Source organism: Emydura macquarii, unplaced genomic scaffold (assembly GCF_026122565.2).
Source record: "Emydura macquarii macquarii isolate MOO-44397 ecotype Brisbane River unplaced genomic scaffold, CSIRO-AGI_Emac_v2 contig_212, whole genome shotgun sequence".
NCBI lineage: Eukaryota > Metazoa > Chordata > Testudines > Chelidae > Emydura > Emydura macquarii.
Window position 1 is genome coordinate 794,568 of NW_027130349.1, and position 72,089 is coordinate 866,656.

At 39.4% G+C, this 72,089-nt stretch overlaps 1 protein-coding gene across 1 annotated transcript; it reads right to left on the reverse strand.

Annotated features, from left to right (window-relative positions):
* Positions 1–7,044: 7,044 nt before the first annotated feature.
* Positions 7,045–49,652, reverse strand: LOC137151693 (desmoglein-4-like). Its single transcript, XM_067546022.1, has 16 exons — positions 49,593–49,652; positions 33,815–33,850; positions 33,258–33,386; positions 31,173–31,328; positions 30,852–30,999; positions 28,521–28,684; positions 28,039–28,173; positions 27,294–27,479; positions 25,348–25,619; positions 22,515–22,657; positions 18,755–18,976; positions 16,104–16,481; positions 11,778–11,926; positions 11,351–11,414; positions 9,384–9,601; positions 7,045–8,395 (listed from the first exon to the last, which is right to left on the reverse strand). The coding sequence occupies exons 1-16, from the start codon at positions 49,650–49,652 to the stop codon at positions 7,385–7,387; spliced, it is 3,471 nt and encodes a 1,156-aa protein (XP_067402123.1). The 3' UTR covers positions 7,045–7,384.
* Positions 49,653–72,089: the final 22,437 nt, after the last annotated feature.

Here is a 72,089-nt window from a genome sequence, read left to right on the forward strand (position 1 = left end):
ATGAAAATGGTTAGTTTTCTTTTACCTATGCTCAGTTATGATGCAAGATAATATCGGTCTCAAATGACAGTTCTGTCAGTCATAATGTTATGTATTTTTATGCCAGATTTCCTGTGTGGAATGATTTCAGGATATACCCTTTCCCTATCTATTTATTGGTTTTTGGAAATCTGCAATAAATCCTGTTTTACATGGCAAATATAAGGAAAAAAACCAAAACCCCCAAAAACCTCCCAAATGGCTCCCAAAACTTTCACGGTCTTCAATGGGAAGAGGATCAAAACCATGGACCATAGTCACTAGACTCTCAGGATTTCACAGTTTTTTATGTAGAGTGCAAGCTATTCTGGCTAATATCAGTGATAACTCTCACAGCTTTCTATTCAGACCTGCCTTTTTCCGATGTTCTGATACATTCAACCCTATTCTGGGACTAGGAAATTTCAGGAAATGCTCAGCTAGGGATGGAGACTCTTACCAGTCCTGTGAAGGCCTGATCTAAAAGCCCATTGAAATCAATGAAAAGACCACCATTGACATCAGTGGATTTTGGATTAGGCCCTTCCTGCATAAATAATACAATTTACAGGACTTTATGGTAATATATGAGTTGACCATGACTGACAATGATTCACGAGATAGAATGTATATCACTTTGTTGCATATTTCTTATTTTATGATACTTAGAATGTTTTTGACTGTTTAGATCCATAACTTCATTGGGAATTTTACCTGAATAAAGACATTGGGGCTGGACTTTTTGTTTATATTTCAAGTTTCAAAAAGTCACATTAGCAATGATAGCAACACACTTGGAGTAATATTAACCGGGTAAAATCAATGTACTAAAATATATACCCAAAATAATGATTTGGTGGAACATTAATATCCAGTAATTTCTGGTACCATTGTGCATCCATTAGTTCCTATTTTGTTTCATATAAATACTGTGGGTTCTTTTGTCTTGCATCAGAACGACAGTATTGGTAATGTTAACTGAGCAATGTGAGGCAAACTTTCAACTTCACAGAAATAATTTAGACGCTAGCTCAATACTGGACTTCTTAGTTTGAAATAGTGGGACTCTCAAAAGCAGATTGAATGCAACAGAATTGCTTCTAAATGAATTTTACAGCAAAATGTGCTGCAGCCCTCAACTTCCATTGGTTTGAATGGGAGCTGATGGTCCTAAGTACGGAAGATTGCAGGAGGTGCTCAGTAACCCATAGTATCAGATGCTGAAAGATACATGGTTGAAAATCTATATAAGGTACTTATATGGTGCCCGGCACCTGAATACCACGCAACCATTAAGGTCTATACTGATGTCTATACTGCAAAGAAAAACCCATTGTGCTGAGTCTCAGAGCCCAAGTCAATTGACTCAGGCTTGCAGGGCTCAGGCTGCTCGGCTAAAAATAATAGTGTAGACATTTGGGCTTGGGTTGGTGCCCAGACTCTGAGATCTTCCCCTCTACCCAGGTTTCAGTCTGAGCCTGAATGTCTACACTGCTGTTTTGAGCCTTGCAGTCTGAGTGCCACAAGCACGAGTCAAGTGCCCTGGGTTCTGAGACTCAATGCCATGGGTCTTTTATTGCAGTTTAGAAAAACCCTAAGAGGCAGGGAATTAATTATTGTCCCCATTTTACAGATAAGGTACTGAGAGTTCAGAGAAATTAAGTGATTTGCCAAGATCCCTCAAGAAGTCTATTGCACAGCCAAGTGCCAGTCCACTATTCACAAGACCACCCTTCCTTCCCAAAACACTGAGCCTGCAATTAACTCCACACAGACAGATCCCTGTACCTGGGCAGAGCTCCACTGAAACCAAGAGGGCTCCATACACATGGACTCATGGCAGAATTGGGATCTATGGGAGTAAAATTACTATCTATTATACCTAGAATTTGAATGACTTTAAATAGGTCTTTAATGAACAATCTGAACAAATACAGTGCATATTTAATATCACTTTATTAGGGCTTTTGAGAAAATACATAAATATAGCCAATCAATAGACAATAAGTATAAAATCAGCTAAACAAACTTACTTGCAAGTAAATCTGCCAATGCATAATCAATATCAAAAGTCAGGCTATATGGTGAATTCAGTTAAAGCGCTTCAGAGTACTTATTTAACTTTTAGATAAACTATTTCATTTTATACTTTATTTAACTGCATCTTGAATTACATGTTCCTTTTAAAAGAATACCTCTGATGGCATTATAAATATCAATGGCAACAAGAAAAAGTGACATTTTTATAGTTATGTGACTGTTTTTTGAAAATGTCACAAGTATATTTTTGTCATTGTTTCCTTTTACATAAGTTTTCAGTGAAATTGGAATATAGTATTATTATTTAACATCATATGCTATTCTTGACCTTACACATAACTCCCATAGATTTCAAAGGGGTTGCTTGTGCAGAAAAAGGAGCATATCTGATCCTTTATTATGCCCGTTTTCCTTCCACACTAAAAAGTAATGAGAGGCTTCTCAATGCACTGAAAATGAAGGGACAATGTTAACTTCTGTACTTTTCTTTGCATTGTATTGCAGTCTCCCCAGGGTAGTCACTGTATTATCAATATATATTTGAAGATGATCAGTGGCTAAAAAAAAGATAGAACTTGATGCCCAGATATTTAAATCAATTGTTTGCAATGTTATATAAATACCAAAGGAAAGAATGCCAAGATGTAACAGCAAAATATAGTGATAAATTAGATTTTTAAAAACTAAAAAATGTACCTTTCTTCAAAACAAAACAAAACAAAACAAACAAAAAAAACCATACCGCATTCAAATAAAACTTTTTAAAAAGTTGTGCTGGTTGACATTCTGAATTTCATGGGAAATTCCAAAGTTTCAAAATTTGCTTTTTTGTCACAAATTTGGTTGAAAAGTTGAAATATCAGCATTTTTCACCAAAGGGAAATTTCAGAAAATTATTGATTCCGAAATGTCAGAACATTTGGTTTCCACTTGTCAAACTGAATGGTTTTGTTTTGACTTGATTCAACACTGAGCTGCTTTCTGAGTTGCTGCAATGTCTCATGGGAGTTGTAGTGTAGGTGCCGCATGCCCCTATTCTTCTGTACAGGCTGGACTATATCTCCCAAGATGCACTCCAATGGTTCAGCCAAAGAGGAGACTGAAATACATCATAGCAGGAAATATCATCCAGACAGGGAGCATGGCTCATAAAGGCAAAGGAGAGCATATGAGGCACTGTATCAGCCCAAATGGACACAGATTAATGTTGAACTGACCCAAACCAAAATGTTTTGATTCAGCTTGACCTGATTCCAAATAAAGTATGTCATTTCAATTTTTCTGAGAGAAAATCCAAAAATTTTGACATAAATTTGTTTGCAGAAAATTTTGTAGAAACTGCATTTTTTTGTCAAAAGACATTTTGACTGAAAATTCCTGACAAGCACTTCTTAAAAAAGCATGAGGTATTATAAATGGATATTTATGTCTATTTTATTATTTCTATGCCATTCATTGGCTATTACAAGTAAAATTTAGTTTAAACATATAAGAGAAATGATGCTGTTTGGGAATTCATTAGCAGAAAGCATTTTAAGTGTATGGTTATACTATCTGAAACAAAACAGGAAGACTCTCTAATAATGCTTCATTTTTAAACTGTAAGCATGAGTCTTCTTGAATAGTAAAAATTCTGTTTATTCCAACAGAAGCAGGAATGAGACCAAAGAGTTAAATCCTGCCTTTCCAATGCAGGTAGTGTTCCAATTGAAGTAATCAGGCCAGATCCTCTGCTGGTGTAAATTTGCATATCTCCAGTGACTTTAATGGCATTATACCATTTATATCAGTTGAGGATCTAACTCATCCTATGTAAAATTGCAGGATCAGGCTCAAATATAAAAGCTAATTCTGCAAGCCCTCCACACTTTAGTGGGAGTATTTTGTGGGAAGAGCTTGCAGCAAGATTGAAATCTACACATTTGCCCTTCTAACTTAAAGCACTTATGTTGCATTATAAAACAGCATTAACGAAACAATCGAGGCAGAAACCACATTTCATACAATAATTGAAGGAAAGCAAAATTAAACTAAATATCTTTTAATGAGGATTAAACTATATGCCATTTTCAGCAATAATAAGACTAGCAAAAATGTTGGCACAGAATTTTTAATAAACTGAATAATTTCTTACATTTCCAAATATATTTTTGTTGAACAATTTGTAGTAACCTAAAAACTTCCATATCTTATTAACAAAACATTTTAAAAAAACTAGTCAAAATAACACAACAAGAGAAATTAATATGCAGAAATGCATTGGTAGTGCAGTTTGAGCGATAATAATGTTGTTATTGCTGCGCGATCAGTGAGAAATCAAGTGTTAAAAATTACACCAGGATATTCTTTCATGACACTTCACTAAACATCAAACTACTGTTCTTTAGAAAGAGTTGGTAGAAGTTATTACTAACTAAGAAAGGCAACTACTGTATAATCAAAATAGATCTAGGTTTTTAAACATTTTTTTTCTTTTTTTAAAACCATTTCTATTCCTAGACATGCAAGAGACTATAGCTAGTTCAAACACTGATACATCATGCAACCATTCCTGTTTAACAGGGTAAAGAAAGAATACAGAAGGTGTTCCTGAAGTCTAATTTTACAATCAGTGGATATCAGGAGGGAAAAATATTTTGGATTTGCATAAGATCATTAGCAAAGTACTTACACAACACTGATATTTTGTCCCCCCCCCCCCCCAAAAAAAAATCCATTTTAACTTCAAAGTCATTTTTATTAATAAAAGCTTTGTGGTTAATGAAAAAGGCAACATTTTATTTTTGTACTGAATTCTATAATTTGCAATACTCAGTCATGAAACCATAAACTGTGTATATTAGTAACCTGTTTTCCTTCCTGAATGAATAAACCTGCAATCCTTACTCATACTGTGTAGGACTTACTGGTGAGAAAAATTTCATTTAAGTCAATAAAACCTAAGTGATACCCAACTTGAGTGAGGATTGCAGAATCAGGTCAGAAGTGCTGCATACCAGCACTGATGTGTAGAATGTGTAGCACAACAAGTAGTCTTATAAAAGGTTTGAAACTGGATGTAATACCATGGGAGGCAGCCGTGGGCTTGATGATAAACTTCAGGAAGTCATTGGTATCTGTGACTGTAACGTTAGTGCAGAAAGCACTGCACATTGTCTTTGACAGTGAGACGATTTGCATTTCAGAAAGCATATTTTTAAAAAAGCCTTAAAATGATATCAGGCTCAAAAACCCTTTGTCCAGATCATACGAGATTAATCAATCTGGGTATGTGACTAAACCTCCTTCTCCCTTTTAACACATGGGAACTTATGTCAGAGATCAAGTATTATCCTAATACAACTCTTGTAAACTCCTCAATAATTTACCCATCAGCATTGAAGGAGCAAAGCAAGAGGGAAAAGAAATACAGATTTTGTAGTTTAGTGACAAAACAAGCCCCATGAATAATTTTATTGTATTTACACTAAAATATTGTTGTGTACACTACTATACTTTACATATGGTACAGAATTAAAACAAATTAGCTACTATATTTCAGTATTTTGTTCATTCAGCTTCATATATTCTATGATGTACATATGCAATCCTTAAGCTATCTACAGAGGCAAAAAGCAATGGACAAAAGATTTCTGACTTTTTGTTAAGTATCAGTTCAAATTTGGGGGCAAATCTTTACCATTTGTATTTATTTATTTATTATCAAGCAAATAGAGATTTTGGCAAAGCTTGTGTCTTGTGGAAAAATAGGAACTAAACGCCCAATTTAACTCAGATGATAAAATCCATAAGGACTTCCATGTAGTTTTCCCATTTAACATATTCAAATTCACTTTCAAAATACAATGCGAAGTACAGACATGATATGAAGTATCTAGTCTCTGTACTGTATACCGGCAAAGCTATGTTTTCCCAAGTAGTTAGGTCTTCTCATGAAAGACTTCAACTGCCAATATCAGAATTATAACACTTTGACTAAATTGCAATTGTGCCTACAGAACACGAAGCTAGGCTGATGTTTCCTTGTGATTTGTTAGTGCAGAGAACTAGTAAGATAAAATATAATACTCAGAATATACCCAGAAATTGGAGACTATCCTGTGGTTAGTAGATGGCAACAAGCCTGACTAAGAACCTCTGAAGCACTGGGGTAGCAGTCATGGCAGATTAGACTATGGTAGTGAATTTAAAGGAGAAACAGACATGATTAATAGTTTCATACTCTCACCAAATCAGATAGGCCAGTTATGGTGTGTTTTGAGTCAAACTCTTCAGCATGGAAACCTTGGCATTTACTGAGAGGTATAGTGTGCAATGAGAATATACTGTATTTATATGCTTATAACTATTTCTATGTATTTTATTATGTTAGTGGCAAGAGAATGACTTATGATGAATAACATTTTTGTAAAACTTACATATAACACCAACATGCAATGTCAGTTTGATATATTTGGAAGTGATTAGTTAAACACTGTGTTGACAAGTCATAATGATGACCCATTCCTGAGAAAGCACTGCACTATTGCCCCCACCACATTTTGGGAGCAGGAGAGGGGTGGTTAGTCACTCACAGGTCATTAATCCCAATGAAAATAAAGACCAACTATATCACAACAGGTCACAATATGATAAAAGATCTCAGCATGGGCACCATATGAAATTCATGCATGTCAGTACTATATGCATACAGTGAATCCTTCTCACTGACACTTTCAGATACTGAACTCTTTCTCTTTGACCAATTTTAAGCTCATTTTATCTTAGCTAAGTAAGTATTGGAAATGGATATCCAATATGAATTTATTGCTCTGAACAGACTCTGTACAAGTGCACAAATCTGTTACTGATGAACCAAATGAACTGTTCAAAATTGGTCTTAAATATTTCAGCACAGCTCCAGTGGTGTTCCCTTTTCATATTGCTTGAGAAATTCAGCAGACAAATACAGAGGAATCTCACTGATGTATAAAAAGAGGGTGATGTTTTGAATGAACGATTCACCCACTCTTAACACTGACAACATGCAAAAGGCCATGCTATAGAAGAGGAAACATCTAATCCATCTGTTTTTAGCACTGCATTTGGAATAATAAAAGAAAATATTTGAAGTTGCTTACCTGAACTGTTCCCCATTGACAATGTTTCTGTGTTTCACTTTGAAACTGGGTAGGTTTACAAGTTTCTTACTCGGATAAGAATCACAGGAATTTTAATACTATTTGCTAGTTATAAATAATAAAAATATACTTTGGTATATTTGAGTAAGAGTTAAAAATCTCGATGTAAATCATGATCTCTGCAGAAAAAAATACTAGTAGAAGGCTTACTGATTAGCGTACTGTACTGTGCTGTATTTTGTCACCCTTCTCCGAGATGTACCGGGAGATGCTGATCCGACTGTCTGGCTAAGATGGGTGTCAGCGCTAAGCATTTGACCAGTCATACCGCTCATGGCCCCCATACTGCTGATGGCCCCCATGCCACTCATGGCCCCCATGCCGCTCATGGCCCCCATGCCGCTCATGGCCCCCATGCCCCCCATGCCGCTCATGGCCGGGCCAGACACTACTCTCTCTGTTACAACCACATTATGTGCATTTGATAGTTCAGAAGGAATATTTAAACTGCCTGGCAGACCAGAGGCAGGTCTAATCACCCGTTCTGTCACCACTACATTTGATGCATCTGCTAGATCAGGGATGCTCAAAGAATGGGGTAGCCTTGAATTAGGTGCAATTACCCTTTCTGTGACTACAACATTTGCCCCATCTGTTATATCAGGAATATCTAGAATGCCACGCAAATCAGAGGCAGAGGCAGGTGCAAGCACCCTTTCTGTTACGACAACATTTGGTGCACGGAGAGGATCGACACTACGCGCTGGTGGTTGAAAAGATGATCCGGATGTGTAGGTCTCAGTTACCATTACATTACCGTGGAGCAAAGGATCAGGTATAGGCCTTGCAGGCTGTAGGGTAGAACCAGATGTGTAGGTGTTTTCAGTAACGATTGTTGTACTACCAACTGGGGGAGGCATAGATGAAGATTCATTAACGATGATCGTAGTTCCAGGTGGTCGCAGCGTTCCACTTTCAAGACTGGGAAAGGTAGCACTAACATCTGGAATGGGGTCGACTACTTTGCCTATACAGATTTCTGCCAAGGTCTTAAATTTTGGTCCTAATGTATCTAAATAGGCATCATCCGTATCTTCTCCAATAAAACTGCAGCAGCCAATGGAACCGACAGGAGTACCTACTCCTTCATGATCATATATTAATAGACAGTCATTTGCTGGTCGGCCTTCATCTTCATCTGCATAGGCAAATGCTTTCTGAAGAAGAAGAAAAGGAGAAAAGAGAATTAGACTGACTTTTTTCTTCAGATCAGATGAGATCAAATATTATCAGTCTTGGTACTGATGTTTTTTACAAGGAATTTAATGGCTTAGTGTTGAAAAACAGGAGGAGACAGAATATCTGAGTCATAATTAGAAGGATTATTGTGATTTGCCTATTAACAAATAGGCCCCTGAACACTTGGTCACTGTGCATTATCTTCCATCCAATGTGCCTCTTGCAGAAGGGCTGTGAAGCATTGCTTCTGTCATGTTTCAAGTGGGCCAAAATTGGAGTAGCTGACTTGTGCCATGTGGTTCTTCATTTACCAGCTATACAACTAATCAACGTTGTGCAAACTGAATTTTACATTTGATCATACAATTTGCATTTCACACCATGTTGGTTAGTTACCTTAGTCATCCATTCAGGGAACAGAAACAATAAGAAAAGAACAAGAGAGTATGAAGTGATAATATTCACAATTCATGAAGTACTCACTAAACAAGCATTATTTGATGAAGAAATTTATGAGCAATTTTGAATAAAGGCTATAGTCAAGAATTTCACGATGTATTTATAAACAATTCACAAAGAGAAAAAAGGTGACATTCATCAAATGAATTGCTATGAGTTATTTGCGCAGCTCTAGTCTTAACAGGGCAATGACAAATTATATTAATAATCAGTTTGACAATTAATGAAAATGTTCACTGTATCCCTCAACTAGGTGACTTTAATGCAAAATGCTATTGAGCATTCAAATGTATTATATCAACAACAACATAAAGCAGTTTGTTTGTTATCAGTCTCACTTTTTCTTATCAACGTAGTCAATGAGCTTGATTGTCCTCTCAGTTACACCATTTTATACTGTGTAGTTCTTGATTTCATTGGAGTTACTTTGGATTTACACCTGTGTAACTGACATTAGAATCTGACATTATATTGACAGATATATTAAAAATAAGGTAGATGAATTACCTCAGAGAAATAGCTGTCTAAGAAAGCCATATTCATCCCTCCTTCTCTATACTCTTTTATTGTTCCTCCACTTGACTCTTTTTTCCCCATTGTTCCATAGCCAGTAGCTGCCCCATAGATTTTACTTGTTCCATAATCTACAGCTGTTCCAAGCCCTGTAGTTTCTTCAAGTCCTGAAGTTGCCCCTGCTCCTTGTCCATATGTATTTGTATACATGTCTGAAAATAGAAAACAATATTATCTTATAATATACACTGTGAGGAAAATGTTCACTGAAATTAATTGTTTACCATCTGATTACTACAAATATTTAAAAAAAACCTAGAAAGCCATCAATTCAGGGCAGTTTGGACTACCGTCAATCACAGATTCACACATGTATGTGCTATAGTGCTAAACAGTGGAATTGCAATAAAAATTAAAAAATGCAAATATACACTTGCAACCATCCTGATTTTATGTAAGATTCTGGGCCTGTGTTTGCACACACAATACATGATATGCTTGACCAAATCCTTGATTTGCATATGCACATGATAGTTGCCTATATAGTCATAAGTGTGCACATGTCACGGACTTGCATGAGTACATCTGATAGTGAACTTTAATATATGTACATGCATAAGTGTGCATTTATAATCTTACTGAAAATCAGTCCCTATGTTTACTGGATGTTAAGAGTAGGAAGACCCTTTTGCCTTTACTAGTGTATAATTGTTAAAAAGCAGTGTTTCCTGGGGAAAAACAAAATGCAATAGCTAAAGTATAAAGTATTCCTAATGCAGAATGAAAAATTCCTTTTTAAGTTCTGTATATTGTGTGGAATTTTCTTTTTTCCAGAAGTCTTTATAAGAGATCAATCAATGAATTGGTCTCAAATGTCAACTTGTACTGAAGCAATTCATTGCTTAGTTACTGTTGTCTTAGCTCTGACTGTGGTAAGTTATACACATAGGCCACATTCTGCTCTCATTTTTACCCATTCACCTTTGTTGACCTTAACTAATATTAGAATTTGGCCCATAGGCTTTTGCAAGAGGATTGAAGGGAAGGATGGGAATGAAGTTGTAAATGTCCAAATTTTGCAGTCAGCATTGTGGCAAAGCTTCCTTTGACATCAATGAGTAAAAGTGCCTACTCTCAGAACCATGAGATTTTATCTTTTGATTTATCTCGAGGGTTACAGAATGTTTGTCTATAAATGGCCATCATGGAATATGATTTGTGGAAGGGAATTTCTTGCTGGCATCAACCCAGTGGAGGTGGCTGCTGTGCCAGCCATCCTCACCTCATGCTTTGGCATAGGGGGCATTCTGGGGGAAGAAAGAGACATGGTTAAACTGATTCTCCAGTGGCATAAGAGCTCTAAGGGACCTTATAGCTGTGGTGTAAACTAGAGCATCACAAAGGCTGCTCTAGCTGAAGCTTTGTGTGGGCCAACAAAGGATCAGGGAGCAGAAACTAGCTCCCTGGCAGTCCCCACCCTCTTCTGTGCCAAACAAAGCTTAAACTCAGGGAAGAACTGAGCTCCTTAGCTATTACTGAGAATGACATTGTTCCGATACTGAAAATGATTTTTGCTTATGTTTCTTATACTGTGCCTGAAGCAGTTAATTTTAATAAGGAAAAAAATGTACTAATTGGAATGCTAAAGCAGAATGCACTTGGGCTTGAAAGCACTAGCAAATATTTCAGAACAAGTATTTCTTGGACATATAACTATGGCCCAAATCTACCTATATCTAAAGGCTCAAGCCTTACTTACATGAGTAGCCCTATACTCACATGACAAGTCCCACTGACTACCATGAGACTATCTGTCCAAGGAAATGTTGCAGGATTGGGCCCTAGAGCTTGGAAACTGAAACATTGTAAATCCGGGATAAAGTCCGTTTATATCAAAGGGACATTCTATGCTGAAAGATGGCTCTCAGCATTACAAAATTTAGAGTTTAGAATCTACTTACCAGAGGAGTCAACAAATCCACCTTTAATGCCAGCTGTTACTGGTGCACCGATGCTTGTGATATCCTGGAAAATAATAGTTCATCTGTTTATACTTGCACTCAGACATATAGGGATCACCATCTTGGTGAATTTCCATTTCCCCCCATCTTTTTTCCCTTGCTCATTTTTAAAATTCATGTTTCACATATAAGGCAAGGTCAGCTGTAACATTTTACAAAGTCTGAGCCTTCTCCTGCAACTTTACTCAGATGGTCACTCAGGCGTCTAAGTCCCATGTAAGTCAATGAATCACCTTGCATGAGTCATAGTTTCCACTATCAATCCCTTTATTTAAAAAAAAGAGGCAGCACCAAACCTCTGTCCCAGTTCTAGGCATCATGATAGACTTAAGTCTAAATACTGTGTTTTTACAAACTATGAACTGACCCTGTCTTCAGGATGTGCTCCTTCTATTCCCCATGAATGAATTGCCCCTTCTGTGCATTCAGGTACAGGCTCAAACCCAGCCCCAACGCCACCTACAGGTCCAGCTCCATAACCACAACAGTCGCTCACTGACATCAAAATTGGAATCACTAATGGAGAGAGAAACAAAAAGTAATTCAGTAATATTTTTAAAATGTGTTTCCATCTCTGAGTACATATCTACATCTAGATTTTGTTCTACAGATTTCTTTTTCCTCAGAGGACTGGGGATCAGCACTTTCTGAAAATCTGATTTCCTTAAGATGTTCCAAGTTGGGAACTCAAAAATGAGACACTCAGAATTACTCGTGACTTTTCGACAATGCATATATTATTTTGTCATCAGACAATTTCTGTTCCCACTTGCAATGGAGTAAATCTGGAGCAGAGTGGAGTTACTAATCCAGATTTATTCCAGTATAACTCGGAACAGATTTTGGTCCCTACAGTTATATGAATAACATTCTAAAGCCAAGCAGACTCAGGCTCCAGGTAACTTGATCTACATATGAGCAGACTTTTTCCTCTGAAGTCATTGTTAGAGCCTAAACAAAAAGAAATTAAGGTGCCCTTGCAATCTTAATTCAGATCGTTTATGTGTCTGCATTGTGAGACAACCTTTAATTATATGATCACGTGCTCATAAATTTCCAAAGGACCCTGCCTCATTCACAGAATGGATAGTTATCCAATGTTTGTTTTTATCCTCCTTTTTTAATATGTGGCCCAAAGCCTGATTTGCTGTACACATGCAAACCCTGCACCGAAGACCAAATTATTTGGTACTCTCACTATAGTATCTGAATACTTCCTAAGATTATGGAGAGGTGAGGTCACCACTTTATAGCTGGAAAACTAAAGCAAAAAGAGATTAAGGTCAAAATATCCACCGCTTTTGGGTGCCCAACTTGAAGACCCCTCAGGGCTGATTTTTCAGAGTACTTAACAATTTTATATGTTCAAAGAATAGCATCAATTGACTCCAGAAACATGTCGGAACTCTGTGGCAGAGACAGTGATAGAATCCAGTTCTCCAGGACAGCATTCAACTGCCTTAACCATGAGGACCTCTTTTCTCTTCTTGCAAGCCTCTGCCTTGTTGCCTATACACCTTCCAACTTCAACAATTCATGAGGCATGAGTTCTACAGATAAGAGATACAACTGATACAATTCTGACAATCCTGTGCACTGAATAAGGCAGAAGTCCTATGGATAAAATAGTATGTATTCATGTAATTAAAGATAGTATCATAATTCATATAGACAAGAGGGCCAAATTAAATGTTCACAAACTTACTTCTGGCATTTCCTAAAGTCTGAGTTTGACTTTGCAACCTTAACATTCTTTTAATGCAATTTAAAAAATGTTATTTCCTAGGTTTTTTAAAAATCAAATTGAAAAATTCCATTCCAAAGAACCTTATGGATTCCCACATGAGACACCAACAGGGTAGAGACCTATACCACTTCAGACCACAGCACATATCTCTACCACTTGAGATAACCAAGTCTGTGATTGCAGTGGTAGGTTATCCTCTGTGTGGACCTCCACTAGCAGGAGCTGACATACACACTTGCCAGTGGGTTTCACAGCTATTTGCTAGACACCATGTCAAGATTCAGGAATATTGGATTCAGTTCCAGGTTCTGGAGGGGAGCGTTTTCTAGTGGTTATAAACCCTTCTGCCCCTATGCTTCCAAACTGTCTGTCCTCCTCTTGCTCCAATTCACTTGGCACATCTCTGTCAATCTCTGCTCCTATACACCCCTACCTTCCTGACTCCTGGCTCTCTCCTCATCTGTTCCTATCTAGCTCCCTGGCTCCTCCCTCTCTGTTCATTCCTGCCTCCTCCCCCCGGCCCCTGCCCTGCCTCCTTCCTTCAGCTTCCTCGGAATCTATCCACCTCTACCGCTCAACTCCTTCCCTTTTCCATCACTCCTATTCTTCTTTTCTCCCCGTTGCTCCTCACCCTCAACATTCTGGTCAGGTTGCTTCCTCCTTTTCCTCTTTGTTGCCTGAGCACTAGCATAGGATCATTGACAGCACAGGAGAGTTCCTGTGAAACTGAGAATAGAGGACCTCAGCTGCCAGGAAGAGCAACTGCAGGAAAAGTTCTACTACAGCCTCTGCAGTCCTGGACTGGAACATACCCACTACAGATGGAATCTGAAGAATTTAGCCACCAAACTCTTATGAGTCTCTACCGAGCATGTGAGAACTGTGATTTTCAGAGGCTTATTACATGGCCAAATTTGGTCTGATTTTCATGGGGACAACAAAAGGCATATCTCTGACTCCAGAGCAACCCCCCCAGCTAAATTTCGTCTCTATTCCAAAGAATGGAAATGCTAGAGCTTCTCAATCAAATAGTTATGAGAATATTTGAACATATGCAAAATAATGTACTTTCCCTTAACCTAATTCTCAGAAACAGCTGAATTGTTTTAGTTGAAACTTTCAACAACAACAAAAAAATAGATAAATTAGCTTGAGGCAGAAACCTGGCATGGAAAATTTCAGCCTGAATGGATGAAGCTAGGCAAAAATTATAAGCACGGTCTTAGAATGGAAAGTGTCAGACAAACTTAATTATAGGTGTTTCTGTGGTTCTTCTTACGATTATAAATATCACCATCAGTGATTTGTATGTGAAATGTAGGTATTTGGGAATAAAAATATCAAAACCAGAGGCCAAAATACATAAGATGTCCTAGTCTATTTGGCCTCATATTTATTAACTTCTCTTCTAATTTTGGTCCCCATTGGAATGTCCTGTTGGCCTGATATTTGAATAGGGTGGTTTTCAACATGTTTTTATTGTGCTCTACGGTGTTTTTATTGAAATTTTGTACCACGGGAATCTTGGTGAGGGAACACTATAAATTAATTATACTGAAAACTACAGAAAGGAAAATACATTTCCTGTCTGGGAAATTGAATGCTTAGAGCCAGGGAAAGACCAGTTAGGGATGGGGAGTTTCTTTGGCCATCTCCTACAAATAAATAATCAGTCATTTTTACTGACTTTAAGAGGAGTACTAATGCTGGGAGTGGACTATGAATTACACAAAGTGCCTTACCACAATGGCCCAATGCAGTAAGGTGATGCATGCAGGTCTGCCCATAGATACCACATTGCAGGATTAAGGTCATGGTTTACCCCAGCAGCTACTGATTATGGAAGAGGTTTTCAAAGGCAAAAATGGAAGCTAGGTGCATCACTTTCACTGAAAGTCAGTGGGAACTGGGCACCTAACAGCTATTTGTGTCTTTGACAAGCTGCACCTATTCCCTCCCCCCCATCGTACTAATCAAAGATTTAAAAATAAAATACTAAAATGGGAAACAAATTAGATTCCTACAGTAGATGTAACTAACATCTATGAATCAGGCAATTTCAAATGTTGTTAGAAGGACATTCAGAGTATTAGAGAGTTTTTATGTGGTGAGAATAATTTCTTACATTGTCTTACACAACTATGATGAACTTTTATGATAAAAGCTCCTCATTTCTGACCAGCATGTTGTTAAGAGCTGTCATACTGCTGAAAATTGTCACCATTCGTGATTCTGGAATTATGGCAGGTCATTTCTAAAGTTCATATACCATTTTTACTGCATAAATACAACAGTGTGGCTGGATTCGTTCTCCTCCTCTCCAGACCACAACTTCCATGGTTTGGAAAAATGAGGACCTATTTAAATAAATGATCTATTCTGGTTGTTTTCACAGATAATATCAATTTTCGTCAACATAATGATCACCAGCTAAGAAATTTACTTAAACATTATGGCCTTGATCTTGCTACCACTGAAGTCCATGATATTTTTTGTTCTGCCTGTACAGAAACTAGGATCAGACCCCTTTTTTTGTTTGCTTGTTTTCAGTTCAGCATGGATTTTTTTTAAAATGGTTTTGAAATAAGAAGGCTTATTTATATTATTGAGATAAATGCAGGTTGTGGTAAAATTTTACTGGCTCTTGATCCTGATCTCCAAACTTCTTTCTGATCCTGCCTGACTCTGACTTCAGTGGGAGCAGCATAAGATCCTTATGATAAGGGTAGTGTTCTAGGAAAAAACTATATATAAAAGAAGAGAAATAATAATTTCTGAATAAACTACATACACAAATTCATATTATTTAAAGGATGATTCTTTTTCTGCCACAGAGATACTCTGTGCCCCTATGTTTTAATAAAAAAGCCAAATTATTTTAGAAGAGTAAAACAGAATTCTTTTCATAGAAATATAATTAAATAACATAGCTTATTGAATACTTACACAAAAATATTAAGCCTCCAAGAAACATCAGAGCAATAGCAGCACCGCTAAGTGTAGTCACACTGGGGTCAGACTGGCGTCCTCCATCTCCACCATATCCGATATAATCAGGAATAAAGTCACCTGTAAAACTAGTCAGAGTAACATCACGAGCAACAGTGACTACATCACCTCCAGTTGTCGCACTGCTATACGTAACAGATTCAACAGGTTTTTGAGTAGCACCATCAATACATATTTGGAGGCTGTCGCAATGACAGGCTTGCAAAGGAATTATCTGTGGTCTTTCACATCTTCTGCCTTGGTGATCTGTCACATGGACATAGAGGTCATAAATGAGAAACTCGATATTTTCAGCTATCAGCTCTGCAGAGGAAGCTTTTGGAAAGAAGAATAAAATAATTATTTAAATTAAGAATTCTGCTTTAGATTTACTCTTTTCTAGAACTTTGTGGCAATTCATTATTATAATGTTTACGGTACAGAATATTACGATGAGAACAAGATGATATTTTAAGGTAAGATCCTGAATTTGTCTTTTCAGTTGCTCCTAAGTCTAAAATAATCTTTGATGCTGAAACTTCCTGGTCTCAGCACAAAGGTGATTTCTGTAGAAAAGTCCAAGCCAGATCAGTTCAGCAACTCTTTAGTCTGAGAAGTACCAAGGGGAAAAATACACTTTTTTATAGTTTAAAAAGTTTCAATGCCATCCCCAAATAAATAAAAAATGGTGAACATAACTTAAAACTTTGCATCTATGCAGTCCTCTCTGAGTTATGTGATATCTGCTATGTTTCATGCTTAACAAAATGATTCAGTAGTTTTTAGATTTCAAAACAGAGTAACAGCTTTGCATGTGGTTAACACATATAACTCTTAATCATCCACTGAATATCAATATATGGCAAAGCTTGAAGAGGGGAAGGTTATTGGTGGTTATCACACACCCCTACTTCTCACCACTAAGTCACTTTTTAAAATGGGAATTAGTTAGTCTAAGTCAGGCAGACTGGAGCAATGCCTAAATATCTTTAAAAATCTGGGCCTGAGAGAATAACAGAAACATTTTAATATGAAAATTCATTCATGTCCAGATGTCACTTTCAGTTCAACCATGACATAGATACGTCTCTTTTGTGTTCACTTTCCACAAATACTCAAGTGCTTAAACTTTACCAGTATGAAAATTCACTAAGGGACATTTTATTGGAATACTCTCCAAAAATGAATTTTAAACTGAGAGGCAGCATGGTCTAGTGTATTGGGCATTGGATTAGGAATCAGGGCACCTGAGTTTCAGCCCTGACTCTGCCACCGACCTGCTGTGTGATATTGGGCAAGTTACTTCACTTCTCTGTGTTTAAATGGACAGGACAGACAAAGGGTGGGAGTGAGGTTTCTGCAAGGTTTCTGGGACGACAACTGCTCTTACTACATATTTTTTACCCTATTATATTGGGCCCCGGATCTCATCTAGGATTCTATATGCTACTGTAATATAAATAAATAAATAAAGTATATTCAATTCCGCGTAACATGGTGGTAGGGTCTCCTATTGACCCACCTTCTTGGCAGGTTTTGACCCTTTGGGAGTTGCTGAGTGAGCCCTCTTGACTATGTTGCAGGTGTGATTTAATAACTCCACCCTGAATATAAGGGAGGTAGGGACACTTCTCTGAATGAGAAATCTAGGGAGTGAGGCTGAGACATTCTGTAGGAAGAACAGCCATGCCTGGAGACAAAGGAGATTATTTTGACTTGTTAACAAACGCAAGCACCAGAAAAGGGGGTGTTTAGGCCTTACGTAAAATATGTGCACTTGCTTTTGCAGCATGGTTGGAACACCACGTGCTCACAGTCACTTTTTAAATGATACTGTTTTCTTTTCCTGTATGGATGTCTTACATATATAGCTGAAAGAGCAATCTGTGACTATTACAACTTAAAATTGAATCTGATAAGCACACTGTAATTTATGTAACTAATATATTAAACTAATGTAGAGGACACTCCTTCCATTAAAGTTAGTGGCAAAAAACTTCAATGGGTTCAGGACTGTAGATTGTAATATAAACTGTATTTGTAGTTCTGATATACTTGTTTCATAAATCAAATGATCTATCAAGCAAGAAATTCATGAATAACTTCATATAATGAATACATTTGGGATTTTCATGACATGTTCAGAACTCTGTGGACAATTCACAAAACAAAAGATTTCTCAAATTATTCATTGTGAGTTACTAGATTAGCTTTAGGCCCTCTTCAACTATATACCCCATCTACCATAATTATAGTGCAGTAAAAGAAAATCAAAAGTGTTGTTGTCCAGTAAAATCTTCATATAGGTTTATATTTTAGATGTATTTTAAAGCTAATAATTTTAGATAAAATGCAAATAATGAGTCTGATGTTCATGTTACTTACACAATTCAAAATCAGGAGTAACTCCATTAAATCAATGAATTATACCAATGTAAAAACTATTTAAGTGAGATCAGAACGAGGCCCAGCAACTGTATATTGTTCATTTTATTTGCTCCTAGATGCATGATTATCATTGTCATTGATCTTAAACATAAACAAGCAAGTAAACCCTAAACGAATTATTTCTATGACTTACTATGTTATAATAATTTAACTTTACTCACCATCTATTGCTCTAATTCTCCAAAAACTTCTTGCAGGTTGATTAAATATGCTAAATGTAAAGGGAGAGCTATATAGATCATTATCCAGATCTTTTGCTGTGATAATTACTGATGGAGAGTTCATACATACTTTTCTCATTTCAGTACTAAGAGTTGGACAGTTATAATTGGTATCGTGAACGTTAAGCACAATGGTACCAGTGGCAGTTTTTTCAGGAAAACCTGTAAATAGTAATTGGTGTTAAAGAAGTATTTAAGGGGTTGTAAATGGCTATCAAAAACATGCACAATATTTATTTCTCTTTTATATCACAGTCTAAAGTACTAATACAGCATGATAAATAATGTCATCAATTTCTCAAATTTACAAGTAAAGAAGCAACTTTCTAACTCATCCCAAACCTAATTTTATTTGTTGACACATTAATGGTGTGCTAATTAAAGTGAAGGGGTCCAATTCTGCTCTCATTACACAGGTGTAAATCCAGAGTAACACCACTGACTTCAATTGATTTAGTGCTCATTCAAGTCTCAATGAAATCAGTAGCACTAGTTGCATGTGTAAGGAAAGATTTGAAGGAATGGACATCACTTTGGACATCCATGGATGTAAATGAAAATAGAATTTGGCTTCACAACTAAAGGTGGCTGAATACCAGGGAAAAAATTATATGCATTTTTTTCTGAGTATTTTTTTGAATTATGTGAATTTTTCAAAATTTTTCCAATTCGCTCTCTTCACAGTTGAGAAACACAGGCCACATTAATATTCCAAATCAAACTTATTTTGCAACTATTTGCTCCAGAAGCTAGAGAGTTGAACTGTTCAGTAGTGTATTTGGAAAAGAAGTCCCTTTTTTTGGTCGCAATGTTTTGTAACTAGAATGCTTGCTGGTTTCAAACCTTTAAATGATGGTGATTATCATTTATTACTTCAGAGTTATCAAAACACTCAAATCCTCCATGTCTTCAAAGGCAGCAGCTGTAAGAATAAATAGCAAACCAGCCTTTGGGTGCAGTACTTGCTCAGTTTAGAAGGCCTGAGCTCAGGACTACTTAAAGCTGATAGAAATTTGGTTCATAAATGTAAGCCACGGTTGATCTCAACTAACACATGAGGGAAGGAAACTAGTTACATAATTTTTAGACCATCTTATGCCTGCTAATCTATAGAAAGGCACCCTTGATAATCACTACAGAAAAGCATATATCCTATCTCTCCAGCAAGGAATATAGAAACATTGAAATTGCCCTACTGAATCAGACCCGTTGCCCATCTAATTCAGTATCCTGTGTCTGTCACTGGCCAACACAAGATTCATTAAAGGAAAATGAAGTTCTGGAATAGCCTTCCAAGGGGAACAGTGGGGGAAAAAAACCTAGCTGGTTTCAAAACTGAGGCTGATAAATTTATGGAGGGGATGGTATGACGGGACAGTCTAGTTTGGCAATTGACTGATTTTTTACTACTGGTGGTAGATATGCCAATGGCTTGTGAAGGGATGTTAGATGCGGTGGGTTCTGAGTAATTAGAGAGAATTTTTTCTTGGGTGTCTGGCTGGTGAGTCTTGCTCACATGTTCAAGGTTTAACTGATCGCCATATTTGGTGTCGGGAAGAAATTTCCCCCCAGGGCAGACTAGCAAAGGCTCAGGTTTTTTTTCACCTTCTTATGTAGCATAGAGCACATCTCACCACTCCCCCAAATTAGTGTCATCTGCAAAGTTGCTGAGGGTGCAATCCACCCCATCATCCAGATCATCAATGAAGATGTTGAACAAAACTGGTCTCAGGACTGACCCCTGGGGCAATTTCACATTCCTAAGGTGCTGGCCCAGCATGTTTATGTATTTGTTTATTTCATACAAAGATTGCTGTATTATGTCCCATTCCACTCCCACTGAGGCCAATGGAAAGCTCCCATTGACTTCAGTGGGAGTTGGATCAGGCCCTGAATCACTTTTTAGATAAAGTGGTTTGACTGTTTTCAGTTTTTTTTTTAAAAGAAACAATAAAAAAAACCTCCCAACAACATAAACACACATTTGGCTGAAAAGGGTAAAAGACATTATCTTCTTAGAGCCAAGCCCCCTTGGATGGTATATATTACCCTAATTTTCATGCTGAAACATTAATAGGCTTGTTGGTTATTTGTCATTTTGCAAGTACTACACAGAGGATTTTTTTTAAACATATCTCTTCTTCACACAAAACTTTAGATTAAACCTCTAGAAATGTATCTTGCTTATAGAAACATGGAAGTTGATGACATTCAGTATAATAAGGGTCTGATCTTGCAAACATTTGTGCACATGAGCAATTTTATTCACAAGAGTAATCCCATTCTACTCATATGAGTGAAGTTACTTACATAAGTAAGACCAGGCCTACACTAGGAGATCTTTGCCAGCATAGCCATACTAGGGCGCTTTACAGGCAAAGTGCTACTGGTGTATACCACCAAAACCACATTCTTGCCAGAATAGTTTATTCCAGCTCCTCTGCCCCAAGTGAAACAAGCGATATCACAGTTTTGGCAGTTTAACTGCATCTGTGCTAGGATCATCATAGCCCTGATTGACATAGCTTTGCTGTCAAACGTGCATAGTGCAGATCCAAGCTTAAATTGGGCAGGATCAGGGCCTTAATCCTTACACAAAAATATTCATTTTCAGTCCGATTGCAAATTTGCTTATGATCTTTCGAGCCTATATTGGTGAAAAATGTCATGTAGTCTCTAAAACTAGAAGGAGAATATTTCAAGATTAAAGAAAAAACACATTTAAGGGGAAGGAAATAATCTTTGGGAAAAGGTGTATAATTCCCTTTCTTCCATCCTTGGTTATATCCTCAATTTCCATTGTTATAAGCAAGGATTGTAGTTATGTCTTCAGTTTCTAGGATAAAAATATTGTTAATCTGCAGTTAAGGTTGAAAGGATCTAACATTTATTTTAGCCTTTAAGAGTACATTGTGAGGGAATCTCATGATACACCTAGGAGCATTTATGAGGAATACAAACCTGAATGGGCCCAATTCTATAAACCCTTACTAACATACATAGTGCTTACTCAAGTGTAAACCCACTGAAGTTACTCCAGTGAATAATGGTTTGCAGAATCAGACCTATATTAGGGCTGGTCAAAAATTTTCCATCTAAACTGATTTTCAGTGGCTAGTTGGGTTTTCAGCTAAATGAATGTTTTCATGAAGAGTGTTTGCTTTCTGTGGAAAATTTCAATTTTTCATTAAGTATTTCAGCCAAAACTGAAAACTTTTGGCTGAAAATGAGAGTTGCAATTTGCTCCTCATGCCCCATTCTTCTCTATGGGTGGGAATCCCCAGCTGGATGACATCTCCCATAATGCATCAGAGCCAGAGACTGCATGACGGACAGTTTCTCTTTGCCAACAGGGAGATGGAGTCCTTTGATCCCAGCCCACAGAGAGGAATAGGGGCACAAGGAACAAACTACAACTCCCATCAAGTACTAAAACTCCCATTTTTGGCTGAATTATTTTGTTTTTCCAGTTTCTGTTGAAAAACCAAAATTTTCCTTGAAAATTGTTGATGAAAATTAAGGTTATTTACATTTTTTGTTGAAGATTTCCATGTGAAAAAACTTGATTTTGGACCAGCTTCATCCTATACTTTTTGTTTGGAGAAAAAAACACTTTAATAGGATAGGAGACTAATATTACGGGGCCAGGAAAGTTCTATAAATATATAAAAAATGACAAAGGTTAAATCTATTTTCTTACCTTTCGTAATAGACAGCAACTCTGCTCTGTATAGCCCGTTGACTACATAGGATGATTCCCGGTTAATAATTTTCTTCAAAGTGATTTGACCAGTGTTGCTGTTGACGCTGAACCAGGCAGCTGGATCACGTCCCATCACATATCTGTTTTTGATTTACAAAAACTGCTCAGCATTATGTTAAATTTAAGTACTACAAATGTGACAGTCCTAGGTACTCAATTGATGTAAATTAGCATAGTTTCATTGGCTTCAATGGAGAGACAATTACCATCAGCTGAGGGCGTGGCCCCAAGTTTTGTTTTCATGAGAAAATTATTAATTTAATATTTATACTGAAATGAAGCTTAATGTGTTAGAAAAATACAAATACACTAACAAGTTTTTATAAACTACGACAAGTCATAACAGTACAATGTTCAATACAGTTTTAAAAGATATCTCATGGCAGCCTATACTACCTTTCCTTTATCCAGTATAATTAACATAAGAGAAAATCAGCCATGTAATAGAAGAATAATTTTATTCAGGAGATTTGGTGATATTTTAAGTCTTGCAAGCAGACCTCATATAATTTGTTACCAGCATCCCCTGATAAAAGCTCATTGCACTGTAATATACTGTTACGTTTGTTATTTTTTAAATAATTGTCACTTTAAGATACTTTCATGTATGCTGAAGTCCAATTGCTATAGTCTTTACTCAGTCAAATATACCATTGGCTTCAAAAGGAGATTTGCCTGAATAATACCTGAGTATGGATTGAAGGATTTGGCCCTATATTTCCCCAGAGCCACGCTGTTGTTAACATGATATCGCATTCTAATGGTAATATAGGGCCTAATCCTGAAAACCCTTCCTAACACCAGTAAGTACCACTGAAATCCCATTGAACAGGCCTGTAATGTATGATATCACATCACATAGATGCATGACTTTGTATGTTATTGTCTGCTCTATAGAAAATTTTCAAACTTTCTCTTCCTATCTATGTAAATGTGTATGTATTTAGGCAAATATATATGCACTAGGAACCAATCCTGATCCCAGGGAAATCTGCTGCAAATTATCGTGTTGATGATCTCTATGTACAGACAGACAGAAAGATATAACTTGAAATAAATGGCAAAATTACCACTGATTTTAATAGGAATACCTTTAGAGCTGTGTATTTTTATTATAGAGTGAGGTGGTAGGGACCCCTATATTTAGGCTATTCTTATTTTCCATTATAAAAAATTATTGTGATTTTAAAACTTTTATTATTAGTAATGATTAATAATTAAATAATTATTATTATTATTGGGAAACTTAACACTTACATTGTTTGCAGCAGGCCTTTCAAATTTGGCAGGAAGAAAACCCTCAGGCTAGAGGAGAGGCCTTCTTTGTCTAATTAATTTCTGTTGATGTTCAGCTGAATTATAAACTGTTAGACCCTAGTATTTCCCTCCTCCTGCATTCAAATCTCAGGAAAATTTGGGCAGCATAGCGGGATCATAACTAAACTTAAACATTCTAAAGAGCGGAGCCCTTCCTGCTCCCAAAACACTGCACTGAGAATGCCTGGGAGCTGTTGAAGCAACTATAGCACCACAGGGAAGAAGGGAGAACATTTGGCATGGACTCCCCTCTACCAAATTCCCCACTGCATGCTCCAGATGCAGCACATGTCCCTAGCCGGCCTTCTCGTGGCGCATCAAGGGGAAAGTGCCCCTCACTTCTCAGGAGAGGTGAGAAAAAGTTGGGCCAGGTTTCCCCATTACCCCCTGGGACCCAGTGCATGTGATCAATAGTCCATTCCTGGGTCTGGGATTACAGTCTTTTACTTCTGCCACCTAATGTAATTAGTCCTGTAGTTTAAGTAGGAGAATTTTGTGCTGCAGATGTAAAAAACTAAGGTTCACCTGCTGATGATACTTGAGGGGTTGTGGGTTGTTACAATTGCACACTACAGAATTTGATTTTACCTTTTTCTAAAAAGGAAATTATATTAAAAAAAACCCCTTTATTAAAAGAGAGTTATTTAGATTGCAAAATCAAACACTCAGAAGTTAGGAGATGGCAGATTCATGGTTGCCCGTGCAACCGTATTTTGATCCCTTTGTGCATATGCATTAAGATACAGTCTTTAAGGACATGAGCACATACTACTTTTTCCCACAAGATCATCCTTCAGTGAATAGACTGGATGCATAAGGAACAAGAATTAAGGATTCATGGGCAACTATAACACTGACATTTCCTAACTTTCGAGTGCTTGACTTTGCAGAATACATAATGTTCTTTTCACGTAGTTTTTTAATATAATATATTATAAATTTTCAAAGGACAAACAATGTGATCCGACCAGATCTCCTGCGAGTAAGACTGATTTAGCACCATTGCTGTCCTAGCAGCTAATATTCTTTAGCACCAGCCAGCTAGACATTGGCTGGTCAAGGTCTCGTACTCATGAGACTATTTGAATTGTCTTTGGCAATACCGAGATATGTTGAATACAGGATTGTCTCTTTGGCATATAAACTGCTTTGTAATGTCTTTTAGAAGTGAAGAAACAATACTGTTGACTTTCTTATATGCTTCATTTATGTATCTGTTGCCAGTTAGGATGAAAACATTTCAGATTATTTAAATGGTTATTTATTACTTCATTTATTTAGTTTTTGAAATCTTTCTTGTTTTAAAATATGCATCTGTCCTAGGTGCTGATTAGCTTCCATGGTCTAGAGTAGAGGATTCTCTTTTCTCCCTGGATACTCAGGTGCTCACATCATTATCCAGGCTGAGTGCTGGGGAGAGGATGTTACCCAAAGAGAGTAAAGACAGTTTTACCTGACATTTGATGCAACTCTGCCAGTTTCCTCATCCATGGCTGTATATGCTCCAACAACATAGCCTACCATGGCAGCTGTTGATAAGCTCCTTGGTATAGTAAAGCTCATTGAAGATGGATTAAACATTGGTGGTTCTATCACATTTTTTACTTCTATTATTAGGGGAGTTCCAATAGCTTGATACTGAGACGCAACTGAGTGGTGGAACGCAGCTTTGTTTCTAACACCAAAACTCAGTGGATAACTCTGCAAGTATTCATAATTCAGTGGCTAAAAATGTTAGAAACAAAGAAATAGGAACTTAGTCAAATCCATAAACTCTCATTTCATTCATTAATTTTAGATGAATGAATGCATGCACACACCCCCTTTTCCCAGTGAATTCTCTTTTTCTGTCTTTAGAAAAGGAAGTCCTTTGACTGGACAGCAGAGAACGAAAAAAGTCCAAAATGCATGCATGACAGGGTGGGGGGGTGGAGGGGGCTGTCCAAAATGCATGCATGATAGGGTGGGGGAGCTGCCCCTGCCTTTGGTTCTCTGCAAAGGTGGTCAGGGCCAGCTGATTCACTGCTGTGTGCCCCCTCTTGCCTATTTAAGCAAGCCCAGGATTTTTGAAAGCCTCTTACTCTGCAACTGGGAAGGTATCTTGAGAGTCAGGCCTGTCTGGGAAAGATTTGGGAAAGGGACTGTAGCTAGGAAGCCATTAAACTTAAAGCTGAGAAGGATCCCATGGTTAGATGCCTGTCCTGCTGAACTCAAGCTATGCCAGAACACAGCCCATTGTAAAGCTTAGGAACCCAATAGGGTAGATACAATCCCAGCTGCAGCACTCCAAAGATGTTAACATGAACAGCCGGGCTGCTTGCCTCATCGCTATCCCAGCTTGCTCCAGCTACACTCCAGTGGAACTCAAATTGTGAAGGAGGGAGTTTGGGTATACCTGTCCTGTAAAGCTCCTACATTTTATGAGATTGGGGGTTCTGATCCAGCAGATTTAACAGGGGCAGGAACTCTTCTTCAAGTCTCTTTCTGCGGCGGCTATTTTTCTTTGGCCCCCTTGCTAATCTAGTTCTTTCCATACTACTCCTCCAAGCCTCTGAGCCAGTCTTTTAAGTGCCACAAAAAAAGAGATTTATGTGGGTGCTTTACAAAAGGGGAGGATTATGTGACTATTTGTATACTCACAAGATCACATTGTACACTGGACTTTGCTCAGAAGACTATTATTCTATGTAGCACTCTTAATTTGTTTTTTAAATTAGAAAACTAAATTTAAACAAAATATTTATCTCCTGTAAATAAATCTTATGTTTTAAGACAAAACACATATAACTATTAATAGGGGGAACCTAAAGAAGAAAATAAATATTCAAAATACTATAGTTAATCAAAGTTAAAGATATTAAATTGAGCTGAAAAAAGCCAAAAAAAAAAAAAAGTTAAAATTCACACCTCTTTTTTACTCTTTGTTTTTGCTTAAATCCAGGAAGCAATGTTAGCCTTAACTTTTATTTTCTTTGCTCTTGCCAATGCATATTGCGATATGAATGCTATATAGTGGCTATGTAAACCACAGGTATGGTAAGGAACATGAATAGGGGCATCAAAAAGCAAACTATCTGCACAGTGCAAACACAAGATCACAAGTCATTGGGATTATAGTGACTGTCCTGATGAGAGGCTCTCACATGGAGGTATGACATGCACATCCCTTGGCAAGGGTTGCCAGTCAATGTGGAATGGTTGTGGGACCATAACCCCTTCCCCAGCTAGGCTCTTTGGGGAAAATAGTTCCACTTTCAGCACCTTATATACATACAGAGAGTGCATGATGTGGGAGTCCCTTGCATTTTAAACACACAGAAGTGGAACCAGAATCTGGTCCTTAATGATATGGAAATGTCATTTTTAAATCTGTGAATTATAATGCTTATACATTCTTACCTTAATAACCCTTAGAATACCCTGATTAGTGGCTGGATCTGTTACAAATTCAAAGCAGTTATCTTCATTGCCAGATATAAAGAAAAATTCTGCCAACCAATTGTCCGAAAACTCTTCATCAGCATCTATAACTTGTATCCGTAGCAGTTCTGAACTAAGTGAATTTTCCTCAATTCTTGCTGAATACTAAAATGACAGATGCACACTCTGTTAATAAGCACTGGAAAGATATTTTGTAATGAAGAAGGACTACAGAGAAGCATACATTGGTTTTACATTTTTGAAAGACATTATCATCACAAGCAGTATTAGTTATGAAAGTATCACGTGCCCCATTTATGGTGTGGTTCTGATTGCTGATTCAAATGTGTGTATTGCCTCACATGTCTGTGAAATCATCTTGGGTGAAGTTAATGGGTGTTTTCCATGAGTAAGGATGGAATAAATCCTGCGTATGGACTACATAATTTGTCCCCCACTTCATATGCATGAACAACTGCTGTAGCTGATTTTAGGAGATAAAAAGGAATCTGTGCATTTGTCATCAGAATTGTGTCCATAGATCATGGCCAAGGTTGGAACCCTTCCCTATGCTGGTGAGCACTTATTCATGTGAACAGTACCTTTGATAGGACTATTCATTTGAGCAAGTTCTCCCCAGAATGAGTAAGGGTTCCACTATTTAACCCTGTGATGTTAGGGCATAGAAATATTGGTGATGTTACTTTTGATGGGAAAAACTTACTGAACTCTGTGAAAGGGTTGGGAAATTATCGTTGACGTCAATAACTTTAATAGAACAAGAACTAAAGGATGAACTTCCATCTGCAGCTCCATTGCGGTCTGAGGCTTTCACAACAAGAGAGTAGCTGCTATGTTGCTAAATTAGAAAGAAAATTGAACACATTATTTACAAGTAAAAACATAAAAACATACTGAATCGTAATGTCTTGCTGCTCTTTTCTAATACATCAATTTGTTATAGATACAAATATTTGCTATAATACAGTAAAAAACCCCATACTATACCTATGTATTATAAAAATAAAGCCTTTTCAATCTTCTGTTTCACTTTTGTAACAACTAAATACATTAATCTCTCTCTCTCTCACACACACACACACACACACACACACACACACACACACACACACACACACACACACACACACACACACACAGTCTCTCTTTCTTTCAGACTAAATATTAACATATTGAAGTTTTTACCTCTCTGTCAAGAAAATTTGCTATGTGAATTTCTCCTGTATGTTTATTTAGAATAAACATTGATGCACCTGCAGGTTCTTGACTCTCTATCTTGTAGGCAATTTGGGAATTCAAGTGATTTGGTTCATCTGCATCCGTGGCAATTATTTTCATCACCAGAGTACCTAGGAATTAAGACAATATCACTTAAGTTGGCATAAGAGCCTTATTTCATTCATTTAAGCTACTCAGCAAGACAAGCAGTCTTAAAAAAACCTCATTTAATAAAAACACAAGAATTATATTACCTATAAGGAGCTATGTTTAATTTCATTTACTAGGAAAAGAATAGAAAGTACTTGATTTAGTAAAACGGTGGCTGTACTTATTCCAAGTGAAATCTTCAGTTTTGTGATCATTAACATCACTTACACTCCATGGAAGTGGTTATCATGATGTAATAAGGAGGGTTTTTGGAAACTTATAACTTCAATGAATTATTAAAAAGGTAAAATCAGAATAGTAAACTATCTATGATTTTTTCCACATTAAATGACCTTATTTAAAGATGAACAGATATATTAGCAACCCTAGTATTCTGAAATGCCAGCAAATAATCTCACAATAAATTATGTATTGTGCTGTTTGTTACAGATGAAATTATGGACATATAATCACACTATATTTTAAAAATTGTATTCTAATCTCACATATATATTCAGGGATGAATTTAAATTTAAAGTAACATAGTATCAACAAATATTCAAAGTTTGTTTTTATGAAAGCATGAAAAAATCAGACTTTTCCCCTCTGGGTTTTTTGGAGAACTTCTTCATATTCAGTAGTTTATGTTGATACCATCCTGGAATTTTGCATATCCATTTTTCTTTGCAGTATTAATTATATCAAAACATGCTTCCATATTTGAATCTACCAAATGAGTTAATTTGATTCCCAAAGCTTATTTTATTCACAACTGGACAGCTGGATTTTAAATTTCCTTAGGATAAAATTTGTCTTTACTCTCAATGGTTAAAGCAGATGAACTTTGAAATGCTATGACCTGAGTTATTCAGGAAGTCAGACTAAATGACCACAATGGTTCATTTGGGCCTTAAAAGTTATGACTACATGACAAAAGTGTGTGTGTGTGTGGGGGGGGGGGGGATGTTGATGTCATATGGTTAAACAAATTGTATCATTGTATCATTATGTGCAATGGGACATGACAGGAGGAAAAGAATGGGGGCAATTAATTAAATGCATTTGAAAGGAGTCCATGTCCTTAAGCAGGCCAATAGTTAGCCCAGTGACAGCATGCATGCACACAGTGTGGAGCTATGAAAGGGAACAATCACTTTGCTCTTAACCATCCTCTCCACCCACTCAAGGATTGCCAGGAAGGGAAAAGGAACTGACAGAGCCATTATGTGTCCCTTAGTTTTCTGCTTGGTGCATGGCACAGATATGGCAAGATGTCCCTTTTTCATAGGAAGGGAAGGAATGCTGGAAGCAGCAGACTCTCCCTCTTTCAATTATTGCCTTCCAGGGCTTGATTTCTTGGCAAAATTGCCTTGTATTAGAATATGACTTTTGAAGAGTTGACCTAACTAAATGATGCTGATCATAACACTGGGATCAGTATAGACAAGGACAAGTTATGGTCAACATTGTGTCAGCTAGTTATGGCTAAATTTGGTCATAGTAATTAATTACTTTTTAACAAATGCATTCTTAAAAAATCATTACAAATTAAGACGACACGGAATAACTTTCAAGATTGAGGCCTGACACAAATAAGTCCTGGAATTCTTCTAATATAAAAGTTTGATACTGCCAAATTTAAGTGTACATAATTTAAAAAACTGTAAGTGGTTTTCATCAGTCATGGAGGGTTTTAAGTCACAGTATGGGCTGTCACAAAGTCAGGGCTTTGAACCATCAAACCATGTGAGTAATGTTTCTAGTCCCATTAAATTCAATAATACTACTGATGTGCACAAAGATTATTCACATAAATACAGTCAATAGGAATTCTCTTTGTAGTAAACCCTGTGCTTAATAGGAAAGGTTTGCCATATTAGGACATTATTTTTCCATTGCCATGTCAGCCATATTTTTAGTTATATAAACACATATTTTCAGATGCATGGGGAAAAGGATATTATATTTACCCTCACAAACAAGTAACCAAACTTAAAAAGAGAAAAAAACCCATTTTTCTAAAAAGTTCCAAATGTATAAAGAATTTGTTTGAGAGCAGGTGAAAACAGTGGGGAATTGTTTTTAAGCCTCCACTATTATGATGGCTAATGACAATTGCTGTAATATGTGCACGGAATAGTTACTTACTTTCCATACTGCTTTCTTCAATAGATCCAGCATATGTAGTTTGTGAAAATATCGGAGCATTGTCATTTATATCCAAAACTCTGACTCGAAGTTCAAGAGGTGGTTCTAATTCTATACCAGTAAGTGCATGTTTAGCAAAGCAGCGAATCTGGATAAAGAGGGTTAAAAATATATATCATTTAAAAGAAGAAGAAACTCAAATTTTGAAAATAATTTAGTTGAAACATCACTCCCTTCCCCATCCGCATTCATCAAAAGAAGGCATGAAATAAAAAGAAAGGAGGATATACTGAGCTAATAAATTGATTATACAACACTTACAATAAATACTGGGGTCACCTCTCGATCAACTATTGATGTTATATTAATTTCTCCAGTTTTTGAATTAATAATAAAGACCCCATAAGGTGGCTGATCAATCCCTATTCCAGAGATGCTATATACAATTGGTTTGTTTTCTTCACAATCTGATCGAATCTAGAACAATAAAGAAATGGAAAATATTATGTTAATCACAGCTTACTGAGAAGACGAGTGGTGGTTTCTCCCTCTCAAAGTCTTATAGAATTCTCAGCTACTCTCCCCTCACAGGCCCTGCAGACTGCATTATGCCAGAATTCTCTTTAACATGATAGGCTGGATTTAGCTAGGGTGACCAGATGTCCCAATTTTATAGGGATAGTCCTGATTTTTGGGTCTTTTTCTTATATGGACATCTATTACCCCCCTCCCTGCCCTGATTTTTCACACTTGCTATTTGGTCACCCTAGTTGTAGCTCCTTAAAGAGCTTTTCAGTGTTGCTCTTTCAGGGGATGTCTCCAATGCAATTAAACACCCATATCTGGCCTGTATCAGCTGACTCAGACTTGAAGGGCTTGGGTTGTGGGGCTATGAAAGTGCAGTGTAGACATTTGGGCTTGGGCTAGAGCCGAGGCTCTGGGATCCTCTCCTCTTGCGGGATCCTCAGTCAATCAGCCATTGGAAAACATCCCGAGGCACACATTTTCCCCTGGGCTGAGCTTATTGTGGCCACTGTGTTCCCAGACTCAGCCAATACATTTCTTTGTTTTTAGTTATAGGTCTCTACAATATAAATGAAGGAATAATATTAATGATGATGATGATGATGGTAATGAAATATTCTCAGGAGGAGGGCAGAGAAACCAGAAAACAACAGGAGCAATGTTACTACTGAGTCTACTAGAGCTGCTCAGTAGCAGTGGGAAAGGGAACCCCACAAATGTTAAGGCTGCTTGACCCAGCAGTACCTCATGATTGTCTATCTGTGTGGATATTTACAGGGCCAGTTCAGGATGATGACCCGGAGAGCTGCTGAGCCCCAGCAACATCCCCTCCCCAAACCCTGCAGACCATGTCGAAAGGTTTCTGCTATGTCCTGTAGGAAGGGGGGTATGATGAGGCAGGGTTGACATTCCCCATTTCCACACCTCATCACCCTCGATTAACTAATTTTTAATCCCCTCAACCTTCAAGATGGAGGAGATGATTAGACTCCCTGTTTAGATATTTATTTACTCCCCTTACATCACTTTATAACTCTGAAGAAGCGGATGGAAAGACCAGATAATCTAAAGCTGAATATTTAAAAAGGGCTAGGTCCTCAACTGTTATAAATTGTTATAGCTCCATTGACTTCAATGGAACTAGACTGATTTACAACAGCTGAGGATCTGACCCTTTAATCATTACAGGGTTCTGATGTCTTCAACAGAGTTAGACTGAGAATTCAGATTCCAACAAGAAATTCTACTGACACTGTTCTTCCCCAAGACCTGTAAAATGTAGTAACCCATGTTTATGACTGTATGTTTGGATGGCATCATAATGTTATAAATAGTAACCAAGCTCATTATTTCTAAAGCCAACAGTGTTAGATTGTGGCTGGCCCTCAGTGGAGGCACAAAGTTGGGTGAGAGGTGCAAGGAGCTCTTGTGACCCATTGCCCCCCTGAACACTAGCCAGCCACCATGCCAATCCTTGCTCTGAGGATTTCCTCAAGGTAGGTGGTGAAGGAGAACTCCATTAAGAAATGATAGTGTAGCTGGCATCAGACAGACAGAATGTATGCTGCACCTTCCTCCTCAAAATGGAGCAGCATTTGTGCTCCACATGTGCTCTAGGAGGCCTTGGTATTGTCCCAAGAACACTCAGTACCACAATCTAGCCCACAACTTTCTGATCTTATATGGGCAAGGTAATCTCAGTAGAGCTAAAAGTACTGGAGCTCCTTCCCTCTCCTAGTCTGCCTTTTTTTTGTTTTGGATATTCCAGGAAAAAATTATATTTAAAGGTGTCCACCAATTAGCTCAATTAGAGGTCTAGCTTTATCAGCTTTTCTTTGCAACATACTTTCTAATAAATAAATATCACTCCTGCTCACTTACTCTGGCAATTGGATTCCTCCTTGAATTATCCTCTCCTTCCCTACAAGCTGCAGCAAATTTGATCCATTCCCGTTTTTGTCTTTTGAAGGTTTTCCATCGCGCCACACCATTTTCATTCCATTCCTTCACCTTAGATAGAAAGAGTTCCAGTATCAGTACGACAAGCAGTCTGAACACAGTTGTAACTAATATAGACTGGTAAGATTTTAACAATGTAAAGTAGGGAAGACAGTAGATAGTAAGTAGTATGAACATTAGTATAGATTAATTGTCTGTTTTTAAGGGTTACAGTCCCAGAACCTGAGCCTGCACATCTTTACTCTTGCAAGTTCTTCTCGCCCACGTGAGTAGTCCGCTGACTTCAATAGGACTACCCAAGTGAGAAAGGGTTTGCAGGCACAGATCTCTTTCCTTGCCAGGTCAACAATTAAGTATCTTTTTTTCAGTTTTTATGGTCCAAAAAACCCGTAATTTACAAAAACCTTTCAATTCTTCATTTCATTTTTATTCTTTGGAAAAAATCTTCTCTTTAATAAATATTTTAATAAATATATTACCTCTACATGAAATCCAGTGCTGAAATCCAAGAATACCTGCAAATACAGTAATACAGTTAGTAGAATACAAAGGTTGGTATCTTTCACTGACAAATCTAAAAAAAATGTAGTGAGCCATATTGGGCACTCAATCTGTGCATTCCACACAAGGAATTCTGCATGTGAAATGAGTACATCTATCCGGAAAGGAGCTGCACACGGACGATGAAATTCCTTTTGTCTTATCAAAAGCTTGAGAAGTCTGGCTTTAAGTGGGTAAAATGCGAGATTGATAAAGCACAACCCAGTCCCTACATCTATACAGCCAATGGCCCAACCCTGCTCCCATTTAAGCCAATAGGAGATTTGCCATTTACTTCAAGTGGAACAGTCACTTCAGTGGGGCTGTTTGCATGGATAAGGGGAGCAGTATTTTGTCCTAATGCTATAAACAATTTTCTGGGTTTAGTTTTTGTACAAGAAATAATCAAAGGAACACAGGAGAAGGGGTGCTAGTGCCATCATGTCATATCCAAGTATAATAAGAAAATGTAAAGGACAGTTTATTCCATCCTTCAAGAGGGACCAAACTGCTCTGTTCAAAGGCCTTTCTGTAAAAAATTAAGAGTGAAGTAGAGCTTATTTCCTATATGGGAAATAAGTCACTTTAATAAATCATGGTGATTTGGGGAGAACAGGAGGAAGACAGTGCATTGCACAAATTCTTCTTCTTTCCCCCCCCCAACTATGCAAGATGCTCTGTTACAATAGAAAAACAAGGTGAAGCTCTTCATTGATGTACATCCTATATAACATCATTGACATCTATGAGTCATATATAGGGCAAATCATTATGGGACTTGCCTGATGTACTAAGCCTCCCTCTTCCTGATATATCAATTTGCATTCCCCAGGCTTAAATCCATCATACACATAAAACATATAAGTATAACACAATAGTTAATCTTTTCAATTTCTTTATATCTTTATTTCAGTCCTCTACCTACCTTAATCCACTCACCAATGCTTATATAGTAAAGTAAGTTTGGGTTTATATAACCTAAACAATGACTGTTCTGTCAAATATCAATCATGTCAAATATATATCAAAATACATTTTACACATTGTGTAGGTTAGACATAACATTTATTCTAGAAATAGGACAATACCAGCTTCTTAGTATTTAAAATTAGAAAAGTTTTCAACATTGTAATAACTGACTTATAAATACACATGAATGGAATTGTCTATTGACCTAGACTTGGCAAAATGGGCTGTTAATAAACACGATACTTTAGTTTACAATAAAAAAAGCAGCTGAAAATCTTATTTTTCTAAATAATTCATCACATTTTAGATGTTTGTCATAACAGGGCAGTGTGGACTATTTGTAAATACATAGGACTGTGAATAATGGAGACCTGTGTTCCTGTCCTGCCATTACTACCGTCTTGCATGACTTTGAACAAGTCACTTGCCATGGGTCCACATCAAGGTTGCAAGAAAAGTGCTGAGCTACCAGGGGAGCTGCTAAGCATACTGGGCCTGACACTTAATAAAGTTAGCAGAGCAAGTAATACAGTACTGGACTGTTAGGGGCAGATCCTACCCCTACAAAAGTCAAAGACAACACATCCATTGGATTTCACTGGAAGTGAAAGTGAGTCCCTGAAAGATTGCCAACAATTTTATATTTAGAAAAAAATCTGAAAATCAGTTCCCTCACTACTTACCTTCTAAGTCCTCCATTCAGGGATCAGTGTTTTCCATGCAAGAACTAATCACATCACAAACATCTAAAAGTGAGTATTAAGTTCTGCTTTAGTGTTACTGATGTCTTCAACTCCTGACACTGAGACATAGAAATCTAAGCTTTATTCTTGGCAGGTAAGTGAAGGAGAAACTATTTTTCAAATATTTTGTTTGAAAATTTAATGTATATTTCATAATTTTCTTATAATTTAGAATCCTAATGTATTTTTAAATTAAAAAATTGAAACCTCTTAAATATGCATAAACAAAATCACTTTATATTATTATTTTTATTACAAATATTTGCACTGTAAAAAAGATAAACAAAATAGTATTTTTCAATTCACCTCAGACAAGTACTGTAGTGAAATCTCTTTATCGTGAAAGTGCAACTTTCAAATATAGAATTTTTTTGTTTACGTAACTGCACTCAAAAACAAAACAAATTTAAAACTTTAAAGGCTATGAGTGGAAGCATAAAAGGGCATGTCTAGCATATCTGACACGTAAATACCTTGCAACGCTGGTTACAACAGTGCCATGAGAACACCTGTTCTCACATTCTAGTGACACTGCAAATAAGAAGTGGGCAGCATTACCTCCTGTAAATGTAAACAAACTTGTTTGTCTTAGCGATGGGCTCAGCAAGAAGTAGGATTGAGTGAACTTGTATGAGGATAATTGGAAAATACCATTTCTTTTGTTTATCTTTTACAATTTTATTAATCACGTCTATTTTTTTAATCTAGTTAATTTGTTTTGCGTTAATTGCATGCATTAACTGTGATTAATTGACAGTACTAAAAATTAAATTAAAAATTATCAGACCTGATCTGATTTTGTCAGAGTAGGTTTCTCAAAGAAAAGACTATAATACAGGGTCCCAGATTTGTATTGGTAAAATTGGTAAATTGTTCTTACTATTCTCATTCCAAAGTTCAAGCCTAGACCTATATGCTAGTTTTATTTAAGTATATGGGGCTAGACTTTGTGCCACTCTTTACATGAGAAGTTCTTACTTATATGGATGTTTGCATTGAAGTCATAGACATGGATGGAAAGCTCAGGGAAATAAATGGAAAGATTCCCAGGGAGTTTAGGGGGGCTTTGGATCAGGCCCTAACTGTGTAAGGAAATACTCATGAGAGTCAAAAGTGCAGAAGCAGACCCATTGTGAAGTTGCTTTAAAACAACAAAAAGCGCAGGGGGAAAGAGTCTTTTTTTTTTGGGGGGGGGTGGGGGGGAAGTGGGCGATAACATTTGAAATAAAACTTAGTTTAGTTAACTATATTCTTAAATATAATATAAAACTGCAATTTGTACTGTAAAATTTTCAGTTCACAGTGTCAGTTGTGGATTTAGGTCCTGATGCTGCAAACTCTTTCATGAGAGAGGACTACTAATGTGAGTGTTACAGGATTGGGGCCTTATTTCCATTGGCATTGAAAAGGCACATCAGTGTGAGTGACTCACATGGGGTTGTGGACCTTCTCCTTTCTCACCATACTTGGATATCTTTTATAACCTTCTCTTCCCTGAATTCCTGTGACCAAGCCCAGTTCTCAGTGTGCATATGTGCTACTGTACAGTAATCTGTGATAATTGTAACTCATGCATCCTTCCTGTAAACCTTTTTCTCCAACAATTTACTGAATGAGTGTATTGTCAGAAGTTGGTCATGTACTTTATCACTTAATACCACTTGCTTTATTTTTATTTTTTTTAAATCACTTATCTTCAATGGTAGTGAGGGTCACAAATGGCAATTTTACCTCCTGCACTCTAATTAGCCATATTGTGAACCTTTTATGTACGTTGGTGACCAGTTACAAAAGTAGTGGAGTGCAAGTAATCCCACTAAAATCAATAGGACTGTCTATGTGACCATGTACCACTGAGTAAGGTTGTACAGTCTGGCCTCAAATTATTAGTGTAAGAGGGAAAGAATTGATTTTATATCCGATTTTGCCACCTACATTTAGGCTGATAACACCTTGAAATCAAGGAGACCACTCACAGAGTAAGATAGTATTCGCTGTGAGTTGGAAGGGGGGGGCAGAATCTGGACCTAAATAGGCAAGAAAAAGTATTCCTCATTAAAGGATAATCCCAAATGTGGACTGGCTTTTTAGAAAGAAAGAGCTATGTGCATGTTGGGCTAGTAGCTTTAGCCTAGATTTTTAATCTAATAATGTCCCCACAAAGAACTGCACTCTGCTTGACAGGCACAAGCCTGCTTTGATGGCAATGCAGAGTTGACCCAGCTGAGGGAGAGGACGCAGCAGCTTATATCGCCACCAGGAAGGTGGCATGATGGAAAACCCTGCCAAACATTACACTGATTCAGTGCCTTTTATCAGTGGCTTCCCTTGACAGAGCTCCTATGCAGCCCTTTTGGGAATTAAAATGGCACCCTAAGAGAGAGTGCTGGTGACCTCACTGCTTCCCTTTTCTCAGAATGAAATACCCTCTGGTAGGTAAGCAACCTTGTTGGCCCAGAAAGGTGTATAAGTGTAAGTGAATCTGCCCAGTGTCTGCAGTAATTGGTGTATATTATAAGACACAATATTGTAACCATAGTCCATATGTTGATATACTCTAATCGATTCATTTGAATTCTTTAATTCAAAATGTGTCACCAGAAGCTTGTGTTAAGGATATAATATTACTATTGCACAATAATTGTGCTTGAAAAAAACCACTTATGTACTAATCTTTAAGGATACGGCTCTTTATTTTCAGCCTCGCCTGACCTGTGGTAACACAACTTGCAAGCCATGAGAGATACAAGTTTTACACTGTGTTTTTCCTGTGCTCTTGGGCCACCACTAACTGGGAATGTTATGAACATGCACCTCAGAACTGTTGGGGAAAGAGAAGGATTCCACGCAGCTATACTCAGTTGTTTGTGAACTGAAAATTAGCTTCACCACTGTTCTCTAGTGGCTGTTCTACAGAAGCATAAAGCCCTGACATTACTTGTGGCTAATGGAGGCTCTCTTATTAGGAGAGTCTTCTTTTTTGAGTCAAGAGTCCTCATGTAACAAGTACAATTGAATTGATGAATGTGATGTCTCTATACAGTATAATAATAATGATGCTCTCTTATATAGCGCTTTTCAGCAGTAGATCTCAAAGCACTTCACAGTCTTTAGTATATTTATCTTCACATCACCCCTGGGTGGTAGGAAAGTGCTATTATTACCATTTTGGAGATGGGGGCCTGAAGCACAGAGAGACTAAGTGACTTGCCCAAGGTCACACTGGAAGTCTGTAGTGATATATCTATATCAGGTATGTCTGTTACACCAAAAACCTACATAGTTAAGTGCCATAGTATCTATGCAGCCATTGAGTTGTGACATGTTCATCAATAGGAACCACTGAAAGGGTACAGGATGTGGGGTATGCTACTAGAATTTTGTGGGCAGGTAGGTAGTCAATTAAAGGGGAAAACTTGATAGATTTGCTGGAAGACTCAGGGGTGAGGCTTGGATCTCTTCAGTGTGGCATTAAGATTTTTGTCCTTTCACAGATCATTAGCCTGTATGAGGCTTCATGCTGAAGGGAAGGTCCACAGAAGAGCAAGGAGGCAGTCGAGGGCAGTATTTTCTAGATTGGGGTGGGGCAAGCCAGGCTGTAAAAAATCATCTTTATTAGGGCAATCTTAAGCATTTTATGTTTAGTCTGTCTCAGAGTTTTGCAATTTAGTTGAATAATATGAAAGGCCAAATCCTGTGCCACTTGCATTGGAGAAAAATCTGCTGGTACACTATTAAAGTCACCAGATCTACTGCAGATTTATACTGGCATAACTGGGAGCAGAATTTAGCCCGTAGCATTTATATAGTGCTTTGCACCTTCAAAGCGTTTTACAGACATTAACTAATCACTAGCATACTGCCAAGCAATATTATAATATACAATTATGGAATCCTCCCTCCTCCACCTACTCCCATCCAAATGTCTGAACATGCCCATAACTCTTTTTTGCTCTGTTTTCCAGCATCATTCCTATAAGGCCTGATTCTACTCTCTTTGAAGTCAATGGGAGTATTTGTTGATCTCGTTGGGAGGAGTACTGCCACTCACCCTTATTATATTAGTCATCCTTGTGCCATTGTAGTTATGTTTATGTCAGCACTTTAGGTCATATACTGCACTCCTTACTCAGCCAAAACTCTCACTGCGTATAAGAACATAGGAACATAAGAACAGTCATACTGGGTCAGACCAATGGTCCATCTAGCCCAGTGTCCTGTCTTCCGACAATGGTCAGTGCCAGGTGCTTCAGATGGAATTAACAGAACAGGCAGTCATCAAGTGAGCCATCCAGTTGCCCCTTCCCAGCTTCTGGCCATCAGCAATCCCTGCCTGGTGGCACTAGAACAGAGTTAACATTTTTTGTGTGTCTTAAATGTATATTTCCATACCTTAACACATTTGAATTCCTCTTAAATTTAACCTAAAGCTGAATGGCCTGGGTCTGTAATGCTTGTTTTGGGGATTACAACAAGACTGCAGTAATGCTTTTCCTGCTAAATTATTGATATCCATACTGTCAATCTTATCTTTAATGTAGATTTTTCTGGGAATTTATTTTTTTTTAAATTATTTAACATTTTCATAGAAGAGCACTAAACAAGAAACCCAAACAGAATGTTACCATGTAATATTTCTAATGATTTGAAGATGTGTAGTATCACCCTTAAATCTTCTAGGATCAGATTCACCAATCTGGTTTTGCTGTTAATCCCACACGAGCAGTGCAAAGCAACTAGAGTGTACTAGTCAATTTCCCTTAGTTTGTAAACTGCTTGTTCCCCAGAATGCAGTCATATATCAATTTCTCCTATCCCTTCCCCACAACTTCCCAAGCACACCTCTCAGTATCTGTTGAGTCGATCTGATGTAGCAGTTAGCTCTTGAAAAGAAGTTTGAGGGTTAGTGTTAATTTTCTGCCATTTTACATAACTAAAAATTTCTCCTTCAGCAGGGGCTGATGAATATTGTTCTTTGAGAATTCCACAAAGAATTTCCCTCTTTCAAAATGGCTACCACTGGGTCTGAGACCATAGCTGAACTTGAGCAAAGTATAGGCCTGTGAGAACAAACCCTTCCTTTCATGAATGTCTATTTCCAGAATTCTGTAACTCAACCATAAAAAACAAAACCAAGCCACTATATGCTAAATACTGAGATACAGGGTTGAAGCTTAAGACTGAACTTTCCTCCTATATATTTAAACAACTCCCACTCTCTTCTAAATTAAACCAGAAACACATATTTCTCGTTTTTTGTTAGCTTACTGGTTTTCCTTTCATTAACAAATAGTTTCATGTTTAAGGGGAAACTTTGTACGATGACTTTTCTGATTGTATTTGATGAGGATGATAACTTTAAAATGGCCAAATGCTTTCTGTGGTGTATTTGAAGGCGACACTTAGACATGCTATGTTTTCCCAGAGAGACACTCCAATTCTGCTCCCCACTGACGTTAATGGAAGTTACGCTTCCCATTGCAATGAGAGCCGAATAAGGGCCAAAGTTTCATTCCCTTTTAAATATTTGTATTCATGGAACTAAACACCCTAACAAGTTTATCATCAGGATTTGTTCTCCTTTATCAGATAAATAATACAGGCCAAATTCTGTAGAAATCCAAATCCATTTCTTAACTTACTTTTATCAAGAGAAAAATGAATGGAGAACTAACCTGAGTAAAGGCTCTAAGGACAATTTTTTTTTCCAAACTTGAGTTCTAAAGTTAGGTACTTACATCCATATTTGGGCTCCTAAATAAAAAACGTCTTGATTTCCAGAGGTGCTTACAACCTGTCAGTTTCCATTCAGCATCTCTGAAAATCAGCCCACTTTTATTTAGGAGATTAAATATAGATTTAAGTACTTATGTAGTTTGAAAACTTTGGCCTAAGTTCCTAAAACCAAATGCTTCCCTCGGATACATGTTGCAGCTTCCGTTGGCTTCTGTGGGTGTATCTAAGGGAAGGGTTTGGCCCCTGCAGTATACTGTAATTATCCAACCAAATTATGGGTGACAATTCAACCCATATCTTAACAATTAGATGAGAAAGTGAAAATATATGGGGGAAGTGGGGAAGCAGCTGGGCAAGAGAGGTGGTGAATTTAAGATTGTAATAAACTAACCATCAGATAGCTGGAAGGAGAAGAATCATACTCAATCAAACCTACAATTTCCATGAAACATGACTGTACAAGTACAACAAACAGAATCTAGTTCTACACCCTGTACTCATGTGAGTAATGCCTTTGAAGTCATGTGAGTAAGGATTGCAGAATCAGGCCTATAGATGGGGAAATGTGTACCAAAAATTTGATAGATGCAAAACATAGTCTATCTCTGATAAATTAAGATTTTCATGTCAGAATGCATACTAGAGGACGTATATTTTTATAGCAATTTTATTTAGCTTAATTTGTTAATAATATGTTAACCAATCATCAAATACACTGCTTATATTGGTGTTTTTCATTAAAAAAAGAAAAAAAGAAATTAAAAGATGGAAAACCTAATCTCTAAATCAATGTGAGTTTTGGGTGAGTTGGGAGAACAAAGTTGAGCCGTGTGTGTCATTTTCCCTAAACTGAATTCTTTCATAATTTATTTCATCTCTCTACTTCATATAAATACAAAAGGCCTCTTTTTCTTATGGATTTGGGAAATACAATGCGACAGTTAAAATAAGATCACTTCAAAATTCCAGCTATGAACATTTGATCAGTCCTTCTGTGACAAGAGAAAGGCATATTCTAATGACTATACCTGAGATCTCAGCATAATAACAATCCATACAGCTAATATCTACCAAAATGTGATTTGAGTTTACCTAAGCGTTCACGTTTCCTCATCAAACTGAAATCCTGACTTAATCACAAAAGATTGGTAAAATTATGCATTTTTTAAAATGAAACTGCTGCAGTGTTAAAAGAGAAGATTATTTTTCTACAGTAAAATATGCACTTGAATGGACAGTAGTTTATAGTACAATTGTAGTTTATTTGCACTGAAGTTCCAAGCATGAAGAATACCTATTACCATGTAATTTAATAAACCTCACAATACAGATAATGTTGAATAAAAGGCTAAAATTGTTATTATGACATGATAACATTCCAGACCTGCAAGAGACCTATATGCTGCATTAAACAAGTAGAAACTGAATTATAACTTTATCTGTTTTTTGTAGGGTGACCAGAAGTCCCAATTTTATAGCGACAGTCCCGATATTTGGGGCTTTGTCTTATATAGGCACCTATTACCCCCTATCCTTTGTCCCGATTTTTCACACTTGCTATCTGGTCACCTTAGTTTTTTGCCAAGTCTAAACATTATTTATTTGGCAACTGCTTATGTTGATTAGTTTTACTTTATTGAATGCAAATCTACGAGCTAAGATTTGCTTAATCTTTCCAAAACAAGCCTTAGTATTTTTTATTCTAGGTCAATAATCCTCTAGACATTTTTAGTAGTATTATTTTAAAAAGTTAATATATGTTTACACTTCATTGTAGATTTGTGTGAAACAAACCCACGAAACAAACCATTGTCAGGGATTCTTCTCTTGCTAGTTTTTAGGGCCTTAAATTGTCCATAATTCTAGAAATGCAAGACGAACTTTGAAAATAAAATCCAAAACCAATAAAACAGAATATGATGCCTGAACAGATTCCTCTGTGATCCTCTTTTATATCTCTCTGGTTTTAGTTAATTTCAGCATCCTTACACAACCCTTCTGCCTTACCACAAGCACTACTTCCTTTTTTGCAATAATAGAAACAAACACAGTAAGAGAATAACACCTCCATTTTAAGGATTTCTTTATTCTCTACTTTTATACACTAATGCTACTATACTAATGTACCAAGCAGTGACGGTTCCTTGCAATATTAACTAATGGACTGAATCCCACAATTGTTACCCAGTCAAAATCTCCACTGAATTTAATGAAATGGGAGATGAGAGGATTGCCTGAATAAAAACTATAGGGTTTGGTCTATTGTGAAGTAGTCCCAGTCATTATTTTTTAAAGAATGCTGGATTTTTTTTCCCTTCAATAAAACTGGACAAATGAAGACAAACATAAAACCAAATAAAGAGAGAAAGAAACCAGCTTGTTAAGTGGTAGTATCTAGAATGATAAATACCCTTCATTCACAAAAATGTCTATTAATAATTAGAATAGTACAATGTGTAGAATTATATTCAAAAGGAAAAATTCTGATAACATTAAAATTAAAGATGGTTTGTTTTTGTAGAAGCTTTTTAAAAGATTCAGCTTAAAATGAGCAATGGTTAGTTTCTAATGCACAATGTTTAGAATTGCCTTATTGATTAATGTGAGTTTCAATGCTGTTAGAAGTGGAGACGTTGGTAAATGTAGTCATCTGTAGAAAAGAACTTTGGCTAACATTAATAGAGAGCTTACAAATATTGTTTTAATATTCTACTTACCATTAAAATGAATAGAACAGCAGTTGCTCTGTAAGGAAGCCAATCCATTGCATCTGATTACTCTTAGATACAAGTCCAAGTAAGTTGTGGTTACACTCCTGTTCCCTTTCCCCCTTCACTTTGTAGTCAATTTAAAAGACAGCCTCTAGATGTTCTTACACCCTAGCTTTGCAGGTGTTCTGCTTCCCTCTGAAGGAAGCACTGCAGATGGTGTATAACAGAGTCTGTTTCCCCACCCAAAACCCCTGGGCTGGTCTCACCTGAAATGCTTGACAACATCATTATTGCTCCAGGTAAAAACTCAGAGACACACCTTAATTCTTATTGCAACAAAACCCTTTGCTAGACACCAAAGAGAACATTTTAAAGAGAAAAGACAAGCTTTCCTGGGAAGATACCAAGTGCATTATATAAATAATTAAAATATTAACTGATCACTTCAAATGCAATTACAAGACTTCTCCTTACTGCCAGTAGATTAAAGGCACATCATGAAATTTAGGAATATTATTGTAAGGAGTATGAACTTTAACAAATGACTAGTTCATCTGAAAACACGTATCCATTTTCATGTATAGCCGTGTAAAACCAGTATCTGTCTTCTGGGCCAGAAGTAATCCAGGCTCATCTACTCTGTACATGGAATTAGGAAAAATACAATAACTTTCATAAGCAAGATCATACAATATTTTGGCAAAAAAAGTTATTTATTAGGTTATAAAAAAATCAGAAACATCTGGCATAAGAGACCAAGCCCTTATGATCCCATTAACTGCTGTGTTTTGACACCTTATCTTTTTTCCTTCTATGGGCAAACTCCTTTCTGGTGCAACCAACTGGAAGCAAAGATGCTGCACAATACGTCCTTTGAAACAGGAATCCTACTGGCCATGACTAGATCATACATGGTGGGCCAAGGGGATGTGATGTGTAACTCACTTTGAGTCAGACTCTGGATGACCCTTGCACAAGTGTGTAAGAGAAGGAGGCCTCAAGAAGCTTTCCTTTCTTTTCATCCTATTTCAGGGTGGGCCAAAATTGTACATGAGAACACAGAAAGAAGAGACTTCATCCGCAGGGGCAAAAGCCATTCCAAAATGGGCAGGAAAAAGATAGGATAGTAGCCCCACCTTCTTTCCAAAACAACTAGGAGAACACATGCTACAGTTTCCTATGGGGTGTTGTAGTGGGTGTGCCCCTTGTGCACTTGGGGAATTCTGGGAGCAGTCTGCCTGAAGCACAGTGGGACTGGTTTTGCAACATGCTAAGAATCTCTTGAGATGAGTTCAATGGAGCTGAAAGTGCTCAGCACCTCAGAGATTGTTCAGCATCTGAGGAAGTCAGGCCCAGTGCCACCCAGTGCTGTTGCTTGTAGCCCATACAGCTAGCTCACCTTTATTATATTCACTGCCTTGCCTTCATTATATTCTGCCTTTTTTTATATTCAGCAATAATGCAAGGAACCTACAGGCTGTACCTGTCAGACAATAGCTTCAGCAGTTAGCAAAAGGCTTGAGGCATGAATTTTGGCACAGATAAATGGCCCAATAGTAACTTCTAAGTTTTGGGGAACTGAGAATAGTGTGTGTAAGGGGGAATTTTCTCAGAATTCTTAACAACACCAGCCAACAGTAACATGAACTAATATCCACAGATCTCTGACCACAAGAGTGCCATTACAATGGCACGAATTGACATATATGATAATAAGGTGAGATCATTCATATACTGATCCATAGGGAAAAGACACTCCAACATCACTAGGGTGAGGAAATACAAATAAGGAAGAAGGGAGAAATCCCTACTGAATATGCATTAGACATAGTGGCGTCAGCGTAACATGTTATAGAAGTTGTATCCCAGCCTGTGTGCAGGAAGAAAGAGAGATGTAGCCCTTGGGAGGTGCCAGAATGATGGCCACTGGTATTGAGGACGACACAGGAAGATGATAATGATGAGGAAGATAATGGCTAACATTTCAGGTGGTTTTGCAAGAGATGGTGTGAATATGGATGTGCAGTTGTACTTTCTGGATTATCTCTATCTGCCTTACCAAGTTAGAGTGTTTGTGACTGTGCTAAATGTATTAATAAACTATTGTAATATAGAAAGGCTCGTATAGTGTGTGTGTTGCAGCTGTGCACGTAATACCGGGCCAGATCTTGGGACAAGAACTTGTCAACCCTCAAAGTGATAACTGGGAATTCTTAAGTAATCAATATAATTCATACATCATCTATAGATTGGGTACATGCCAGGCCTGAAGCTCCACACTACCCCCCTACCTACGGCCATATCTAAAAGGCTCAGTCTGTATCCCTTTATTGTTACTATGTAACCCTTCTGCCAGACTGGTTACTGGGGGACTGGCTTCCAGCCGTTACTATCTACCACGTGTTGGGTGACTGCTAACTCTTTTGGAACCTGCAAGGATCCCACAGCCTCTCCCAGCTCACACAGTACTGCATAGGCCCTCTCTTTCCTCCAAAACATCTGCCCATGCATTCTGCATTTACTCAAGCAAGCACTGACTGCCCTTAAGGTGGATTCAATTGAGTCTTCATCAAATTCCTCAGGTATTCTTATTACTAGTAGGCAGTTCTTAGAGTTAATATTCATCCCCTTGCACCAATCCTCTAATAGGTATGCAGCTATTATAGGCTGCTGGTTGCCAGTCTCTCAGTGTTTCCCAGTTCCTTTAGCAACTTCAGCTTCAGTGAGTTCAGCTTTCAGTTCTCACTTCATGGGAAAACCCTCTGCAGACACAGGAACATTATCGCTGTTTTTAACAAAACAAAGGACTCCAAGAAGAATCATTAATTCTACCTTTTAGCAGTGGGAAGAAATGGTCAATCCATGCCCCAGGAGAGGCAGCAGTCCTTAGTCAGGACTGGAGTAGCTTCCACAGGAAAATCACCTCACTGCTTGGCAGCCGAATGCCTCCTTTGTTGAGTTCTGTTTGGATGAGAGTGAATCTTTCATCAGAACAGGCTAAGCACAGCTCCGCTGCCATTTGTTCATACAACAGGGGGACAACATTTCATGGCCCCTGCAAGTAACACTAAAGTGATTTGTAACCCAATACCAGCCAGACTGAACATTTCCCATCATGCTCAGCACCTCGGTGTGCTTATGCAGATACAGTGCAATCATGCTGAGCACCTATTCATGCAAATACAGAGCCCATGCAAATAAACTGTCCCCCTTTCAGCTGGCTGAGCAGAGGAGAGCCACTCAGTTCTTGCTTACACTTAGCCCTGGTCTACACCAGTGGTTCCAAACCTTTGTGAGTAAAAGCCCCACTGGTTAAGACTTGGTAAAACATGCGCCCCTCCGACCTGCCCCCTCACCAGCCAGGAACACATATGATAATAACAATAACACTAAATTACATAAATAATAATAAATTACTCTGACCTGAGTAAGAAGCTAAAGCCTTTCCTGGTGCAGCTGCCACCACACGCCCCATGTGGCCCCACCTCATCCCATCCCTCATGGACTGAGGGTAATGGAGGCGGGCACTGGCTGGGGCTTCTCCTCTTCGGCCAGGCACCTGGCCAGTGCGGGGCTGGGGAGGCTGCTCCTCCACTCTGGCCAGCACGGAGCTCAAGGCTGCTGTACCCGGCGCAGAGCTCGGGGGTCTAAATTACCTCAATATTACTGAAGCTTCAAGGACCTCCTGTAATCTTTGCCCCCTCCCCCCCCAGGAGGTCCCACCCCTCCCAGGTTGGGAACCGTTGGTCTACATAAATCAGCTTATGTCGATTTAACTACATCACTACAACCTTGCTCCCGTCCATGTAAGAGCCCTACTACACCAACATAATAACTCCACCTCCATGAGAGTCATGGGGCTTATATGGGTGTAGTTACGGCGACACAGTGTCTGTGTAGACACTATATTCCTTACATTGGCTGCGTTCCTTACCTCTACTGTTGGCTATGGAATTGACAAAAAAGCTGGGCTCCTGCCAGGTTTCCACTCCAAGACTGGTTGCCACCCAGGCTCCCAGCTTGGGCTCCTGCTACCCCTGGGGTCCCATCTCCTACCCATGGCAGGGAAGCCAGCTGCACTGAGGCTTCTGGCTCAGAGCGTGGCTGTACCCTGGCTCTCAGTTCCCTACTAGGCATGGCAGCCAGACTCTGGGTGTGGATCTCCCTGCTGGAAGTGAGAAGTCCTGTGTGGCTTCCCCCTGCTCCCGGCTGAGACCATGGCTCAGCCCCCCCACACTCAGGGAGAAGGGTACATTTTACCAGGGCCCAGAGGCCCAGGCGAGCCCGGCCCAGGCTACAACCTCCATTATGTGTGTGGGAGGGGGCCTGTGTTACAAGTTTGTACTGGGCCCGAAAAAATTATGCTTGAGCCCTGCGTACACTACCTCTCTTCAGTCAGTGGAAACGCTCCTGGTGAGGATGCACACTCCTGACAGAAAGAGTAATTACCGTGGTAGCTGTCAGTTGACAACCTAGGTCGATTTAAGATTGTAGTGTAGACGTGCCCTTAGAGCAGAAGCAAACTGTGCTCCTACTTACTGTGCTTACTGTCAACCAGTATTTGCTATTGACTGCAGCATACCTACAAGCCATTGAGGGAGAGAAGCTGGGTAGACATCCCCTTATTCACTGACCACTACACCATTGGGACATGTTGCGCAGGCTGATGTAATTAGTCAAGCCCACCAATCAGTGCTCTTGTTTATACAAGGGATTTTATTCTGTTCCTTGCATAGGGAGGAAATGCTTGCTATGCTTTCTGTCTTACTCCTTCATGCACCATCACAGGAATGACCCCAATATAATGCTATACTTTTGTATAAACTATCTTGCTTTAAAAAAAAACCAAAACTTTCTCCTTTCTCTTTGTGGAGTGTTTTCACTGAGGATAAACTTGCATTGGCCTGCTTGTTAGATTTATTTCTAATTGAAGAAAACAGTAATCAATCCATTGTTTTACTAATCATATTTTTTTTATGCCAATAGCAACTGGGAATATTTGCTGATGAGTGAATTATACCGACATGGTAAAATTTTAATAGTTTTAGAAGCCTAAGTCTGATTTTTAAAAGTAACTTAGAATCATATTTACAAAAATATTCAGGTGCCTAAAGATGCAGATAGGCGCCGAGTGAGATTTACAAAAGCATCAAAGCAACCTAAATATATTGATTTCAATAAGAGTTTGGTGTCTAACCTGCTCAGGTGCTTTTGAAAAACCCATTAGGCTTCTTTAGGTGTCACTTTTGAAAATGGAATTTAGGCTCCTCAGCCACTTACATGCTTTTGAAATATTTACCTTTCATCCTTAAGACCACGATCGATTTTGTGCAATAAGAAGTTGGAAGAAGAACCAAATGTCATGAACAACTAACTTCTCTCTAGTAGTGGCTAGTTTTCACAGTTCAGCAATCTTTAACCAGCTCTGAGACAGAAGAGGATAAGTTGGCTTGAGGTGAATGGTTTATGGCATGTTTTGTCTTGCTGTTGTGAATCTCACTTTTGTTTCAAGAAAGCTGCTGCTGTGCCCAATAGTCTCTCTTTTGATGAACACTTACGCCAATTGACAATATTTCAGGCTGTCCAGTGCCCATTTCATTGTCAGTCTTTTCAACCATAGCACAACTTACTGCCCACCAAAACAGTTTCAATCAAAGGAAGGTTTTTCTTCATATTAAATAAACCCTATATCCTACTATTGATGAATCTTTCTGGACATGGAATTGGTTGTTAAAATTGGAGTTCTTCAAGTTAAAATTGGAGTTCTGGACCATGACAGAGTCATTTTTTCAATTTCTAGACATTCTTTGCAGTTCTCATTCCATCTCAGCTGATTATTATTATTATTATTAATAATTTTTCAGCTCCTAAAGGTGGTGTTAGGCTTTTCTGAGTAGACAAATAAGATACAGTTCCTGCCCCAAAGATCTTGCAGAAATCAAACATGGCATAATGTGTGGGAGGTGATGAACAAAAGGGAGGGGTGAGGAATTAGAAGGGTTAAAGCAATATGATCTCACAGTTACTCACTTTAGGACGCCTACTTCACTGTCAGATCTCTGAAGTAAGCAGTGATGGAGGAAAAAGTCACTAATGTGTCAGTCACTAATGTGTGTCAGTTGGTATCAGCCCACAAGCCCCTGGGAAACTATGGACTGCTACTTCTTCCTCTGGGACAGTGTCCCATGAATGGCCTTCACCTTTCCTACCCACATTATAACTTTTCCTTTACCTATTATATATAGTTAAGGTACTTTACGCTTTGGTGAAGCCACATTCGCTAACCCGTGGGTTTACCATCTGGCAATTTGGTCAGATTTTCTCCAGCGTAGCGTACAGATATATTAGATGTTCCTGCCATGACTCTCTATAGATGACATCCAGAGGTGAAATATTGGCCCCATTGAAGTCAACCACAAAGGTCTCATTAACTTTAATAGGCAGGATTCCCCCCATGTATACAGCTACAAAATAGCTGCTGCTGACACAAGAGGGGAAGGCCCTTGGAACTCCCCCATGGTGGCAGTAGCAGGAGAGTAGCACCAGAAGGTATATCAATTGCTGAATGCTGAAGTTCTGCAATCAGCTGCAAGATCTGCAGGAAGGAGACAGCTGGCGCCCCAAATTCTACCAGCAGGTGAAGCTGGGATTTGTACCAAGATCTCCATAACAAGAGCTAAACATAGAAAGAGTGGTTGCATTCCCCTTGAGCATCTGGATTTGAGACACTCACCCCCCAAAATAACTGTTAGGGGTTGGTCAGTGTATGAGGAATGGGGAAAAAATCAGGGCTAGTGAACCTAGGCAGATTTGCAGTCAGTGTCATTACTTATGAAATTAATCATCTGCACTCATATCTCCTCAGTTCAGAATGGCCTGTCTGTTTCCACTCTGTCTGCTTAGTATCCAGGAATGTCATAGGTGCCTGACTCACACCCACTTCTGTATGAATTTGGAGTTGATTCTTAATCCTGGGCATCCCTAGCTATCTGGGAGTTATTGGTATTTGTCTGCATTCCTCTTTGAACCCATTGCTTTTGCAGTAGGTGAAAGAGCTCCTGTCTTTAGCAGATGGGTTGTTTTGTGTTGCTGGCCCATTGTTCCAGCCAGGAGGGAGCTGCAGGGGGACTCATTCTCATACATTATAGTAACAGGGTGGGAGCTCTTAGTGAAAGAAGGATGAAGAGGAGGGAGGTAACAGCAGTGAGTATTTTGTGAATTACCTGGGCTACAAACTAATGCACTGTATCACTAGAAAGCTGGAATTCTCAGATCCCCAGTGCACAGCCAGGTCCACATTAGTCAACAGATTCATGAAGTCTGGTCTGCCAGTAGTGGTTTTGGAGATGCCATTTTGGGGGCCCAGATAGGTTTGGAAGCAACAGTTGTAGCATCAAAGAGCCAGAGAGTCTGAGAACAGCTGGCAGAACTAGTGTGCCCACTAGTGAATGCAGAGGGAAAAAGTGGATGCTGGGGAGATGGAGACCTGGGCCAATGGGAGGAGCTCCAGAGGCAGCCGAAGAGAATCTGCTTTATGAAAGTTTGCCTTTGATCTCTAGAGTGGCACTTTGCAGCTAAAAGATTAACTATGTAAGAGTGGGATGCACACACAATTTAGGGCACAAAGGAGCTCTTGGGATGATCTGCGCTGAATACATCTTTAATTTCTAGCCCTAATGGATCCCAATACAAATTGGCCTTTACAATTATCACTTGCCCAGAATTGAATATAGCAAAACCCAAAGCACCAGTTTCATGTCATGCTGTTACTGATCTAGGCTAGTGGACTAGAAGACCTCTAAAGGTCTCTTTCAGTCCTGCACTTCTATGATTCTCTGCAGGTATTACTGGAGTAGTAGCAGGTTATCATGGTCCCACCTGTTATTCAGAACCCCAAATTCTATTGTATGTGTGAATACACAGGCTGCAGAGCCCTAGAATTCAATGTGTGTGGATGGGATGGAGGCATGACATGCATATGAGAGGAAAATAACTTGTTTTTGTGGTGGGTTTTTTCTATTGAAAAAAGAAAAGAGCAGCTGTTTTGATGAATCTGAAAACCAGACATGGTACATAGACTAGTAGACAGAGTACATATGAGTGCAAAATAAATGCAGTTTTGCAGTATATAGCCTGGTTATTCAGATAATATGTGTTAGGCCAGCTACCTTGACTCAGGTATTATGCTGCAGGATCAATAGATTTGATAAATCATGAAAACTCAGTGACAATTTACCTGACTGGCTTTGCAGTTGGGCGAGGTAGGTATGTTGCAATATCTCCATAGCAGCCTCTGTCAGTACTTTGAAACCTTCTGGATGTGATCCAGTCACAGCTGCTACTCTTATATGTAGCTGGAGACAAAGGGCCAATTCAGTCCCTGTTGTAAACCCTTCAAAGGCAGAGTCATACCAGGGGTGCAGTCGAGCAATTGTGTTGTATTCTAATGAGTGGGTCTGTAGTCTAAGGGACCTATCCCATATGTCTCACTTCAACAGCAGTTGAGAACATTCAGCATCTCACAGGATTAGACCCTAAAAGTCGAGTAAAGATGAAAAGGAGATTATGTAAAAACAAATAAAATGGTATTGGAAAAAATAGTTACCCCTGACAGTATTATATCAACAATTGCTTTTTTAGCAGAGGCTTTCAGAGAGTTAGTCTTTGAAATGTTTATGCCAAAATGTAAGAGCTAAGGTACAGATTAATACTGTCAGGATTACAGAGGCAAAATTGTCAATGGGAGCATTAGAAGCTCTGAAAGCTACCTTGTAAATACTACTAATGTTTATACATTATAATCTATTATAATAAATAAATGCTACTGTTTTAATATTATAATCAGCATCAGAATCAAATTGAGTTGTTATTATTATTATTATTATTAATATGCATTTACATTGCAATAGCACCCAGAGGCCACAAATCAGAATCAGGCCCCACTGTGCTAAATGCTGTAAAGCCACATATTAATGACTAGTCCCTGCCTGGAGGAGTTTACAGTGGAGAAAAGGAATGTACAGTTTAAAAAGGACTTTACAATCTAAAGTCAACATTTTGTCATGCTAAGTAAAACCAAACAAACAAAATATTAAAACAAAGAAACAAAAACCCAGTTTCCAAACTTGTTTCCTCCCTTTTTGCTCTCACAATTTGGGGACACACTTCAGTTCATCTATATATCTCGGTATAATACCTCAATGTGCCTAGGAATCAAGGACACAGATAGATCAGTCATCTAACCCATATCCACAGTTGGTCATGATTATGTTCCAAAGAGTTTAGTCCATACTTTGGGGCAGTGCAGGGAAGGAACTGTGTCTCAGAGAGCCTTGATTCCTTTTCCGCTACCCCACTGCTTGAGGGTGGTAGTATATTGCCCAAAGCTTTTCAAAGTGATTTAACCCCTCTCTAAAATGAAGTTCCTTCCATCTAGCACATAGAAGAGAAACACACACACTAGCCAGTATATTACACTGTGCAGGCAGAACAGTGTCCCAACACAAGGGACAACGGTGGGTCCTTCCCCCAGAACGATTTCTAGACCACTGCCTTCCTCAGCTCACTCTCTAACTTCGCAAATGGGTAAGAAAACTCTTTCTAGGCATTGGGAAAGAGGTCCCTGCCTTTTTGTTTTCTTCAGACTTTTGTAGAGGCTGTAGAAGCGTAGGTGCTCTGTTTAAAATATAAATAAAAAAACCCATTAAACAAAAAAGAACAGATTCAAAACAACAATGCTTAGGGCAACAACAGAAACTTCTGTGGACCAAAGAGTATATGTTTTCCTTCCAACATCAAATTATAAATTAAATTCACCATGCTGGCTCAAGCCAAGTTCTACCTCTTTCAGTGGTAGTGTTATGATGAGGTTAAGGTTTTGCTACCTCACACACCCTTCTGAAGTTCTGTCACAACAGGCAGAGAACAAGCAGACACACATACTGCCCTAGATCTGTACATGTAAGCAACAAGATCTAGGGAAGTATCTATCTTGCAGATCTGAACATTCACAACTTTATGAGGATAGCAGGATGTTGTTGGGACATTTCTTTTACATAGGCGCTCATAATAAACCGCAAATGTTTAACTTGCTGGACTTTTCATAGATCTTAAAGGGGAAATGAGGCCAGCAAATACATGTCTAAGCTCACAGCAGTTCAAGGGAGCAACCCCAGCCTATTTGCATGACTATAGATTTTTAATTGAAAAGACTGTAGTGCCTAAACATGCAAGTATGCTAGGTGATCCCAATTGTTACTCAGACTCATTAAATTCAGTGCACAACTGTAAATAAACATTTGGAGCATAGCACTCAAATCTGCATTTTATTTTAAAACCATTTTCTGCTCCTTTTGAAAAGAATGCAGTTAAAAGCCTTCAGAGAGCTAGTCCGCCTGCACTCTGTGAGCAAGGATGGGCAGGGTTTAGTGCAGGAATGGTAATCCGCTGCCTTGGCAGAAGGCACCTGATCTGAGAAGGGGTACGCCCTACCTGTAGCATTGATTCCTGGCAGCCATGATGGCTGACTTACTCCGTGCCTTATGCCATATATTTGTTTTGAACGATAGCTGAAGGAAAAAGTTATCTGTCTTTTATGTTTGTGATTTAAAGAGGCAAGGCACTTTTGCTCTTGGGTTCTGTTTTAAATACGCTGCACCCATTAACACACATGTACCTCATCAGTAATAAGTGTTAGTGTTACCATGGGACATCATACATGTGTGTGATTACCAGTAAATCAGCTAGCACAACTGGCCTGCATGATATGTGCCCCTCCTCCACCTGCTTGTACATCTGTTTTGGAAGAGATTACCTAGTCCTCCTCTGAGCCTGGCTGGCTGTCTAGCCTCCCACCTCCCACTGCCTGTCTGATGAGAGAGGGACACACCCTCTTCCTAACTCACTGTGGGATTGGGCAGAACTCTAGCTACAGGTTCAGTCCAGAGGAGGACATGTCTCCACAAATGCCTCCATAGTTGGTGGGGAAAGACACTAGTCCTCTAATTGCCTCTGCTGCCTTGGGGAGATTGAAAAGAAATCATCCAGCTCATTCCATGTGAATCCGCTGTTCTACAGCACGAAGAGCTTGTACGCCAATTGCTCAATATATGTCACTACTTGGAGGGGGTGAGGGAAGCCCCTACACTGGCCTTGCATAGCAATGATCGAATGTATTAGAGCACTGGTGCAGCAGCTGGGCAGTTGTGTTAGCCTGTTATCCTCGCCTAGGATCAGTGAGCATCATGGCAGCAGCAATGAGCCCTGATGCCCATGTACTACTAGGATTATAATGCCTTCTTTTAAACACAGTGCCTAGCAGATAGTTTGACAGCAACCAAGGCATGGCATGCAGTTTCTTGCCTAATCTGGTTGTGCTCAATCAGTAATTGTTGTGTGAATCGTTTGATTAAAACCACAATTGTATTCTACAAAGGACCTCTCACAGTCTTTTTTTGGGGGGCGCGGGAGAGAAGGGGGAAGCTTCAGTTTGATGGCACAAGAAAAATGAGAGTGGGAGAGCGGTTTCAAAGCATTACATATTTTACCTCTTCTGACAAACTCTTTCCATCTCTCTCTCTCTCTCTCTCTTTCACACACCCACACGCACACACACACCCACACACCCCACCCCCCCTTTTTTATTTTTGTGCATTTTTAGCTACTCTTCATATATCCAACCCACCTTCAGATAGTAGTTGAGTGACAGACTTCATTTTGCTTTAAATTCCCAGTAATATTTGTGGTAAAGTCAGACCACAAAAGGGTATACCAGGGCTGGTATGTGAGCCCAAAAATGCCAAAGGCCCTTTTCCCTGTAGACAGAGGAGAGATTACTGCAGGGCATTTAGAGACTCCTGGATCCAATCGAGGGCTATTCCAGGTGTACTTAAACCCTGCCTTCACTAAAGGAAGGGGGGAGGAAGCAGAAGCAAGCAGAAAAAGAAAGCAGAAGCAAGCAGCCAGCAGAAACAGAAAGCAGAAGCAAGCTACGAGAAGGTTTGTGGTAGCTGGAGGAGAAACTCCCCCTGTGCTAGGAGATGGTGCTTTTCTGCAGCCAGAGGAGCAGAGAAGGAGAAAACCCTTGTTCCCAGCTGGCAGGAGGGAGCCACAGCAAGGTATCTCCCTGGGCCCTGGGGCATGCCGAGGGGAAGGGACGGGACAAAAGACTTGTTCAGCCTGGGGGTGGAGTTACTGCAGGCCCCACTGATAGAGGAGACTGCTGCCAATAGGTGAGAACAAGGGGGGTTGCCATACCACAAGTGGTGTCAGGGGAGGGATTGGCCATAACTGTGGAGAACCACCCAGGGCAAGGTAACCCAGCCCCAAAATGGATGAGGTTGTGAGAGCCCTGGTGCAAGCCACAGTGGCCCAGCAGGAGGTTGCGTGGGTCCAGATAGCTGCCCAGCAAGAGTCAGTGCGACTACAGCAGGAGACAAACTAGCTGTTGATTAGCCAGGCAGCACAGGACCAAACCACCCTACAAGAGATAGTGAGCCAGCTGAAAACCATGGCCTGTGGACACAAGGGGTCACGCCCCCTAAGTGCCAGCAGCTGTCTACAGAAGATGATGGAAGATGCCTATGTGGAGGTGTATCTGCTCGCCTTTGAGAGAACAGCCTTGTGGGAGGCCCGGCCCCAAGATCAATGGGCCAGCATTCTCGCCCCATTCCTGTGTGGGGAGGCCCAGAAGGCCTACTACGACCTGACAGAGGAGGCTACCTCCGATTACCCTCAGCTGAAGGCAGAGATCCTTGCAAGGCTGGGAGTGATGACCGCCACCCAGGCCAGAGGTTCCACGAGTAGAAGTACCAGGAGGGCCAAGCGCTGAGGTCCCAGCTCTTTGACCTGATTCACCTGGCACAGAAATGGCTGTGCCCAGAAGTCCACAGCGCGAGTCGGATTACTGAAACTCTCGTCCTGGACAGGTTCATGAGGGAGCTGCTGCCAGACCTGGGGGTGGAGGGGAGTTAGCCAGACTGACCCCATGTTATATGATGACTTGGTTGCCGTTGTCGAGAGACAGTTGGCAGCCAGGGAACTTTCACAGACTGCCAGGGAAGAAGGGCGTCGGAACAAGAGGTTATTCCTTGCCCCAGGGACTTGGACTCCTGAAGCAGCAGGCAAGCCCATGCTGGGGAGAAGGGGGACTGGAGACTGGCCTGGGGATTGCCTGGGATGTGGGATGGGTGAGTTTGCCAGCCCCTGCGGCCTGGTCTACCTGGTGGGGTGGCGGAGACCGCCCATAGATACACCCGGCCAGTCATACTGAACAGCATAGCGACCATTGCTCTAGTGGACTCGGGGAGCGCCTTTACTCTGGTCTCGGGGAAACTGGTGGGCCAGGACCAGCTGTCCCAGGCCAAACACACAGTGCGGTCAATTTGTACCCGACCACTCCGGTCCAGATTGGGATTCAGGGGTGGACCATGAGGGTAACGGTTGGTATTGTCCTGAAACTTCCCTGCCTACTCCTCATGGGCCAGGACTTCCCAGGGTTTGGGTCCCTACTCCCTGTGGGAGACTCCCTGTCAGGTAGCAACCCTGAGATCAGTAACGAGGACTCCATCGGTTGTCCTCCCCTGTGTTCGCTGAGTCCACCCAAGTCCTGGTTCCTGCTACAGGGAAACGGCAGAACACGTGGCAGAAGAGGCAAGTGGATGGCCGGTCACGGGGGGCACGATTATCCGACCCAAGTAGCCCAACCCCACAGTGTTGAGTGGGGGGGAAATGTGGTAAAGTCAGGCCAGATGGCCACAGAAGGGTAGACCAGGGCCGTTAGTGTGAGCGCAACAATGCCAAAGGCCCTTTTTCCTGCAGGCAGAGGAGAGATTACTGCAGGGCAATTAGAGACACCTGGACCCAATGGAGGGCTACTCCAGGTGTACTTAAACCCTGCCTTCCCTAAAGGAAGGGGGGGGGAAGCTGTCAGAAGGTTTGTAGCAGCTGGAGGAGAAACTTCCCCTGGGTTAGGCGATAGTGCTTCTGTGAAGCCAGAGGAGCAGAGAAGGAGAAAACCCTTGCTCCCAGTCAGCAGGAAGGAGCCACAGCAAGGTATCTCCCTGGGGCATGCTGAGGGGAAGGGACAAAAGACTTGTTCAGTCTGGGGGCGGAGTTACCTGCAGGCCCCACTGATGGAGGAGACTGCTGCCAATAGGCGAGAACAAGGGGGATTGCCATACCACATACTATAGGCTAACCCTCCTGGGATGCCTGAGCTCTGCTTCCAAATACCACTCCCTCAATCTGGAGGGGAGCCAAGGGCAGGTTTCCTGTGCTATGTATCTACAGGAGAATAAAAGAGTAAATGCTTTTCTTTAGTTTTGTCTGTTTCTGTGCTCTCTTTTTCAAATGAACAGTATGCTGTTTAAATGCAACTGTAACCAGGATCTGTCTGTTGACTTGAGGATAAAAGCGACTGCTTCCACACTCCTAGGAATGAAGCACCAACCCTTAGGAAGGTGAGGGTAACTGGCATTCCGAGAACCAAAGTCAGTAGAATTGTACTCAACAGGAGTTGCATTCTCTACCCATATCACTGTCACAGTTGGTGGACAGCGGGATGAGCTGTCAAAGTGAACCCTCCAAACTGAAGGGTGCCATGGCACAATGACCCCACTTGCTCTAGGGGAAAGTGAAACAATTCATGATAAACAGAAGTGTTGGGAGCAGATACCTAGATAAACTGCACCTCAAAATCTACTGTAAGCCATCACTGATGCTTTGGAGGATTTGCAAAACCCTGCCCACAAGTTCTCAGATGACCAGTCTGAATGCTTGCTGGCAGAAATGTTTTTGTAGTGAAAAGTTCATAAAACCAGAGAGCACAGAAATGTTTTCATTTATATTTTTATTTACTTTCATGTAGCTGGCCCCTTAGTTGGGCTTGCTGACAGAACAAATGTTAGACGATAGGTATGTTATGTCAGTCAATTGGATGGTGAATACTCGTATTTCAATTTACATGTATATTATTTGACCAGGTAAAATAAATGGTCAGATATTAAAATAAAGTAAAACAGTGAGAGTCCTGTGGCACCTTAAAGATTAACAAATTTACTTGGGCATAAGCTTTCGTGGGCAGAAACCCACTTCGTCACTTACACAGATGAAATCTGATGAAGCATAATTCTCTTCTGTAATGCACGCTGCTGAAGATCAGAGTGGCCTCCCATAGAGTGATGGTGTCTCCTCATTGACTTCCATAGTAAGATGGAGCAGCTGCCTGGTATGAATGGCTACTGTGCATCTATTTTGTCCAAAACTCTGCCTTCCTCTGGAAGGATAGTTCCATTGTGGATAAATACAGAGTACTACTAGAAGGAGAGATTACTCCTGCTTCATAGGATATCTGACCTTCTTCCATTCCCTCTGGATTCAGTTAACTTTCCTCCATTCCCTTAAGTATGAGTACTTTTTCTAGTCTACCCTTTTAGGTTTTCTCAGGTCTACCTGAACATCCTTCTAGCATCCCTGAAGGAGTCACCTCTTGGAGACTTCCAGACTCCCTGCTGCAGCTGAAGTACTTTTCACTGAAAAATTGACTGTGGAGATTTCTCACACTCCTAAACTTACCAGGCCAATGGGGTGACTTAACCACTGGCTTGAGTATGGGTTATAGTGGTCTTTGGTATGATGCAGCCTGTCCTTCATGCTGCAGCAGAACCACTCTATGGGCCAGTGTGAAGATGAGATAGGGCTGAAGCCTCAGCTTCTCCTTGCTCTGCTTCATTCCACTTGCTGAATGGTGCACTGTTGGTGGTGCCCTGAGGAAGGACATTCTGAGTTCCCACGAGTGCATGGACTGCAGTCGTGACAGGTCCTTGCATTTGTCACATAAATGGGAAGAGGCTTATTGTGTCTTGCCCCAGTGCACTTGTGTAAGCGTCTGTTGCAGTCTGGCCCACAAACATCAGAGACAAGCTCTTGGAGAATACTTAGATTGGGTTGGGTACTTAATTCAAGGCTATTTAGTAGGAAGCAATTACTGGGACTATATATGTAAACCAAGAATTTGTGCAAGTAAATGGCTATTTAGGTATTACACTTCTATAAATATACAATGTGTACTTACATTAATTGTGCACATGCACATTATGCCATAATTGTGTTCACATTATTTGTCTATGATCCTAACCTTTTAAAAATCAGGCCATTTGTGTTTGGTTCTTTACCTTGAATTTTCAAGATTCCAATCTTTTAATTACACTTGATTGTGGTAGGGGAGAAAGGTATTTTCCCTCTACAAAGTTTCTATTTATATTACTATTAATTTTACTTAAAGCTTTTTCTGTCGCGTCTCAAAATCTTTGTTCCTTATTTTGTATATTAAAATATATTTATATTTTGAAGGGTCTTAAGTCCTCTGCATCTTTCCATCTGGATCGAAGTTGGTTAGACATCTTCAAAGGTTTTCAGATACAGTCGTTTTTATAGACAAGAGACCTGTGAGCTTTTTGGAATAAAGTCCTTCGTGACATCACCTGATGTCAATTTACAAAGACTGTTGATTATTCACAAAATGAAAAATGATCGTCACTATTTCTTTCAAATCAAAATAATTATCCGTTCTTAAAATAAAAGATAATCCATTTGTATGCTCTGTTGCCACTTTTTCCATCCCAGGAGTCAAATATATTTACAAGTATAGTGGAAACACTTCAACGTAACAGTTTGATTTTTTTTTTCTGCTATGTATAATAAATTTGGCCCATGTAACACTGAATCATAGAAGAAACATTAGGGCATGTAGCCCATTCCTTACCAGGACAGTCTGGTTCTAAATGCTCTGGCAAGATCCTCAGCAGGTGAAAAATGTCGTGGGTCTACAGAAGTCAATGGAACTACAAAAATATGTGCTAGATGAAGTGCTTGTCCTGTGAATTTTAATCAAGAAGAAATGTTCTAAAAACAATATACTGCATTTAATGTAAATTATGGGTGATACTATTTCTGTAATTTATTTGTGTGATATATGACAAGTATAAAAATCAAGAATAATTTGTACTTTATTCCAAGTATCTTATTCCATTTACTAAGCTCTCGCTTACTGTTCTTGATGTAATTTAACTGAAGAAATTGCCTTTGGGAAAACACTTCCTTAAACAATGAGTCTCATATTCTTTTGTTTGTACGATATTTTGAACAAAATAATTTCTCAATTCAGCCAGAGAATTCTAAAAGTGACCTTTTTCCCTTTGCGATGTACCTTTAAGGTACTGGGAAAAGAAGGGACAATACAGAGTCAGCAGGCATCAGCAGAAGCTCAGATATGAATTGTACTGCGGGGAGACACAATCCCTCCCCAGTCGCCTTCTGTATGTGTCTCCACTCATTTGGAACAATGTGTGTCTCACAATCAGACTCTGACGGGCTGCGGTAATAGCCAATGGTGGTTAGACATTAAGACTTAAACAACCAGCAGTTACCCACCCCTTGATTGAAGTCACATATTTGGGTGTGGCAAAATTAGTTTTTTTAAAAATAATTTTGACTAAAATTGATTATTTGTAAGCTTTTTTTCTATTTCTATCTATTAAAATTTTCATAGTTATGGGAAATTACAGGAGGGCTAAACTATAATTTAATGATCATTGACACTAAAAAAATTAAAGCTTTGTAACCGTTAAAGCTTTAATTGTTGTCAATATCAAATGTCAAAATAAATAAAGTAAATATCCTAAAATCTAATTTTAATGTTATCAAGCAACTTTTTTTTAACTGTGCCTATATGTACATTTCAATTATTATTGAGTGTAATATTTTTAGTCTGTGTTTGTATGGTGAAATTGACATTTACCAATAAGAATCTAATCCTTCCCAACCTAATTATATTAATCTCTTTTTTCCCTGCCCCCCCCAACTCCCTTTTGCTGTCAAAGATTGAAGTTGGATTTTGAGAATGAGTAGGTTGTTTCTCTGCTATTAGCAAACAGAAAAAACTGCCACTGGCCCAAGTTTCCATCTTCCAATGTATGTTAAACAAACCTAAACATTTTGAAATATCTAGAGAAGTTCAGATAGAGGAGAGGAAAAAAAATCCATGGGGGATAAATACCCAAATTTTATTCTCAAAATGTATTGGCAATTAAAAAATATCCTCATCTAAACTCCCTTTGACTCAGGGACTAAACTGTACACAATGAAGCTGCATAAAAACAAAAGACTAGAAAACACAAAATGTCCTATTTATTGTTAATTATTTATATGTATTTTATTAATGTATTAATATATGTATTTATGTTTATTATTATGTAAATGATGGAATCAAGAGAAAAAAGTCCCTGCATTAGTTAATTACTAACTGCCAATTTCTCAAGGGTAAGATAGTGTGCATATAATTATATTGTGAACAGCATGATGAATGAAAGCAATGAGAACTGAAAGGTGTAGCTTTACAGTGTATTGAGTCACACCCAAGAAAATATTCAGTCTCCCAGGAAACCAATAAACAGTTTCTGTACTTCACACACAAAGTGATAAGCAGAAACCCAAGCTAGCTGCCCAGCTGCTTCTCTGACTATTACAGAAGCATGCACTGAAACTGAAAATCTGACAGTGATTTCAAAATTACCTTATACAAACAATGAGAACATTTCAGTCAACATGGACATTTGCTTGGTTGTTCAGTAAAGTTACACCTCTAGTTAATAACCCATTCCCATTGGTTCCCCATGCAATGAAGTCTAAGAATACACAATTCTTTTACAGATCAATAAGCGCTTTATCCTAACTCCTCTGAACTATGGTTCTGTGTAATAGTGTGCTAGTCTTTTGTTACTCACTGATGATAAGTTTGGGCAGAGAACCTGTCATTATCTAGGCTTCAGAGATTTATAGATTCTAACGTCACAACGGACTATTGTGATCATCTACTCTGACCTCTGATATTCTTGAAAGACATCCACTCTTGATTTAAAAATTGCCAGTGGAAGATAATCCTGCGTTTGATGTCAACCATTGCTAGGTGATAGCGGTACCATTTGACGGCTCAAAACATAGATTGTACAGCCCTGAGTAAATTTACCGTGACGTAAGTATTTTGTAACAACAACAAACAACATAAAATAAAACTGCCATGGGAAGCATCACTAAAGGGTTTCCGTAAAGAAAATACATCTATTTTCTTCAAGTCAGACACTTTTCAGCCATAAAAATCTATGCAGGCACAACTGGCTAAAAAGAGGTTGTATTGTTCTGATGGCAGTTGATCAAGAAGTGTTTAAAGAAGAATAAGGAATTGCTGAATATAGTTTATGGTCAAGCCTGGGAATTAGGGTGTTTTGGAATAAGATTAAAAGAGCTGTGAACTACCATTGCTGGTAACATTATTTATTTTTTGTGTAGAACAGAGGTTCTCAAACTGGGGGGCGCACCCTCCCCCATGGGTGGCCTGGAGTTTTTTTGCAGGGAACAGGTGCATAAGAAGCAGCCAGCCAGCGTTCTCTGGCCATCCAGCTCTGAATGCAGAGCAGAGAGCGGTGGCTACTGGCCGGGCGCCCAGCTCTGTAGGCAGTGCGGCTGCCAGCAACAGCACAGAAGTAAGGGTGACATGGTATGGTATTGCCACACTTGCTTCTGCACTGCTGCTGGCGGCCGTGCTGCCTTCAGAGCTGGGAGCCTGGCCCACAGCTGCTGCTCTCCGGACTCCCAGCTCTGAAGGCAGAGTGGTATACATAATCGACATATGTACTTGTGTAGTTTGGGGGGGAGGAGGAGGTAAATTACTACAGCCACAAAGAAGGGGGGGGCACAATCAAATAAGTTTGAGAACCACTGGGGAAAACATACAGTTTAGAAAATAATTGAATCTCCCTTTTCTAAATTGCTGCCAGAAACGCTAAAAGAAAGGAAGTGTCTCAAATTTACACTACTGGTATAACAGGATTTAGGAAACAGCTGAAGGAGAAAGTGATATATCTTTGTGGTAGTAGCCAGCATGGTTCTCCTCCCTGTGAGGAAAGTGTTAAGAAAACAAAAGGAAGTCAGTCAACTTTTCAAATGACTACATTTGTAATCATATTTCTCTCACCTGTAGTAAGCATATTTCAAACACATGGTTCTACAGTTCAAGTAGCTCTTCTATTTGTCCTCATCAGCTGGAAAGATGGATATATCATGCACAAAGGGTCAGCTTCCTTTTTTAAAAAATAGCACCTGAAAGAGGAAGCCATTTCCATCACATCCCACTGAATACAAAGGGGTGGGAGCGAGGGGAGGGTGCCCCTGGCCCTACTCTCTAGAAATTGATGGAGGAGCATTCTACTCTCATAAATGTATATAGGTGAGAGCACATGCACAGGAAGTGCTTGTAGGCCATTTTTAAAGCTTTCAGCAATTTGGAAGAGTTTTGGGCAGCCACCACCAGGAGTGATTGTTGAAATGCGGTATAGGCTTGGTCATTCAGCTGTGTGGTTGGAACTCCTGCAGGTAGCGATAAGGGGAATGAATGATCAGTTCAAGCAGATGTATACTGCTACTCAAAGGGCGGGCAGCATCCAAAGGTGTACACTGTTGCAGAGAGGGCATCAGACAATGATGACACAAAGCGGGAGGCAAGCAGTAGTTGCAGCAATAGAGGAGGAATGTGGGATCACAGTGGAAGGTAAATGGGGTGGAGGAGGACCTGTATCCTGCCTTTTGATGCCAACATCTCCCAAGCTGTCACTTGGCACTAATAGATTGCTCAGACCATAAGGGAACAGGAATTTGATCACAGAGAGAAGGTAATTGAGGAGGGCATGTGGGTTCTGCTGGTGTAGAAACAAAGGCTGGAGGTGGGCCCGCATTGGTACACCCCGCAGTAGGACACTGAAGTGGCTGTGGTAAGAATACATTGACCCTGCAACCTTTTTCCGCACTTGTTGCTTTGCTGGATCCAACTGGTGCTGTTGCCTCAGCACAGACATAGCAGGTAAGTTACACAGGGATATCCTGATCCTGATCAGTGATATCCTGAAAAATACTCTCCAACTCATGATTTCATCCTCTGCTGCTAATTAGCAGGTGCTGTGCTTTGTTCTTCCATTGCTCGTGGTTGTTTATGTACACCAGTACCGGCAGCAATATGGATATGTCCAGTATTCATATTAGTCACTGCAACCTTTCATTAATCTAGCAGTACCAACTTCTTCTCCTCAACCCACTTTTCTCTGGGATGCTCTGGGAGTATGATGTCAACAGCATACTATGGTAAACTCCTCCTCCCTGCCCACTACAACCACTGCTCTAGTTTGCTACACAGGATTCATAGATTTTAAAGCCAGAAGGGACCATTATAATCATTCTTGTCTGACCTTCTGCATAAAACAGGCCATAGCTTCCATTTGAGTTACAGCCGATCTTTTAGAAAAAGAAATCCAGTCTTGATTTAAAGACTTCAAGTGATGGAGATTCCAGCACATTCCCAGGTACGTTGTTTAATATTAACTGCCTCCCTGGTAAAAATTTGCATCATGTTTCCAGTTTGAATGTGTCTAGCTTCAGCTTCTAACCACTGGCTCTTGTTACGCCTTTGTCTGCTAGATTAAAGAGCCCGCTAGTATCAAATACTCTCTACTTGTGTAGTTACTTACAGAGTACTAAAAATACTTAGGGCAGGTCTACACTACCGCTTAAGTCGATCTACCTTACGTCACTCAGGGGTGTGAAAAAGACACCACCCTGAGTGACGCAAGTTACAGCGACCTAAGTGCTGTTCACACTGGCGCTGTCTCCCGCTGACATAGCAAGTTTTGCCTCCTGTGGTGGTGCAGCTGCGCCAATGTAGTGCTTCTAGTGTAGATCTGCCCTTAGACTCCTCTGCTCCTCAAGAATAACTGTCACCAGGACACCACCACCATTCACCAGGGCCTCAGGAGGGTGGGTTACATTGCCTTCTCTGCAACCTTGGCCTTCCATTGACTAAGTGCTTTCAGATCCATGCCCCACCAACACATTTTCCCATGCTTTGAGGGTTTGGGATGCCTGAAAACTTCCTCCAGTTGATGCAGAAATTATATGAAGGCTGCACCACCACCATCCACTCCATAGAAGGGGAGATCCCTGAAAATCCAATCCAGAGTGGCATAAAGCAAGGCTGTCCCCTCAGCCCCATCGTCTTCAACCTAGCCATGGAGCCACTCGTTGGTGCAATCTCCAACGACCTAGGCAGTTTCGACCTGTATGGTGACAAAGTGAATATTCTGGCCCATGTAGATGACCTGGTCCTGATTGCAGACTACCATGGGAGCCTCCAACACACTCCTCCCTGTTGGCACCATGGCAGAAGATCAATGCCTTGATCTCCTGCATCTAATTTGTTTTGAGGGGATCTGCCATGGTGAAGGTACTGCTCAACAAGGCGGACAACACCATAAGGCAGCTAGTGAATAAGTGGAGGTTTCTTCCCCAGAAGGCCAGTAACATCTCACCTAGGCAGGGCGATGCCAACGTCTCTCGGATGGGTGATCTGCCTTCTGGCGTGCCCAGACGCCATGAAGAGGAATGTTGTGGCAAGCACTGTGCCTGATGTCACCAGGAAGTGAATCACCAGAACCCCTTCCAGCCAAGGTATCACCACATACCTAAGTGGTTCTCTGGAAGGCGAATTTGGAAGACACGAGGAAGACTTTGCTTTGGACTTGCACCTGCAATGCTACACAATTATTAGAAAAGCATATTGGCTGCCACTAGACGTGGTGCAAGGAACATGAGGAACTGGGAGTCCTGGTGCCACAGGTCAAAAATACTGAGCACACAATCAGCCCCTTGAGAGCTAGAACCATGCTGCACAGGACCCTGAAGGACGCCATCCATGCACAGTACGTAGGAACCCTAAAACGGAAGTCTGACCATGGCAAAGCCTTTGAGGTGATGTGCAAGTGAGATGCCAGCAACCACTTTCTCCCCAGGTGCAGTTTCACCTGATTTGTGGACAGAATATTCATCCACAGGACCCGGCTCAACTGCTTCCTGCTGAATGGAGCTGTCTATCACAGGAATCGGGACAAGCTATGCAGGAGGTGCTGCTATGCCAATGCCCCATGTCTTGTATAGTGCAAGCCCCATTCTAGAGCCTGGCAGCTGCACCACAGCACCGTCCATGATCACCCAGTCACAGCCATCCTGCCACCAATGGGGAAGGTTGCTGTGAACTCCGCTATTCCTGGAACAGACAGTCAGCTGTGACCAGACATAGTCACCACAAATGAAGAACAGAAGAGGATTCTCATGGTGAATGTCACAGTCTCCTTTGAAAACAGAACCCTGGACTTCCATGATGCCTGAGCTTGAAAGGAGGAGAAATACGCCCCTCTGGCTAATGTTTATGAGGTTCAAATGCATGCGCTGATTGTCGGAGCCCTGGGCGCATGGGATCCCAGTAACGAGCGAGTGTTGCGGGTCTGTGGAATTGGTCAGTGCTTCCCTCATCTGATGTGGCAACTCATGGTGTTGGACACCATCAATCTATTTAGAACATATCACTGGACATCGGCAATACCAGGAGAAATGAGCCAAAGTGCCACTGAGAAGCAAAGCCAGGAAAGTAACTGAACTTATGTCTACACTGAAGGAGAATCTAGACTTATTGCTACATCTCTTTCGACAAGCTACTCCTAGTATAATTATTTATGAACGATGTACCCAAATATTTGGATGCAAATATTTTAACTGCACTGTTAAATTTATTATCCTTAATTTGGGATATTTCAGATTATGTACTATATATATTTTATGGCTTTTATAGCCAAACTCTGTACTTTTGGATTTTTAGAACAAGGAGATGGAATAGGAGCATGCTCCATCTACTCCATGCATCAACCTGGTATTGCAATACTTCCAGGAGAAAATCAAAAACAAAAACCAAAAAAAACCCTCAGATTTATTATGTGATTTTGGGCACACCCAGATCTTCAAACTCCCATTGTGAGTGAGGCACCTAAATACCATTGAGGATCTGGGCCTTAGTCTCTGTCTTAGTCATCCATCTGTAAAAGGGAGATATTAGTACTTCCCTACTCCAAGGAATGCTGTGAAGGTAAATACATTAAAGAGTGTTCGGTGCTCAGATATTATGGTAGTAGGGACCCTTTAAGTACTGAAGATATGCAGGACAACTTGTTCATGAAGTCACTTTCACTGTGAATATTGTCTCTACTGAATTTATTGATAAGGCCAATGAGAACCCAGTTTATCTGGTACATTTATAAATTCACATAAAACTTATTTGCAAAGGCTCTTGGGGCCAGATCCACAAAGTAGTTACGTTCTTTACTTCTTTTCTGTTTCTTTCATCCTCATATTGGACTGCACTGTAATATGAATGTGTCAAAAAGCACATGCCAACTTCCAGAGGTCTCTGAATACCACACATTCCATCAGAAGCATGTGACAATATTTTCAGTGAGCTGAAAATGGTATTTTCTAGACGTGACACCTGGTGGAGCAGAATCCTCAGCCTGAACCCTGTACTTAGATATGCTACCAGCCCACTCTTGTATGGCTTGTAAAACCAGCTAAGGTGCCTGTGCTTCTACTGATTTTATGAGAAAATCCATACAGAAATAAGAGATGGCAAAGCAAAGAGCAGGATCTAGTCTATCATTTGTAGATTATGAATTCAGCCAACCAAGAGACATTCATGCTTATCAAACTTGGAAATTAACTGCACAACCTCCTCCCCTGCCCCCCACATCCTGTTTTAACCTGTTTTAGCACAAACAGGCCTTTCAAAAACATATCTGCTTCTTCTGATAAAAATTCATTGGTTTTGTACATAATTGGAGGAAAAGGGGAGCTATTGGTGAATTAATTATGGGAGTTTACACGGGGAGGTTTATATTGCACCTATCTATGCCAGCAAAGGGGATCATGTCCAGGGCACTATGTAATGTAGGAGAGGACAAGACGTGTGATTCCAACTCTGCCCACAAGGGGAAGCTTTATGTTTCATCAGGCCTGGAGAGGCTTTGGAAGGACACATCCGGAATCATTGCATCCCTAGCCACCATCGTGATGGCACTTTTGGGGGGTTGGGCTGTCTGCCTGCAGATACCGTGGTGGAGGAAAGTGTTGCAGGCATCTTGTGCCATTGCAGCCATCCTCTAGACTAGGGTGACTAGGTGTCCCGATATTCAGGGCTTTGTCTTATATAGGTGCCTATTACCTCCCACCTCCCCGTCCTGATTTTTCACCCTTGGTATCTGGTCACCCTACTCGAGGTAGAATTACCATTGTTGAGGGCCAGTGGACACATGCAGTAATTTCAGTATGTCTTGTATTTTAGTCCTTCGTTTCGTTTTCAAGAGTTCAGAACAAGCTCCTCTGCAAGACTAAATCTTGCTCTTCCTCCTTGCATGAGCAGTCCCATTGAATTCAAGGAAGGTGAGGGGTTGCAGATCAAATGGTAGCCAACTGATGTAACAAAGGGTGGAATTTAGTCCACAATGTGAAACTAAAGTAACTCCTTAACTTTAATGGATATTCCAGATGTACACTGGTGTATGTGCAAACATGATTTGTCTCTAGGCCTTTATTTAGACATTTAAAAAATACAGAAAATACTGTACTCTTCTATTATACCTGCACATGGTGAAGAGAGATGTGATTTATTTTATAACCATTCATCCTTGTTCTCTGAAACCAAGCAAGTTCACACAGATAGGAATTTCTGGCCACACCTCTCTATTAATACCTGGGTCATTCTCACACTGAGCAACAGCGATGACTAATTCTAAAACTTTCTGTTCACAAGCCTGAGGAGACCTACAAACTTTTACTTTATTGATGGTTATGCTCCAGGAGTATTTTATAGAAAGGCAGCATAAATTGTATCTAAGAGAGAGACGCTGCACATTCCAATGCAAAGAAATACAAAAGAACACACACAAGATATATATCAATCTGGAACAGAAACACACAGTGAACGTATCTGTTTTCCCCGAGGAAAAACAGAGCAAGGTTTTTAGAATACTTATAAAAATATTTAATAGAGAAAGGTACATAAAATAGCAATTTTAGATAGACGAGAGTTGCATATTTAAAAGTAATAGTACGTGCAGAAATTCAACTTTTAATAAAATCATGCTCTGCCTGCCATAATTTCTAAATCTCTGGAAGAACTTGTTATCTTCCACAAAGAACAAACAAGGCTAAAATTGCTAACGCAGTAACTCTGTTCAGCAAGTGACTAATACCTACAGCCAGTTTCTAACTGGGTGTGGAGGTGTAATTTGCTCCTTTAGCTCTCTCTCATCTTGGACAGCAGCCAAAGTCAACGCCCATCTCAAATCAACGTAATTTAAAAATTGTTTACTTGAAACTCTTAGTTCCCATGAACGGGCTTTCATTGATTAAGCACTTTGAAACTCAGATGGAACTGAGAATTAAGTAAAATATAAAAATGTGTTTACTTCATGAGAAAAATCCACAGAAAGGCAGAAAAAAACCACACAAGTGTTCTAGAATTTGTGACTCCTTAGGCAGCATGGACTATTCTTCTTATGAAGAATAGCTAAATATTTAATAACTGGAGAAGTACATATGCAATATGTTGTAATCTTAAACACTGATATGCTGTGCATTAAAAGGATTTTCAATTAAAAAGGCTACATTGCAGCTCTTATTTTCTTTTAGATTGCAAGAAGATATTACTGGAAGAGGTCTTATTGTGCAAGATTTGATTATTATATTTTTAGGTGGAGAAAATGCCTGTGTCATTTTCATGTTATCTGACAAAGGTTATGAATATTTTCAGAAGTTCACCAACTGGGCATAAGAGTAAAACATTTCTCTACCCATGACTAACCACTCTTGTGCTTTTGTTTTGTTTAAACTACCACCACATGGACATATGTAGCTTACAAAAACTTTGGAAATTTTCCAGAGAGTTCAACATGCAGTTGCCTTTAATGTGCATTGACTTCTTGTTCTTCTGAGTAAGAAATCATTCCCAATTATCAGTATGATTAGCATACTTCCAATCAGGCATGTAAAAAAGGTACAACACAACAATTGCAACCTAACTTATGAATACAGAGCTGTTCAATACATTAATTCAGTCATTGGGAAAACTTTCAGTGCAGCATGCAGAAGTGAACAACCATTATTGAGCTAAATGGTTTGTTGGGTCTAGTACAGAAGGGGACATACCCAGGCCTGAGGGTGGAGATGGAGAGAAGAGAATTTGCATGTTACTCTTCTTTGTGAGCAAGGAGGCAAGGAGTGTGCATGGAGATGCAGAGAACCTTGACACTACCCTCTTCATGTCTTAGCCCCCAGAGATGATTGGATATGAGGGAGGAAGAAAGGGGAACACCAAAGACAATGTGCTTCAGAGGGGTGTCTCTGAGGCACAATGATTTATACCTTGAATCCTGTCCCTGACTCAGGGCTGTTCCCAAGGGCACAATCTAGCTCAATAGGAGTAGGTGTCACAGGTCTAATTCCCCATCCACAGTGCTGAAAGATTAACACCAGTATATCTATTACATTTTTCCTTTTTTGTCATTTTGATTAGTTTTTTTCTTGATTTTTCTGTCGTACATAATTTTGATCTGCTTGAAACTAAGTTTTGTATTTAGCACTCAGCCATTTCAGTTTAAATTGAGCACAAAAGAAAGATTGTAAGTTTGTTTGGTTTTTTTACATGGGAAAATGTTGTGTTTTCTGCTCACCTGAATCAAATACGGCTGAGGGGATTTTCGTTATTTTTTTAAAATTTGAGCAGATCAAGTATGTGATGTTTCAGCAGATGTTTCAGAAACAGTGGAATGAAACTTAAGACTCACTCAAAGCAGATTAGAATGGCGTGGCCTTTGCAAGCTAAACTATAGCATTGCCATCTGCAATGTTATAATACAAGAGTTTGAGAAATGGCTAGAATGTTTTATATCGTAGTCCTATAATTAGTTGGCAGTTACAATCAGCAAGTAGTAATCTGCCATTTATAAAACCTATTTTTGTTTGGACGATATCACGAACATTTGTCTTCTTTTTCCACTCCCACTCTTCAGACAGGTTCATAGTGCTGGTTGCCGATGTGAGAAACTGTGCTAAACTACTGAATAGGGTGCAAC

Coding starts and splice junctions, on each gene's coding strand:
- LOC137151693 (XM_067546022.1), bottom strand. CDS start 49,652: ATGGTTGAAAAGACTGACAATGAAATGGGCACTGGACAGCCTGAAATA. Junction 22,658..25,347: donor AGAGTTGCATCAAATGTCAG/GTAAAACTGTCT, acceptor AATCAAAAACAG/ATATGTGATGGGACGTGATC. Junction 11,927..16,103: donor TGGAGGCTTAATATTTTTGT/GTAAGTATTCAA, acceptor TCTCTCCATTAG/TGATTCCAATTTTGATGTCA.